At 45.3% G+C, this 70930-nt stretch overlaps 1 protein-coding gene across 1 annotated transcript; it reads right to left on the bottom strand.

Annotated features, from left to right (window-relative positions):
* Positions 1-15467: 15467 nt before the first annotated feature.
* LOC126545959 (uncharacterized) lies at positions 15468-44103 on the bottom strand. Its single transcript, XM_050193998.2, has 7 exons — positions 44044-44103; positions 39364-39457; positions 34652-34764; positions 29487-29555; positions 21028-21063; positions 17414-17479; positions 15468-15848 (listed from the first exon to the last, which is right to left on the bottom strand). Exons 1-7 carry the CDS (start codon positions 44044-44046, stop codon positions 15744-15746), a joined length of 486 nt encoding a protein of 161 aa, XP_050049955.1. The 5' UTR covers positions 44047-44103; the 3' UTR covers positions 15468-15743.
* Positions 44104-70930: the final 26827 nt, after the last annotated feature.

The raw sequence follows: 70930 nt of genomic DNA on the forward strand, positions 1-70930 counted from the left end.
AGGGACTTTTTTTTTGCCTAGCATAAACTTTTTTGCGCCCTGCTTAGTTATTTAGGAATATGGTGCATTGCATGGCGTTCCTAAAGTCCGCAAACAGTAAAACAATCTCACATAGGACAAGTTTGTCACAGCCATTTGGTTATAGTTCTGCACTGAAATGCCTAGCAACACTTATTTCTTGCGGCCTACAACTAAACACGGTGACCAAGTTTGTAGGAAGGGCAGAAGAAAAAATACATCTACGTGAAACACAAGCACATGATTCAAAAGAATAAGAACCGCCGATACAATGCAACATACCCGTGCTGCCTAACTTCCCCTTCTAGCGCGCAACGCACCACCTGTAGTTCCAGGCTTCCATTCACACCCATTTTATTGCACAGCGCAGAGCTATGATGCGACTCAGCACTCCGCCACTTTTCCGCATTCAAAAAGTAAACGCGCACCTTCATGATCAGAGATAACTTGACCTGCTGCAGAGAAAAAAGCATCAGTGATCTTAATGCTCATGGTGCTGCGTGAGCAGAATGCATTCTCTCTATGCAAAGGCTCCCGTTCAGTGCAATTTTCGAGCACCTTACATTGAGCTCCTGAAGCAGGATGCGCCTGAACAAACAGAGTTATTGCCTTATACACTGTGGAGCCAGTAGATTTCTGAGGAATTAAGACTGCATATATTGTTCTCCACACCATTCCTCTATAAATGAAGTGCTGAGATCGCAGCGCACACTGCGAATACCATTATACGAACATCATTTAAGGTTTCTCAGAACAAATGATACAATTTTTCTTTATGATGTTCCCTGACAAGCTTCAAGGGCCCCTGAGAAGTAAGTAAATGCGATGATTTCCTACTTTAATGTTTATAGCTCAGCTTTCTTTGCGAGCCCTGCCGAAATTTTCGGACCACGGATGATTGCTGCTCACTTGCCCAATAGGTCACATGCAGGACAGCCTATTTTTGCATGCAGCAGTGCCACGCCTATTTTTCCAGGGTTAGGGGATTGGCGCATCTGCTTGGTCAGACTTTTGTTGCGTAAAGTGCAGTTTACTCTGGCACTGTCTCCAAGGACAGCCCGTTCTTAAGAGCACGCCGGCCCTAGATACAATGCCGTAGCAAAGAAAGCCGATCCCAAAGACAGTACATCGCATAGTCACGATGTTCAGGTGGAAGGAGGTTAGCCCGCATTTTGTCGTCTTCATCGGCAGGGAAGGTACCAGCTGTGGTTTGAAACGCTGCCCTGAATATTATCAGCGGCACGGCAATAATATAACCGCTTCATGAAAGGTTCGCTTCTCACATTACGCAGTGGTGGTTTACCCGATCTGCGTATTTTTTTTTCTGCTGAAATACACAAGCAAGTGCAAAACAGCAATTGAATCCTTGACATTGAGACGTGAGAGCAGAAAAAAATGTAACGACATTTAAAACACTGTGAGAAGCTCGACCGCTTGGGCAAGAAAGAAAGTGACCTAACGACAGAGGCTATCCATTTATGTTTCATAATTGTTGGTTGGTTTAGTGGTAGTCTTTCACGCTGGAAGCACGCGAAACGGGAGAAAATCTCCTTCATTGTGGCTGGGTGGAGCCTGACGCAGCATGTGAACCCTGGACGACCATGTGATTGCTTTGCAGGGCTAGTCGATAGCATCGGTTGCAGCGCCGCGTTGCCTATAGCTTTCCAAGCATGTGGCCATTCTCAGTGGCTTTGCCCTGACACCAAGAAACCACTTGTAGAAAAAGAAGGAATTCAACAGTCAGCAGCGTATTGCAAAGATGACCAGAAGCAAGTTTCCCTATACGATGGCCTTTGTGCCGCTTAGTACTGAGTGTATTGACGCTCTAAACAGACTGACCTTGTTGCTGTAACCTGGACCCGTGAACCTCCGTCAAGTGGAAGACATAAGAATAAACGCAGACAATATATATTATTTATGCAGACTTCTATATATACATAAGAAATAGTACCTTGAGAGTGATCTGGCAAGTGAATAACATTTTTGTTCCTTGATGTAAAAAGAATGATCGACAACTGGTGTCATTCCTTAAGTTCAACAGCAAATTACGGAGGGTGATTGCAGTAAACATCTCTACTCGTGAGTTCCATTTGTAAGATTCATCATTTTCGACAATACCGATGCATGAAACAAGCCGTTCTGTCAGTAAGCGTGCCTTTGCACCTGAAAAAACAGCTATGCGAGGCGCTCCATACATTTTTACGTGCCACCACTATTGCAATGCCACGTAAACATGAAACTTGGTCATGAAAGATGTATCTGTGAGAGTTACGTAATGTGCAAATGACGCAATCATTCCCGTGAACAAGAGAGCCGCGAGGCCGCCGTGGAGTGTTCAGATTACTCCGGAAAAAATGAGACAAAATAAAAGTTTTGCCCGAAAATTCGAAATAGAATTAGCATCCTTATAAAGATGATTCAAGGACTTTCACTGAAAGCAGAAGCTGCTACAGAAATCCGCCAGCGTAGGCGCCGTTCAGGTCAAAGAAAAGGAAGGGCTCGTAGCAAGTGCCTTCAAAAGTAGCCAGCCTTCCACACCAGTCTTCTCTCCGACCCATGTGTCAATTGTCAATGTCTGTGAGACAAAAAGACAAATCTAATTGCAGTCATCCTCATACAATGAGAGCACCAGATGGAATAGTTCACAACCGACCGTTTCGTACATGAAGTAGGCCTTCCTGCCGTGCAGACCCACTTAAACCACGCCACTCTGCATGACGGTTTAGCAAAAGGAGCAGGACAAGCAGTTAGCCTCCACTTCGAGCCAGAAAGCAAGTGAAAATAATGAAAACGAAGAGTTTCAGAGAGTGCTGAGGCATCCGGTTTGGTTTATTCGCTTCTTACGGTATGAATAATAAATATTGGACCCCTCGGTTAACCTCCCTTGTTCTCGTTCATTACATAACGAAGGTTACTGATCCGGCAGCATTCATGCATTCAGGTAGCATGTGTCGCTTCATTAACCAAGTTCCTTCACCTAAAGAGATCACGCCCTCGAGACGCCGCCGCCAAGATTTGTAAGTGATGGCGCTGGCTAACACTCCCAAGGTTAGTTGTAGCAGTAAAACAAAAATACCCAAGAAAGTAGATGGGAAAACAGGGACAGAGCTCCGCACGCATAATGTGAAGACGAGGGATCGTTCCCCACCTGCGGCAAGTTGGTATTTCATCAACATTCATTTCAATTAATTTATTACTTCTTCATTGAATTAGTAAATACAAGTAGCTTCCGCCGTGATGGCCTTGGTGTCTTTGTTGTTTTTTTGTGATTAAGAAAAATTGGGCCCCTTGTTTAGGCCTTTCTTCTCATTTACACACACACACACACACACATATATATATATATATATATATATATATGTGCAGAGAGTAAGAGTTGTGATGACAAGGCCAGCATTTCAACGGGTGTTATTTTTTAGTCGCGCGAACTTCCTCTCTGTCATTCACGGCCATCCTGCTGACTGACCGCGAAACGTCACAGATTTCCCATCTCTCCCCAGAGAAACAGTCAGTTGAATTGAACAGTAATACCAGTGCAACTTGCTGACGTGTGCAATCTCGGCGGTTCTACATAGCGGTGTGATGGATCAGTCAACCTCGTGATTCAATGCAGATACTTTCGGAATAGTTTGTAAGATCCTTCCAACATTCTTGTAGGAAGCGAAGGTGGGTGAGCTGTGGTACTTGTTCAGCGCGCTCGATGTAGGCGGCGACGTCAAGGTTGTCTTCATCGGGGAGATGCGGTTCACTTGAAGTATCTTAGCAGTTCTTTTGTGTTTCGTGAAGTTAAACCGTGCAATGTGTAGGTTGTAATTGAGCTGTTAAAGCATTTCACTGCTACTGTCGCTTCTAGCGCACTTTTAAGATTAAACATACTTGAGTACATGAATAAGCTTACTTTATAAACACATTCCTTACTTTCGTTGTTCATAGATCATGTGCGTAGCTTTGCAACAGTGATCGACATTGTAAAACTGCATTGCCCAAGCACTTAGCACAGATGCTCTACCAGTGAAGCCGAAACGTACGGTTCAGGCGTTAATCACTGGGTTAATCCCGACCCGCTGTGGTTGCTCAGTGGCTATCGTATAGGCCACTGAGCACAAGGTCGCGGAATTGAATACCGGCCCTGGCGGACGCATTTCAATAGGGGCGAAATGCGAAAACACCCATGGTACATAGATTTAGGTGCACATTAAAGAACCCCAGGTGGTCGAAATTTCCGGAGTCCTCCACTACGGCGTGGCTCATAATAAGAAAGTGGTTTTGGCACGTAAAACCCCTTAATTTATTTGTTCAGTTAATTCGACGGCTCCATTAAGGACGGTTTGGTAGGCTGCCGAATTCTCTGAACACAGTTGCTGCTTACGCTCGGCTGCGCAAGCTGGTTCTTGCGCCAGGGCTGCAGCATCGGGCAGGCGTAGACGAGCTTTCTCCCCGGTTTCCCCGGTTCTGCTCGAGGCGTGTCTGATCGAAAGCAGCCTGCTCTTCAGTAATACGTATGACGCATGGCATACTCATTTTGGTGCGGCAGAGAAACTGCTACGCGCGCGCTCGGCTGCGAGGGAGAGCACTGCCGTTAAAGGTACCAGACGGACGCATGGAAGGACGGACGAATCAGCTAGGCTTATACATCTTCGCTGTAAAACCAGAAGACGGGAGACGATACTACTGTGTCTGCCCTAATTGTTGTCAGTGGTGTTTGTAGAACATTATTCAACTCCCTACAGTCGGGCTAATCACAGATAAAACATTTTTTTTACGGTAGGAGCATTTGCTTCGAATTGTGGCAGTGACGTTAAGAATTGTCGTTTGTCCAGATACGAAACTGTAACAGGAACTAGGGAACCAAAGAGAAAAGTGAAAGTGATAGAAATGAATCACAGCACAATTAGACACATAGCCAAGTGTTCACCTATTTGAATCATAGTGTGCAGCCACTGTGCGCATGTGCACAAATGAACGTAGAGTTCAACTAGTGAAAGCGTAGTGGCAATATGACATCGCCTGGCATTCCATTCCCGAGCGAGATGACAACGTGTCTTACGCTTCGAAAGCTTGTCGGCGATTATATTGGGTAGAGATTTAATTGGAGGCCGTGATATTATTCTGGATTTAGCAAAAGGCGTTCATATGTTTCCTGATTGCTTGACATGGCTTCTGTTCATAAGAGACTCAACTCCACTAGCACTGCACATGCACTCAAAGGAAGTTCCACTACTATGCAGGAAACTGCCAATTGCGGTAGTACAAGCGATAATAGTTTTGAACGAATGCTGGTGGAGCGTGCCCTACTTACAAATCCTGCCATTTCAATAGAAAACGAAGAAAAACGAACGTCTTCGTATACCACATCGACACCTATTTAGCCAGACCTTGACGATGCAGCCCGCAACCCCCGAGTGACCATACAAAGCATTCGATGAAACAATCGAAGCCGTCGCACTCGAATTGTGGGAGTCTCTATACGCGCTCCCAGTTGTTATTTCCGCAAAATGATATGGATATGCACGCCTGTGCGTCGACTACCTGGTGTTGAATGCCATGACGCTAAGAGACTATTATCCGTTTCGATCCAGTCAATAAATTATTTACGCTCCCTGAGACGTTACGTTTTCAGTACATCCGACTGCAGTCGCCGTTTTTGCCAAAAAGTTAGAGCCCTTTTGTTGAAGAAAGATAGTTGAACGCGAAGCTTTCCCCCAATACAAACTGCATCAATGTCCAAACCCAACGACCACGCAACGAGCCCTCCATGCCGTTACCGATACACGGGGTAGGCTTTACAGGCACGATCGCGCTCGAGCTTACGTTCGCGTACAGCAGACTCTTCTTCTGCCGTGCGCTGCAGCCGCGGCCTACCCATAGTGACGGCCACGAATGCAGCGCGTGACGTGCGTAATGCAATACAGATATATACAGTTCGTCTGAGTAGCGTGGCGTTCAACCATCTTTTTTTAAGAAAAGGGTGCTGATTTGTTTTCCAGATCCTAGAAGAAGCTCGTGCTCACGCGAAATTGTTGCCTCCGATATGTAGGGAAGCTCAGTTAACCGGGAAGGGGCTGATGCCATGCCGAGCAGATGCAACTTGCGCTTCCAGTGAGCTTTGTTTACATGCGCCAGCCTTGCTCAGCTCCTTGCTTGGCGCCGTTATCAGGCACTGACTGGCCGACCAGTCGACGGTGGCGCGGTACTGCGAATGTAAACTGTAGTGTTCTACGCATATGTCTAAGTTGGCTTTCCTTCAGTTCGTTTTCGGCGCCCACGGAGAAATCAGTGAGACAGAGTTTTGTTTTAATACAAGTGCATCCAGACAACGCAACCCAGCTTGCATTCACGTACCACCATGGCTGTTTCAGTTTGTGCCCCTCTCAGCACATCCCAGATAATGATGGACCCAATTTTAGGTGAAGCTAAACAAAAGGTCGTACATTTTGCATTTGCACGATGTCAATGTCATTTAGGGTTTGTTTGACGAAAAAAAAATAAATATATGGACATGCACTACAGCGCAGCCGTGACATAGGGCTGATATGTACGCTGGGGAATATACAACTATCGACGTCGAAGGTTGACTTCCTTGGTTTCTTGGCGGACAATGGTATGCTTCGCACAAATCCAGATAATTTCGCGCTTTCTGAAAGTATGCAGTTCTCGGGGATGCAGCAAGTCTCCAGTACATCATTGCTATGCTGCCGTTTTACCGCCAGTTTATTCCAAAGTGGCTGGAAATATCGCAGCCATGGAATCAGCTTCCAATTAAAGAACCAAAATGCTGTTGGCAAAAGAGCAGCAAGACGAGTACCGGTCATTGCGTGCAGCGATAGCGCGAAATACATGTTTTCAGTGACCAGATTTCATCAAAAGGTCTACCGAGCAAACATATGCAAACCGCTTAGGTCAAGGCGTGGTGCTACTGCAGTAAAACGACGGCGCATTAATACCGGTTGCCTTCAGAAGCCATACGTTTAGTGCTGCTGACAAACACTGCAGTACTAAGTAGCTTGTATGCATTGCAATAATTTTTGTGCTAAACATGTTTGAGACGTTTTTAGATAGAACTCGATTTGTGATCCATACATTCCAAGGGGAAGAGAGGAAGAGAAAACAATTATTTCAAACATAGCGATCGTTCCTCTTGAGGTAGAGTGGGTGGTGTCCTCATTCTAGGACTCTGCTGGCCATGGCTGCTCGAAATACTTGCTGAACGAGCGCTTCTCGGACCACCAGGGTATCGCCGGTTGGCTGTGCCTCCCGTCGCTCAAGTGATGTGCTAGGCGTCTTGCAGTGTTATTGTTTGCCCCAGCCCCTTCACGAGATGTAAAAGCGTGTTGGGCGTGCGTTGCCTCATCAGGGGCAGACGCCGCGGTACGTTAGTGGGTACATTTTTCGGTATTTTTGTAGGTTTGGGAATGTCTTTTATTGACTAAGTATACTGCCACATCAGTGCCGAGCTTTTTATCAGGGGGAACCGTGTTCGCTTTAGCACTTTCAGAACCCGGTTGCGTGTCGCTCACGATAGTGCGTTACGCTGCACCGCTACAACTAGTCTGTTTGAGTATAAGAAGGGCTCCTTAAGATGAGTTGCTGATGCGCTTTCGCAAGCTCATTTTCCAACCAAGAACAGGTAAAACCTTCAGGAGTGCCACTGATGAGAGTGTTCCCGATTTACTTTGCAGATCGCTGGGGCAGCTCAGGAGAACAACAGGCCTTTTCGTGAGGTATTCAATCATTATACTGCAAGGCAATGACGCCACAAATGGCGCCCAGCAGTCTGACTGCTCCATGGTGACAGAAGAGGGTGAGCTGCCTCGGTACACTCACCAGGCCCACGCAAACGTAGACACCGCTGCCGGGCTGGTTTTACCGCGTATGTTGTTCAAATTCGTCGTACGGCACTACCGCGACTATTAATCAGTCGGGCGCCTATCAGCTCGTAAGGAATGTGTCCGGATGTAATGTATGCACACTCGTGTCAGCATTGTCAAAAACCCAAACCACGCGAAGGCTTGCCATTACGAATGACGAAAGCAGTTGCTACTTTATGCACAAAAGACGTGAACATAATGTGAACAATTGAGTGCACAGAACTGGAAAAACGCACAAGGCTTCACAACCCACCAGTTTAAGGTAATCCGTGTTGACAAACCCAGAAAATCGAATTCTTTCGCTGTTAGCGCAATGAATGAGATGCTTTCGTACATTTCACCCACCATTTCAATATATTTTACTTCGGTATTAACCCTTGTAAGCTGGGGGGCTATAACGTAAAACGATTCCAATATATTTCTATTCCGATCTCCTGACGTCAAATTTGCGTAACCGCCAACGCAAGCACCGGGCGGTCACCCGCAGGGATGTCTGAACAGACCAATCAAACGCTCTCCTCGTTCATAGGAGGTCACTTTTGTTTTCTTGAAAAACGAATAACATTGCCTACACTGAGTGGCTTGTCGTATCTAATTGGCTGACAAGAGGCGAGGAGAACGCTCAAGTGGAGAGGGATTCGATGGGGCCGAGCCACTGCACTGAAAGTCGATAACCGGACGAAGAGGGTGGTGCCGGCGTCTACGATTGGTCGGCGTTCCCTTACTTAGCTTGCGGTGGCTGGTCGAAAATCGCGGCGGCATGCAACGGAAGCTCAAGAATGACGCTAAAACGGACCCTCAGCAAAGAAGAGTTGGCAGAATGAGGGGGTAAACATGCCGAAAGTGCTCGAAAACGTTACACGGCCACGCAAGACGTTTTATTGTACGCAAATACACCCATGCTCTCCGGCAGGTGCGAGTAGCCAGTGGCTGAGCGATCGGCGACAGCCATCTTCTATTCCTTTCGGAATGGGGCAGCCTGCGGCTATTCCGAAGAAAATTCAGTTTTGTTCGGCATATTAATGCATCTGTATCGCGTACACGTCACTTTGACGCGGTGAGTTCTTGCGGTTTTGGGATGTCGCCTGACAGGCAGGTGAGGTGGGTGCAGCCCGAAAACTTTTTACCAATAGCCGAGGGCTAATGGCGAAAAGGGGTCGAATCAGAAATAACTGTTTTTCTTTTTTCTGTCAAATCATGCGTAATCAGTGTGTACACATCATATCAGATGGGGAGGTACCGCGGTTTTCGTGACGTCGCGTGACAGACAGGTGAAGTGGGAGTGGTCGAAAAAAGTTTTTCACCAATCGTGGAGGGCTGATCGCAGAATTGGAATAGAAAAGTTTGGAATAGTTTTACGTTATAGCGCCCCTGATCCTTGCTCCCACCAATAATTCTACAGCCGTTAAACAATGGAGAGCCACATTTTTTACAATGTGTCGCAGAAAACCACCAGAAAAGTGTTCATTAACGAAACCTTGCTTAGCCAGTGACCACTTTTCCGAGTCAGGTATGCGTTCTAGCCTCTAATCGTGAGCTAAAGCGAACTCCAGAGAAATTCCAACTTACCGTCATGTGGTTACCTTGATGTGTCGAATATGTACATATACCGACGTTTATTACCTAATAAATAAACAAGTACACCGGCATGAGGACCAGTTTCGAATAGAGGACCCATAGCATAGCAGCCTGATGCTGTAATCAGTAGTACGCAGTCCATTGCACGAACAGGCGGCATCGAACATCCTGCAGAATTTCCCGAGTGAAAGCCAGCGCGCCGAAGCGCTTGGATCTATTTCTTGCGATGTCGATTCTATGAACACTCTATGCGATCTATGCCGTCTTTCATATTTAGGCGCAAAAATTGATTTGTTTAGTTTTATTTCGTTTCTGAAGAACAATACTCACATGAATTGCACGTTTTTCTTTTGCATCAGTAATTCAACATGAGTTGGGAAAATCTGTGTAAGCGTGTTCGTGTTGCATTCTGGAGCGGAGCAGCAGCTATATTCTGAAACATCAGGTAAGATAGCTTTGTTTCTTGAAAACAATTGTAACCCCATTGTTCAGACCTTTCGAGCTTTTGCTGTCTTTTTCGCACACTTAGCAGCCATGTTAGCATTTGCCAGTGCCGGGCTTTCGTCGCAAAGCACCGCATTCCTCACATTGCTGAAATTGTGCTTCACTTGCTAATTAGCTCTATTGAAACGCTAATTGCACTGAAGCAAGGATGGCGCGCATTCGTGCTAGGGCGACTCTATGGTCTAGACGCTGGAATAACTTGTTCCTTCATGTTCGGTGCACACTGTAGCTCCAAACCAGCAGCTCCCATACGCGGTCCTGCAGTAACGGGAGGCCGATACTATGCTAGAGCTTTAAAGCTATGTAGATTTAGTCGAGCCTGATCGCGATCATGGAGTGCCTAATGTCCATGTGCGTTTGCGTGCGCGACGCCTCGCCTGTTTGCTTAGGAAGCTTATATTTACTACAATTCGCGCTGCCACTAATGCTACATGCTTTACTTTCATGTAATATTCTAAGGCACGCTAATAATGAGGCACGCCGTTATGGCCAAGAAAGCGCCCGTGGCGTAATGGCTGCGGTACCAGGCTTCTCTGCTAGATGTCCCGTCTTTGAGTGCAGCGTTTGGACAATTTGATTCTTCTATATATTTAAAAAATCACAATTTTGTGACGAGGGCAGAACAAACAATGTGATAGCAGCATAACAGAATATTATACAAAGTAAACCTCGTAGAACTAGTGGCGCTGTGAGTTACAGTAAACGTAAGATGTCTACTAAACACGCGTGGAGTGACGTGTGCAGGCACACATGGAGAGCAAGCACTCGATGAACGCGAGCAGCATCGACAACAACTAAATTATCAGCCTTGCAATAGACTCAGCAGACTAACCTATCAGCCTACTACACTACATTATCAGGCTCAATAACGCGCAGGGGTGGGCTGCTGACATTTTGGAGGTTCACTACAGCGCCTCTAAGTAAATCTGTCTCACCACGGAAAACCCCATAATTGACCACCATGGCCTGCACCTATGGGATTGCAGGAGGTGGCTCATTGGACTGTTGAAAAGGTATAGACTAAAAGGGAAACTCAGAATCAAAATAGCTGAAGTAGGTGAAAAGGCAAACAACTATACTAGCATACTGGAAGCCAAAAACTCTCTATGGTTTTGCGACTTTATGAGAAGCACATTACCGACAACCATACCATGGGCAATACTGCGAAGCGTGCTGGAGCCGGAGAACGCAAAAAACGTCACCAACAGGAACATAATTACACTTGCTGGGGTGTTCAAAGGCTCGAACGAAGCACTCATAAACTTGCTTCGGGGGAATTACATCGGCTTGGAAACCGTGGCTCCAGTCATGCGCAAGTACAACGACCCCGCAAATGGGATGCAAGACGCTCCTGTGTCAAAAGCCGAACTTATCGTAGCGGCGCAATCGGGACGATGGAACACCGCCCGCGGTCAAGACAAACTAACTTAGGCAATGCTACGAAACCTTAGTGACGAGCATCTAGAAAAGCTTACAGACTACTTCACCGAGCAGATTTGGGGCACGGGATTTCTACCGATGCAATGGAATGAAGCGTCCATAGTTGTTATACAAGAGGCCGGGAACGCCCGGAGCGTGCAAAGCCTGCGGCCCATATATATGACCTCATGTCTAGGGAAACTATTTGAAAAAGTCATACCAATAGATTAACTAACCTCCTAGAAGAAAACGACTACCTATCTCAGAACATTTCCTAATAATGCATGACAGGGTGATCAACAACATCCCAACAGGGGCAGAACACTTAGTGGTAGCACAATTGGTCGTCCAGCATGGCAAACGACCTAATTCTGCACGAACTAAGCAATACGGCTTCTTTTGTAAATACCTACAGCTACATTCGTTCCTTCCTAACGGGCCAAAAAGCCGCAATAGGCTATAAGAAGTCCTTTCCGAAACTCTCGGGATGTCCAATCGTGGAACTCCACAAGGATCAACCATGTCCCCTTTACTCTTCAATATGGGCATGAACAGGGTATCTAAACGACTGGAACAAATATCGGACCTAAAATTCGCCCTTTACGCAAACGGCATCACGATTTTCATAACAGAAGGAAACCAGGGCCACAAAGAAAGTGTGCTGCGAGAAGCGATACAAACGGTACACCGATTTGCCCTAAGGGCGGTATGGCTTGCGCGCCGGAGAAATCTAAATTCATCAGAATTCATGGCAAAGGTTACTGCAAACTGCAATTCTCGTTTCGGCTTGACGGAGAAGAGCTCAGAGAGGCACAAACGATGGGTCTACCTGGTATTCGGTTTCAAAGTAAAAGACGCGCAGAATAAACAATCAGAACTCTCCGAACGACAGTCGAACGAATCTCTAGACTTGTACGAAGAAGGACGAAGCATCGTAGTGGCTTTAGCGAGGCCTAAACTTTCCGAATTGTTCACGCCTTCGTCATCAGCTGCAATGGATACAACCTCCTTTATCAGGAGTTGTGTAAAACGGAACTGGAGCAGATAGACGTCCTTATACGAACGGCCTACAATGCCACCATCGGACTCCCTATGGACATCTTCACGGCGAAACTAAGTGCCTTGGGGGTATACCACACCTTCGAAGAACTAAAGGTTGCGGTATATATATGGCAATGACACTGCCTAATGTTATCCCCTACCGGTAGAAAGCTGCCAGAAATATTGGGCCAGCCCGTAAGGCCGCACTACGGCGAGGAAGAATTACTGGCTCTACCTCGAACGATGAGCGAAAACCTCAGATTGGTTTCCATTTACCAAAGTATGAGCCCTTTTTACCACCAAGGCCGCCGCAAGGATCGGGCACACCAACATAAAGATACTTGCAAATTCTGCTGACGCACTGTACACAGACGCGGCTCCGGGACCAGGTGGTCATATACGAGTGGCCGCAAGCCCGACAGTCCGATCGAAATTCCACATTGGTGCCACAATTAGGACCAAACTCATAGGCATCGCCGAGATAGCCGCCGTAGCAATGGCCAGCAATCTATGATCCTCACGGACTCACAGGTGGCTTGTTGCCTGTTAATGCAAGGCAGAGTAGCGGCGTCTGCCCTACGCATACAACTGCACACGGTCCGGGAAACGCACAGTGATCGGGCCACGCGGTGGTGGCGGGCAACGAAAGTGCAGATGGGCTCCCTCCAGAATTGGCTTGCCGAGTGACAGTGTGGCCCGATGCACTCAGATCAGATTCGTTGACGTCTCCACTCGAAATCCTTGAGCACCACCGTCTAAAACACAGAACATGCGCAGGGCCCCACCCGAGTCTGAGCGGAGCGGATGCCCGGGACTTTAGAATAATATTCAGATAAATGCCACCCGCACCTCGTACTGTGGTACGCCATCTGGCCTACGGCATATCCTGGCCACTGCCCGTGGTGCGGGGGGATGCCAACTCTAGCCCACGTAACGTGGGAATGCAAGAGCAGGCCCCAAAATTGAATTCCCTCCTGTTGGGATCGCAAATCACAAGTAGGGTGTAGTGGGAAACCATTCTCGCCGACGCTGACCTGAAGACCAAGAGGGGTCTCCTCGACCATGCCCGGTGAGTAGCTATAGGGAGTGGAATCTCGAAGTAGGCACCCACCCACCCACTCCCAACACCCCTTTCCTTTTCACTCAATAATATACTATTCTTTCTCTCTACTGCGTCTCCTCGTTATTGTTGCTTAGCCTCGGCCCCCTGTTTTCCGCAGCGCCACGCTGGGTCGCCCGCGGCGTCGAGCCGCCGCGCGCATGACACACGCTTGAGTGCGTTGTTCCCGCATATGGCTGAACAGAGCGCCCTTGCCGCCTTTGCGGGCTCTCCTTGTTTCATTGCAATTAGCGTTTCGCAGGAGTTCCTCTGCTGGCGCTCTCACAATGAACAAGCGCAGCAGTTGTGCGCGATGTGAGGGATGTGGAGCCTCTCCGAAAAAACCCCGCACCGACATGTGCTGCCATGGCTGCTACGTGCGGCAAAAAGCTGGCACAAGCTGGTAGGGTCTGCATATCTATGTTACAAGTCGTTCCAGGAAACAAATGTGTCTAATTGGCAGTCTTAGAATACAGGTGTTCCTGTGCACCACTATGGCGATTGGAGCACGAACGCGGCTGGACATATTTCGCCAATTGACGCTGAAACCCTAACCAAAACGTAAAGCGTGCAGCTTATGTGCGTGTTCATCGAATGTCGTGTTCAAATGTAAAAATCAGCTTTTATATTTGTATTTAGCGGTGACAGCGAAAGATCGCATGGAACGTCCCTAAAAATGAATACTCCAATAAAACACGCCATGCGCCTCAACGCACTAGCTTGCAATAGGAAATTTCTTCTGGATACTCATTCAACCTGCACGTACTTATTCCTGTAGTCTAAACATTAAAGCATTGGGCTATGGATCGTTTGTTGGAATCCTTTCTCACTTATATACAGGGTGTTTCAGCGAACACTTTCGAAAATCTTTACAAGTTGCCTGTGGCAAATATCACAATTATAGTTCATGAGCTGCTCTCCTCGAAGTGGCGAATAGCACTAGCAGAAGAAATTGAGATGCAGAATGAACTAATTAATAAATATGCACTAATTAAATTTCTAACTAATTACATTATGGCCCATACTGCAATTTACCAATTCTAACCGTGGAGCTCGCAAGCCTGATCCACTTGGAACGAATTTCCAAGATGACGCCAGTTTCGAGATATAAATTCCGGAACTTTTGCGGAGAAATGCATTGGCGTTCCAGTTAATTGGTTTTAAAAACGTCGTTTCATGCACTGAAGCACAGAAGTAACTGGAATGCCAATGCATTTCTGCGTAAAGTTCGGGAATTTATATCTCGAAACTGCTGTCGTCCTGAGAATTCGTTCCAAGTGAATTCACCTTGAGAAGTCCACTGCTGTAATTCGTAAATTGCAGTATGGGTCAGAACATAATTAGCTAAAAATTTATTTAGTTAATTCTTGGTAGTTAGTCGATTTTCAATTTCAATTTTTTCTGCAAGTTGTGTCAGCCGCTTCGAGTAGACCGCCTCATAAACTGGAATGGAACTATCTGCCACAGGCAACCTTTAAATATAAGTGTTGGCTGAAACACCCTGTACATCTGGGGTCAGCCCACAATGAGGGGCTAGTGACACCATGTGCGGTAAAGAAGTGGTAATTCGCTAAGGAGGTGTCTTCCACAATACACGCATAGAGGCGACGGCTTCTGTATCTCGTGTGTGCGCATTTCCTTTGTGGTCGTATATTTGGCGCAAGGTATCTGGTTTTTAGAGACGATGCACCAAATATATATAAGCTGCTTGTCTGTTTCATTCCCTAAAGTATCCCTATAACACGTACCTTCTAGTAAGGGACTCTTAAGCACTGCTGAAAGCGGACAACAGCCTAACGTACAATTTTTATACCTTCTGAAGAACCAGCACATATCCAAAGATAGCACGTATATACACAGGCCAATGACAGTGTGTAAACCTTGTGCAATACGATCATTTACTATCTTTAAATCGATATGCGTATCTACAATGAGCGCCTGCTACATTTTCGCAAAATTCTTTGTATTATACTCTTCATAGGTAGGCGAGGAATTATTGTGTAAGTGTCTTTATCACATATCAGGAAACACCATGTAAACTACCACAACAACATTATCATCTTTCGTTCAGTCTTCTTGTGTGACTTCCTTTTTTAAATCCTTTATATTCATCTTTGCCTCCGAATGCGACAAGTGTACACATTTCAATCTTGAACATAGTCGTGCATGATGCAAATTCGTCTGGTGAAAGTCACATGTTTCAGAGACATTTTCCTTCACGTCCATCCATATGTGAAGACTGCCATCCGGAAAAATGCGGTGGTGTCGTCTATAGCTTGTATTCCAGCACCGGTACTTTCGAGTACGTTAACGAAGCACACCTAGAAAAAATCACAGAAGAACGCTTATCTGAGACGCAACCATATATTCAGCTATTCTAACGCTGCACCATGCGCCAAACGGTACTCGCCGTTTCAGGATAATGACGGAGGTGCTTACGGATTGAACACCGACCGGTGGCACACAGTTTTCTCCACTTTTGTTTATATTTTCCTAATATTTGCCATTTTAATAATTAGTGCGGTTGCTTTCCCCTCGGTTCCCCTAGGAGTTCCTTGGCTTCATTACGCAGTCGCTTTTCTAATTCTGCCCAGTAGGTAGAAGCAGGAAGGGCTCGGAAGTGGGGGGGGGGGGGCAGGCCCTCCTTTCTATTTTGCTATTTTCACATACATACATACATACATACATACATACATACATACATACATACATACATACATACATACATACATACATACATACATACATACATACATACATACATACATACATACATACATACATACATACATACATATGCTTCTCGAAACGATTCGTGATTTGCAAAGTACAAAGGCTGATCGATGGCGTCGTGGTTACTGCTTGCCTTTCCCGGCCGAATATCGCATTTTAGCTTAGTTCAATCCACAGTGTAGTTGGTGGACGAAGTATTGACTTTCTCTCACAATAAGAGCCTCATCTTGTTTAGGTATGGCTGCCTCCAGACGACAGTGCATTCGAGACAACACAATAAATAGCCGCGTATGACACTGTTAAAATTTTCGCCTCCCATCGCTTGCGTTAAGGCTATCTTCTGGAACAGTTCTGCCTCATCATCGTGAAACTCGTAGCGTTACCCGAAATATCCTTTAAAATACTTTCTGGTGATCCCACTACAACCTTGCTAAAGATTTTAGCATAAGCGTAGCAAAACACAGTAGAACAGTTTTACTGCGCATGTATTTTGCATCACTACTATCAGCCGCTCACATAACAGACATATGTCACCAATAAAGCTGTTGCGTTCCTTACACAATGTATTGAAACTTCGTGCGACAATCCGGTCATTCAGTCTGATTACTGGTTAAGCAAACGCAACCTGTTGGACAGTGGGCTTCCGGCCGTAACACTGACCGTGCATTTTATTTCGTTTTCTACAGTTATTGCTGGTACAGCCTCTTGTTGCTGTACCTCTCCACGTTACAGGGAGAGAAATGTCTTTACTACAGTTTACAGTAATTCGGTTTTATAACCAGAGGCCGCTTTAATTAAACACACGCGACGCACCATACTAGCCAGAAACACCAGACAAAAGGCACTCGGAGAAAGTTACGCAGAAAATTATAGATGTAAGTTTTTGCACGTCGATTATGAACGGAGTGTAACGCATAATTATTTATACTTTGCCTCGAGCACATACCTCTTTTTGGGATTCGTGCACATTTCTTTAGCCGTGCTATAGTGTTACGGACAATATAGAAGCAGCCCCAACAGCCAACTTAGAAGAGTTACTGAATGGAGCATGTCGTATACTTTTCATTCTTTGATTTCATGCGTACATCTTTTTTACATTTGCTCCAGGAATATAGATGCATTACCTGATGCTGACCAATCTTGAAGCACTTACCAAAGCTTTCTCTCCGGTGTAGGTGTACTCAATAGGCAAGTGCAGCTTCGTATACAGTAAAGAACTCTGCGAAAAAATAAGGAAACTTGAAAGTGTAGAATTGAATGTAATCATAGGAACAATGCTATGAGTCCCTAAAGTTCTAGCTTGCGGCAAACATCACGCTGAAGTACATGCCAAGAGTGCCAAATCTAATCAGCGAGGTCTGCTTTGCGCAGCTGTCGCAAGAATGCAAGGTACATAGCGCCAGTTTTGCTCAACTGAGCAGTCCTCTCCCTATTTATCTACTACCGATTTCTCGTCGCTACAATTATTCGCAGACATTCACGGAAAAAATATGACTGCATTCTGGGCTATGAGTACGGGCTTTGCACATGTTTCTCACCTTATATCCGCAATGACGCGGCGTTAATTCTAATGCATCCCCTTCGAAGTGTGCAAGATGCATGCGGTATGTGTTATATACATCCACACGCATACTTGTTTATCGATTGACCATGTTCCTTCGTATAACAAAAACAAATGTTATTGCTCAGCGAAGGACGCGCCTGCATGTATCGGAAGTTTCTGGAATGTTGTCGATGGTTCCATCCGCTGTAACTTGTCACGAAACCCGGTGTAATCAGATTGCATGTATGCGCGCCGCGAATGGTCTAGAACATTCTGGAAGACACGCGGGCATCAGCGATTACTCTGAAACTTCGATGACTGATGTGTAAAAACCGACGTGCTTGACCCGCTGATCACATTGCGACGATTGCCGACCGTGTTCGCCGTTATTGCTGTGCTTTGAATGTAACTTGTTTTTGTGGGAACAAGTTCGCCCACTAAAAAAGTAAGTTTCGTCATTCGAAGTTTTACAGCTCTATTATTCACCGTCACTGCTAAGTGACAATAAAGTACGCAATATGCACGCGTTTTCACTCATAGGTTCATAGTGTCGCCGCGAAGCTGCAGGCAGAAGTACAGCCCGCATATGTTGTAGGTATATGCAAAAGTGGGCACGTCTGTCTGAGTGGTGCTCAGAAACAGGTGTCAGATCACTAAATATTCCCTAGAAACAACGACCAAAGTGATTTATCGAGTGCAGCCCGAGGTCAAGTCATCGTTTATACCGCAAAGTCACATAACGCCAATATCCCTGGAACTTCTTTAGGGATGACTATAAGATTGTTTTGTTCGGCTTAACCACCGTGCTTTCAAATCGGCTATGGCTTTGGGCTCCTAAGAATGAGGTCGCGGGATCGAATCCAGGCCACGGCGGCCGCAATGCGATGGGGCCAAATGCGAAAACCCCCGTGTACTTACATTTAGGTGCACGTTAAAGAACCGCAGGTGGTGCAAATTTTCAGATTCCCCCACTACGGCGTGCTAATAATCATATCGGGGTTTCGGGTTGAAAAAACCTACAATATTTTTTTGTTGGTATGGCTTCATATACTTCTGACATACCTAAGAAATCACGGAAATGAAATGGGCATGGGATGGAAATGTAATGAGGAGGGTAGATAACCGCTGGTCATTAAGAGTTGCGGACTGGATTCAAAGGGAAGAGAAGTATAGCAGGGGGCGGCAGAAGAATAGGTGGGCAGATGAGATTAAGATGTTTGCAGGGACAACATGACAACAATTAGTAGATGACCGGGCTAGTTGGAGAAGTATGGGAGAGACCTTTGCGCTGCAGTGGGCGCAACCAGGCTGATGATGATGATGATGATGATGATGATGATGATGACTTGAGAATACATCTCAGTAATCCCGTCGCCTCATACGCCGGCCTTACCGAGCTCATGCTCGCTTCTTATGACCCTTTGCTCGTTATAGTACAATTGTCTTCAATCCTTGGGAGAATTGTCGACTACTGATAGGGGAAATATTTATCTCAGATATGAAGATATCCGCAACAATATGAAGTGCCGCCACATAGACACACATCATATGCCCCACGCTTAAGCAAAATAGTACAGCGGTTACCTGTTAACAATGGTTAAGAAGCGTGGGAACTGGTTCCATTGTTTTTGGGCACGTGTATGCTCATTTAATCATAAAACGGTTTTATTCAGACACCATAGCATTGTAACACGCTTATGACATATCGCTAGTTGAAACCAATCGGCTACAAGAGCGATTGTCTCGGCTAACTAACTTCAAGTCTCCGAAATGAAATGACTCATCGCTCTTGCTTGCTACTTCAGCCGGTATCCTGCGTACTCTTTTTGTTTTTATTTCCACCGCCAGATTTGTTTGTAAAGTGAACACACTTTCTGTTTTAAGGTTCCATGTCATCTTTTTCAGTTTTTAATTTCTGTCCCATGGAGCTTACCATTCTTCTCAGCGGGATGAGGGGGCGGGATCAAAAAACAGCTTTTTTTTATGCCGACGCATGCTGTGTTTCTTTAGACGCGGCTCTCTACCACTCTAGGTAAAAATGACAACCATTCCACTCTGTGAAGATGGAATGGCAGCGAACGTTGACCACAGTCAAACCTCGCGAACGAAAAGCAAAGTTCTTTCGCTGCCATTCCATCTTCAGAGAGTGGAATGATGGCCCGGGCTTGCGATTTTCGTTTACGTTAAACATCATCGGAACGTTGTTCGTCTGTGGTCTATTCACGCCGGTGCCGTTTACGTTCTCGTTGCTGTTCCCTCCGGCGCTCCTCGTGTGGATGTTGTACGCATGGGTTTCCGCCCCATCGATAACGCAGCTGTTTCTACCGCCAATACCTCTCCTGCTTATATAGTGTGATAACCTTGACGTCACCCTATTTTTCGCAGTGAGCGTTCTTATCTGTTCTCCATTTTGGCTACGAAAAAACTACGGAAGGTTAGTCATATACAGCTTTCGCTGTCAGAACACAACACTATGGCGCTATAGATGACTATACATCAATGACGAGTGAGCGCATTTTGTATGTCGACACAAATTAGACATTATTTGCAACATTTCACGGTTTCAGAGCTGTAATAAATAATAGAGAAGGGATGACAAGGTAGTTCACACAACGTGTTATCATCAGATATGAGATATTAAGACAGAAAGCGTTAGAACGGAACGCATAAGTGCATAAACAGAAAATACACTGTTCATGTACTTGCCGTCAATCTCTCCAATCGACGTCCGAACAACCCAGATTACCAAGAATTTTGCTGCAGCAGTGAACTTTTCCTTCCAACCCAGTGGCCTAGACGTGAAAACAGCAAGGGTGCCAGCCGAGGTTCTCACAGCCCCTCTATATAGCCCTCTTTCTGTTTTTGATGACATTTGTAACGGCATGCAAAGGGTACGGTAATAATCAAAAGAAAGCTAGGATCGCTGCATTAGAAGAGTGCGCTCGTGAATTCGGCTAGGCTGCTAAAATAGGAGTGTGTTAATCGCACCAGCGCGATCATCATCATAGGTGGTAAGTTTGGTTTCACTGTCCTTTGACGGCTATAACCGAACAAGCACGAAAGTAACAATTATTTGCCGTTCGATTTTTTAAAATGTGCTTTATAGCGCACGATTCGAACGTATGGCTTCCGTGTTTAATAATTACTAATGCTGCCCGGACTTTAACCTAAAAGAGAGTAGAGCGTTTTTATTGACGTGAAGCAAAAGGGGCACCTATACATACCTTATTCATCAGCATAGTCAGGCCACAATCAAGTACCTGTAATCAACAAATTTGGTTTATTTTACTTTGCAGTATTGTTGGAATAAATATATTACGTCCGCTATCTCTCTTTATTAAGTTACAAATTATTTGTATTCTCTTACCATGATTCAAAAGCTCCTATTCGTAATAGAGAAATCTAATGAGCTGGTTTAAAACAATCGGCAATAAATGCTACCACAGAATACTCTAACCCCAATGCTATTTAATGTCGACATTATTTCCATTTCGCAGTCCAATATTCTAGCAATGTAACACACATTAGATATGGAGGGAATTCGCTAGATTATTTATTGCGCCCCAATATATAGTCTGAAGGCAGCAGCGGGTTACTTATAAATGAAAGTGAGAGGCCCGCATCAGTATTAGCAGAAACGCTACTCCTGCAGTGATATCGAAAGTTCAACTTTTTCATCGCTAGATACGATATATCTTGCCAAATAACAGCACTGTAAATGAAGCGCTACAGAAAGCTGTTTAGTGGATATCTTTGAACTGAGATTTGCTTGCAGAAGTAAGCCATTGTACAGAGTAACTCTGTGACTCAATAAAAAAAACAAGAAATAAAACGGTAACTGCGTTGCAAAAAGCCTGCACAAATCACACACTGCCAAGACTAATGAAGCCACCTTGGTTCTCATTTTTCAAAAGCGCAAAAATCGCATTCGATCCAAAGTGTATCGATAGTGAGCTATTATCTGTAAGACCATTTTTCTAATGTTGTTATAAAAGAAGTCCTTTAAACCGTTTCATAAGCCACAGTATATTTTGTGATGGCTTTTATTGCAATGTAATGGCGGACGTCAGGATGCGATTTCACAACATATGAGTTTAAAACGTGTTTAAGGCGTTTTTCCTGGTAAAAGAACTCGGGAATGAACACACACAATCCCGCTTATGGAGTCATTTTCAGTTGCGGCCGAAAGAAAAAAAAATACAGTCGAGGTAACGTAGGTACGTGCCTTGCTGAACATTCACTTGTAAAGTACAGCAGTGAACGTTAGGGTCCGGTTTGCATTTGCAATGCTCGTCCTATCTAACGTTTGAAACTAGCAAAAGCGTCACATATGTTACCTTTCAGTAGGGATTACTTACAAGCAAATAAAGGTAGAAGTTCAGGACCTGTAATGCTCGCTCTAATGTAAATGTTACCAAGTTCTATGAACACACAGCTATATATTTGCTACTAAAAATGTAACATTTTTTGTTTCTCATGTTGTTGATCACTTCACTGTTGATGGCGCAAAACAGCTGTCAACACCTGCGTAAGTGCACCTGTTCACAGCGGCGTTGCGCCATTACTAAGTCAAGCCACTGGCAAGTCTACTCCAGAGCCCGGCACTTATTCGGCCTAACGAATAGTCAACTGGGGAAGCTTTGCGGTCAAGATTTACTACACTCCGGCTGCGCGAACAAGAACTGGGAAGCGTGCCCGCTCTATATTCAAGGTAACAAATTTGAATTACCGAAAGAATATCGGTTTCACTCAGAAACTGTTATTAATCTCACCGGTCATCACCGTCATTCAACATCTCCGGTGCGACAAATATTTCACATGCCTCAAGACAGTGTTCATTGCATCCATTCCATCACTGCTGAAGCATACTGCCAATATCTGCGTCAATATCACATCTAGGAGCAACAATTACACGGCTTGGAGGTGCAGCTTTTCTAAAGAAAGCTGCATATTCGTGAGTATCTCATATCCATCAAAAGTCATACGTATGTTTTAGGTGCGCGAGTGCTGCCTTTGGCTTGGGTGGAAGCTAATAGCTGTATGCATTCCCTATGCCTATCTATCTAGATATTCACTATCTTATCACCTGAGCACAAGGCGAATTCGTTGTCTTCAACCATCCGCACTCGGAAGTAGCGACGACTTCGTTAGACCCTCCGAGGTGTCCTTATCTTGACAGAAGGTATCCGCGATCAGATTCAGTTTCTGATGGTTCATGTATGGGCTCATGGTCACTATAAAATTAGGTCGGCTTCAGAATGATAACAATCCGGGTAAGTCTTTCTGTGGTTCCAAACGGGCACTATTTCGGCACAGTGAAAGAGGATGAGACAACGTGAAGGAAACCAAAGGAGGTTTTCGTATCGATGCTGATATGTCAAGTTATGATTATCAGCTGCCCTTGGTTCACTGGATGTTGTATTATATTTAGCCGTTCTCACGTCGCTGCAGCTCATACTTTTGGTGATGACGGGCTACTCAAACAAACGCCAAGCTGCATGCGTGGTAGTGAGTCCTACAGCTCCTTTATTGCCTCAATTTAGGTTATGGTATTTTACCTCTTCCTCATGATTCCAGTCTTCGGACCATTCTTCAGCAATATTCCCATTACTTGCCGATTATCACGGGCCCGTCAGTCTTTGTTCTATGTCAACAACAGAAATTGCCTGGTATGGAAGTTTCAATCACAAAAATTCAAAAATGCGCACTAACCTTTCGATACGCACAAATGTTGGCATAGCTGATGAACTCCTCTACAACACGATAAAATTTCCCTTCTGTAGAATCTTCGGGATTTCTGCTTGCTTCAGTGAAAGGGCCTCTCCCACGTAACTTAGAGAGCTCGTTCCACTGCCAGCAAACGACGTCGCTAGCGCTTGGAATGCCGTTAAAAGATTATAGTCCAATTGTATAAACGAAATTTCCCGCGTTATTCCTGCCCTTCGCACACCATAGATGCGACCTGAGATGCGCCATCGATGCGACCTGAGCCGAGATGCGTCTGCATTTCGCATGCTTTACCGGCCGGTGCTCTTTGTTCAACCTGTCAACGGTGGTCACGTCAGTGAAGACAAGCAGTATAAACGACTCGTACGTGATAACCTTTAAAAATGTAGACGATCTTGTCGGCCTCTGACACCTTCTTGTGGGCTTGCAGACACAGCGCTTCCCCGTTTGGTATGTACGACAAGTAAGGCTTACCAGAGGTCTGGGCAAGTGCCGCTAGTTGTTTCTTGGCGGGAAGCGGCTGACCAAATGGGTTGCCGTAATGTTCACGGAACTGCTTCTTGAACGTGGCCCAGCTGATGAGATCGATCTCGTGGGTCCGAAACCAGATGCGAGGGAATCCACCGAGGAAAAATATGACATTTGCCGGCACTATGGTTGTATCGCAGGCATTCTTTTTGTTGACACACTCATACGAGCAGAGCCACTCATACAAGTTCCACTAGATACGTGGGTCGATATCATCTTGGAGAAGCACGTAGCCACAATATATATGCCCACACGGGCAGCCACATACAGACTCAAACACCAACGCACACACACACACACACACACACACACACACACACACACACACACACATATATATATATATATATATATATATATATATAAAGGTGTGCCTGTGTGTTTGTGTGTGCGTGCGTGCGTGTCTGTGTGTGTGTACGGGGGGGCGAGCCGGACCGAACGCCCGTGTCCGACTGGCACAGGTCGTCTGCTTCCCGAGTGGCGCCCCTTGGAGTCCCTGTCGCCACCACGAGCAAAGCTGCTTACGTAAAAATCCTTTCAACGTGTGTCCGCAGTGCGGCACCTATCGCTCACATCACGAACGAACACCAGTACGAGGCTTGTCCGGCCCTCCCTAATTGCGCGATTTCTGTAGAGGTAAATGCCAATGGAAATGTTCTCCTTGTCCCTCTACGCGAGAAAATACAGCCTCACCCAGCTTTCTAGTGTAGTGTAGCAGAGCAAGGAGATGAGACACCGTGCAGTCAAGTGTAGGTTGATGGATAGACTCTGAACTTTGCCCGTCGAAGACACCAAAATCGGAAGTAGTGGCGTCTTCCTGAGCATGGAAAATCAAATTTGAGCTACGCGCAATGATCACGTTCAGTAGTCGAAAACTTGTGGCCTGCCCCGTTCTGATATAGCCTTCTAAGTGCAAAAAAATGAAGGAGCGGGAAAACTGCAAAGGGGATGAAAAGGGCACTTTGATTACCATACCTGCAATTCTCCTGAAGGCACTCAAGTACTTCTCGCTCCATAGTAATGCTTAACTAGTCTGTTTCAATTGGTGCATTTCTCGACTTAAATAAGAATGGTGTCAGGGTAGTTTTATTAAAATTTCCTAGCTCAACTACGTATTTATGAGGACAACTCCAAACGGATATTTTTTGAGATACCTCGAATAAGTAAATGAAACATGAACGCAACTTCTTTAATCACGTACACAAGTTCCCAAAGTACTCCTTACCAATAGGCTGCCAGCATGCGCGTTCAAATGACAACAAAAATGTGAGCCGAAAGATTGCGCTCTGTCGAAATAAACTCAATATCTACAACAGCACATAACTTAGGTTGGTGGGATATTTTATGGTTGCTGAAAGGTTGTGTTTGAAGGTTTGACACGTTTTTCCGAAAAGCAAATATTTTATGATTAGTCGTTTTGTTGATATTGCTTCACACGTGTGGTATTTGATTGTTTGAACGAGGCGCGTGGGCGCCATCACTCGAGAAAAGAAGAGAAAGAACGCTGTCTGGCTTACGAGCTGTCGTCGTAACTGGCCAGCGCTGCATTATCACTTGTAAATATATTGAGTAAATATCTCCAGCTTGGATCCTTCGCTCGCGTAACATTTAGGTGAAGGGTGCCGTTCCCCGTCCTCACCACGGAGCTCCGCAGCGGCCACACGGTCCTGCTTTACGTCATGGCTTCCGGTGACGACCACCTCGTCTCCTTCTCACTCCTGTGACCCCGACAACTACGCACGTTATACTTTCCAATCCCCGCGATCCTGGCACATTCTCCGGCCAAGATAATGTTGACGTCGAAGACTCGCTCAGCCTGTAGGAGCGTGCTAGCCGAAACAACAGCTGACACCCTACCATTATCCTAGCGAATCTCCTATACTACTTGGGCGCAACTCCTCGTGTCTGGTTCCGGACACACGAAAACTAGATCTCAAGCTGGGATGCTTGCAAGGAGAAGCTCAGCAACCCCTTTGGAAATCCCACCGGTCGGCAGCTGGCTGCTAAAAGAGAGCTTGCTACCCGAGTTCGGTCTTCTACTGAATCGTATGTCTCGTACATACATGACGTGCTTGCTCTTTGCCGGAAAGTTGACAATAATATGGCCGAGGTTGACAAAGTCGGCCACGTACTCAAAGGCATCGCTGACGACGCGTTCAATTTGTTGGTCTTCAACAATGCGTCCACCATAGACGCCATTGGCAAGGAATGCCGCCGCTTTGAGCTCGCGAAAAGCACCGCGTAAATCCACAATTCTCCCGGCTCCGTAACACGGCTGCAACGTCGTCTTGCTCGGACCTTACCGCTTCGCCACCTTTAAATGAGCACGTCACACGTATTGTTCACCGTGAGCTCGAGGCCACGAGTCCTGCGTGGTTACATCAACGCCACCTTGACCCTACCATTGACCAACCAGCCCCCGCGAGCTCTCTCATTCAGGCAGTTGTGCGGCAATAATTTGCAAACCTAGGTTTTCCTGCTGCGTGCTCCGTCTCCCGACCTGACGCGCAGCCGGTGCGGACTGCTACGCTTCACGACAATCTTTATTCCCCACCCAGATACCGTAACCCTGCCGAGTGGAGAACGGATGATCGACTCTCTGCTTCAAGGTTTCAAATGGTCAACTTGGCTTTGTTACCTCGACGATGTCCGTGTGCTCCCTCCAACATTTGAGACGCACCTTGAGCGCGTCGCAGCTATCATTGACGTCTTCCGGAAGGCTGGGCTCCAATCAAACTCAGCGAAGTGCCACTTCGGGCGCCTACATATTACAGTGCTAGGCCATCTCGTCGATGCTTCCGGAGTACAACCCAAGGCGGAGATCAACCCGGAGAACTTTCGAGCAGTAACGGCTTTTCCCGTACCTCTGTCTGTCAAAGACGTCCGGAGTTTTGTGAGGTTCTGTTCTTATTTCCGATGGTTCGCGAAAGATTTCGCAGCATTCGCTCGACCCCTTACTGAAATTCTAAAGAAAGACGTGCTTTTTACGTGGGGTTCCCTCAGGCTGCCGCATTTTCACGCCTTTTTACAATTCTCACCAACCCACCGGTCTTGGCCCACTTTGACCTTTCCGCACCTACAGAGATACGAACCGATGCCACTGGTTATGGGATCTCCGCCGTCTTATCACAACGCCAACACGGACGCCACTGCCTTTTAGGCTAAGCTAGCCGGCTCCTGACAACTGCAGAGTGCAATTATTCGATTACGGAGCGCGAATGTCTTGCTCTCCTCTGGGCTGTTTCAAAATACCGCCCATATTTATATGGCAAGCCCTTCTCAGTAATCACAGGCCATCATGCGCTCTGTTGGCTTTGGTCGCTCTAGGATCCTACTGGCCGGCTCGGTTGTTGGGCCCCCCAACTACAAGAATACCCCTACACAGGGGCTTACAAGTCGGGACGCCAACACAAGGACACAGATTGTCTCTCTCTCTACCCAGCCGAAGATGCGACCTCTACGTCTGATACTGACACGGGCGTCTTTGTTCTCTCAGTTTTTCACTGCTCCATATCGCCGACGAGCGGTGCCGTGACCCGTCCTTGCGTATCATTATTGACCGCCCGGAATCGTCACTTGCCGACAGTTCCCTTCACTAATTCACACTTCAAGATGGCGTACTCTACCGCCACAACATTCCCCCTACGGCCCTGCATTACTCCTTATGATCCCTACACACCTTCGCTTGGCTGTTCTCCACGAACCTCGCGAGCTCCCCATTGCCGGTCTCTTGGTTGTGTCACGTAGCTACGACCGGATCCGCAGGCGCCATGGCTCGCTCGCTCCGTTCGAAGATACGTAGCTGTGCGTGAGAAATGCCAACCATACAAGACACCATCAACGATCCTTGCTAGGTACCTTCAACCACACGACATCCGCGCGGAACCATTCTTTTGGGTTCGTTCGCATTTATTTGGCCCTTTTCCTCTTTCTACCTCTGGGAACAGGTGGATCGCTGCGGCCACGAATTACGCCACGTTCTACGCCATCACCCGAGCGCTTTCTACCGGCTGCGTCACAGATGTCGCTGATTTTCTTCTACGCGACGTGATTTTATTACATGGAGCTCCTTGACAACTTCTCACAGACCATGGCCGGACATTCCTATCAAAAGTTATCGCGGAGATCCTGCAGTCCGGTGCTGCGCGGCACAAGCTATCCACGTCATATAATCCGCAAACAAATGGCCTCACGGAGCGTCTCAATCGCACTCTCACAGACATGCTCGCGAAATATGTATCTTCAGACCATACTGACTGGAACCTCGCGCTACCGTTCGTTACATTTACTTATAATTCATCCCGCCACGACACAGCCGGTTATTCCCGATTTTTCCTTCTCTTCTGCCGAGAACCAGCACTGCCCCTCGACACAACTCTCCCTGTTCACGCGGCACCGACCAATGAATATGCACTTTACGCCATCGCCCGCTGTGCCCACGCAAGGGAAATTTCCTGTGACCGCCTTCTGAAATCCCAAAAGAGTGAAAGGCGTTTGTACGACCATTGACACCGAGACATGCACTTGCCGCCTGGTTGTTTGGCGTTTCTATGGTCTCCTTCGCATCAGGTCGGCCGGTCAGAAAAACTGCTGTCCCGTTACAGAGGCCCCCGCCGAATGCTTCGTGCCGTGACTACCGTCAGCTGCGAGATCGCCCCTGACGCCCCATCTGCTTCCGCGCCCATGCTACACGCACGTTACACGACTGAAGCAGTATCGCCCTCCAAGTGATGACATTTAGACGCTCTGAGATGTGGCTTCTGCTGTCGGGGGATTATTCTACACGCGTGTGGCATTTGATTGTTTGAGCGAGGCGCGTGGGCCCCATCACTCGAGAAAAGTGGAGGAAGAACGCGCTCTGGCTCTCGAGCTGTCGGCTGAACTGGCCAGCCCTGCATTATCCCATGTAAATATGTTTTGTAAATAGTCTCTAGTTTTGATCTTTCGTTCGCGTAACAATATAATAAAGAATAAGGTTGACATCAGATTTAGCGATGATTATAGGTCCTCAGGCGTACATATCAAAGCTTTGCTGTGTTAAACTGCGTCTACATATTTGAAAAATTGACTAAATAAGGTTCAACCTAATTCTAACCTTAAGGAAGGGCCTTTAATTTCAACACATTATAACACCTCAATGCTTAAAATTTATTTTCCTGCGCGGATGCAGCTAAAACTTAGAAATATTGAGCCATTTCGGAGATAGAACGTGCCCTCTCCATGACAAACTGACGCGCTTTTGAAGTGGTCAATTCTAACGTAAGATGCACAACTATTTGGCTGAGGTTCTGCGCTTTTACTCTGGACTGCTTCTGCTGCACCAGCGAATACCACACGCGAAGAATGATCTAGGCCATTCACGCTAATGCAGTAGTGACAGTAGCCTATTGTTTCAAAAATGTTTTACAATAGGGCTGACAGGGCTTACCGGTTTTAGGTTCTTCTCTTCAGCCAGCGGAATGCACGTATTGTACATAGAGCATAGAATGGGTACCAGCTGAAAACAAAAACTTTGACAGGGTTTCAAAAATGCGAGCAGTCAAAATTATTACAATACGCGTCCAATCGAAGTAAATATGTCCAGCAGGAGCCTTCGGAGCAACGTCGGGAAATAAAGAAAACACGTTAAGCTTAAGATATTCATGATAGTCACTTGTGTTATTCCTATACACTTCAAAAATCAGCATGTTTCATATTTCTCACAAGATATTTATGCTCATAGAATATCAGATGAAGTATCTCAAGGCAATACTGCTTCATAGCGCTTGCTCTCGCGCGTGGATTACGGTTGCCGATGCTAGGTGTTAACTAATCAACTGGCTAACATTTCTAATGAGGAGCAGGAAGCTTAAAACGGCGCTTGACATCGCTGCCGACGACAACTCCCTTTGAACAAAAACATCTATAACGCACCAATGCTCTCCTAAGAAAGCCGCTGAACTAATCTGAACGAAATTTTATGCTAAGCGAAAAGACGAAGCAACAATTTGATTGTTCTTATCGCAGGATACAAAATGTTGATTAAGGCCGAAACTGATATAAAGAAATGGAAAAAATGCATAAGGTCTCAAATAATGAACAAAGAAATTTAATAACTGAACGGACAGATTTACGATTGGAGTAGCCCAAGAATTCTAACGCATTTAAACCTCGTACTGCTCTTTCTTACTTTTCTTGTATGCTCCTCTGATGCGGCGTTCTAGTTTACTCCGGCGCAGACAGAGCCCATGAAGCGAGTCGGAGTGCGCGTTGATCGAAGGCTTTCAATGGCACGACGTACAAAACTTGCCTCTTGCCTTAACGGCCATTTGCAGCTGTCCCTTTAGCGATGGTATTGTTGAAGTCACTTAAGCATTTGAGAAGGATGAACCAAATCGAGTACATGGAAAGAAGCTAACAGTAAAATCTGGCAGCCAGTAAACTGGCAGCCGTCCTTGTCCACAAGATGTCAGAGCACAAGGGCTTGACGCTAACCAAAATGGCACTTGGGGCGCAAAGTGAGGCCAGTTGGTCGGATACAGTCCCATATTACCCCAAACTGCGCGTTGTGCTCGTGGAAATTTCTGCTAAAAATAATAACATTGTATAGATAGCACATAGAAGTCTCATTTCTGACGTAGGATGTTGTCCATAAAGCGCTGGAATACTTATTTGGCATCACACAAGCCAAAGGACATGAACTCCGAGTCTGTCAGGCGTAACGTAAGCTGTCTTGTCTTTGACAGACGGACGCACTGATATCTGCCGTTACCCGGGACCGAAGGTCTACGACAGAAAGTATTTCGCGGAGGGATTGCAGTCAAAAGCATCGTCAATGCTTGGTAAGGGATACACGTCTTTCTTGGCGACGGCTTCAAGTAGTGACAGTCGACGCTAAATCTCGGTTAGTTGTCTTTATTTTTTTTGCTAGTAAAACCGGAGCTGCCCAAGAAATGCAACATTTTTTAATTGTGTGCCTAGAGCGCCCGTTCGGTGATAATTTTTTTTCTTGAGATATACCAAGATTTCTGATGTATCGGAGGCACTTTAGTTGTGTTGATGTGATGTTGGATGGATGATTCCGGCAACATTTTTAGGACACTAGCATAGAGCGGTATCAGAGGGCGACACTTCGCAGGCAAGCATTTCTTGGAGCACATCCTGCTCGGAAGACAAAAAACTGCTTGTTCATTCTACGTGGAAATAGAGCCGAATAGTTGGGAATTGGTGGACTGGTGCCCCAGGAGCTTGTCGCCATTCGTACATCAATTCTGGCTTGTTTCTCAAATGTTCCCAAATTAAGTCCACCAGGCAGAGCAACAGGCTCAATACAAGGGTTACAACGTTAGAAGGGTTACTCCATACAAGAAAGCACGACCGTCGATAGCTTAAACAAAAGATCAAGTTTATTTTACTGGTTCACGCAACTCTCGATGTTATATAAGCATACATCTACATGAATGCGGTAGTAGGCTTGACTGCAGGTTTCCTCTTATCCCATTCGTCTTGAAGACGTGTAAGTTGGCTCAACAAGGCCACTGCAGGGTCCCGCCTGGAGCGTGAAGAACACACGAAAAAACAAGACTCTCCGTCCAGGCAGAAACAGGTACTGAGACAGCCAAATAAGGTCACGTTGATAGGTCTGCAAGTACAAGTATATAGATTGGCAACGGGTTCAGTAGTAAAATTGCTCCAGTCCTACAGTCAAGCGTACCGCCTCATTCACGTAGGGGATGTTTGCCTATCGAGAGTTGCGTGGACCAACTCAGTAAACTAGGCTCTAAAACTCGGTCCTGCAATCGCGACTGAAACCAAACAAAAATCAGCAGGACGCAGCATTTCATCTCCAAGTCTACGAAAGGCTTTTTTTGCAATCCCACGCGAATGTAACCTTGTGTTCTAGCGATATTTCAATCGAATGCTCATAATCGAAATAGCGGCAGCAGTATGGACAAACGGAGTACTATTTACGCCGTTTCTAAGCACACACACCTTGACTTTTAGTATAACAACAGGCGGAGAAATTGGGTAAGCTGGCCATTCGGCGACAGCTCCTTCCTCAATCGCAAACAATAGTTTACTGCTGCGCGGCAGGCAACGGACTTCGACGTGGTGACGGCGAACGTGGTGGTCGGATCAGCGGGGGTGTAGGGCGGCGCTCCGAGACGGGGGACCCACCGCGTGGTTTATACAAGCACTGTTGCCGCAGAGGATGCACCCGAATGGTGAGTGTGTGTCCTCGCGCTTACGAAGTGGCTGGGGCCTGTAGCGTGCAAAATGTTCTCAGAGACTACGCGCGACGCACATACTTAAGGCACTGTTAAAGCTAATTCGAGGAAGTACAAGTTAGAATATAGGTAGAATCGCGCTGAGGGGTGACGTGGCGTCAGCTACAATTCCAGAGGAACCAGTCGTGACATCGAGAGCTATCCCACAGGGTCACATCATGGCGTTGGTCAGTACTCCGCAGTGTTACGTCGGACTGGTGAGGACTGGCATGGACTAACACTCGTCGGATTGGATCGAACACTCGTCCAGTTGACGTGTGCCTCATCAGATGGCGGCCGATACTCCATGTGACGTTCTCGCATCCAGGGTCGCTATTCTGTCCACGTTCACAAAGCCGACATTCGGTATCGCCATATCGGCGCACCAGGAGAATCGCGCGAGGCGATACTGAACGTTTGTCTTTATAAAACGAACACGATAGTGGGCCAGACTGGTGGTGGTTCGTGAATGCACTCGTAAAACACGCACTGGTAGCTTTCGTGTGGCCTCAGAAGTCATGCTAGACTGCCTTGAACCACTTGCGCACACACGAGTCGATGCCATTGCATACGGCGACGTTTACACTTGCAAGTGTTGTGATGTTGTCCAAGTGCCCGCCATTTGATAAGATCTTCCCGTTGTAAGCCGCATTAATTTTTTAAGCCTGGGCTGCATTTTCCGCGGCTAATGAGCACGCGATGGTCGAAAGCTTACTGGCGTAGACTGCCAACACTTGGCCCAGCTTAGATGACAGTCGCACACATACCCATTAGGCTATGCTTTGTGTTTCTGTTAGAATGGATAATACCAGCGACAGAGAAGGCGCGCGTTGTGATTGTGACTTCGCTGTAAGTATAGCAGCGATATGGGGCATGAAACGGTGGCCGACTTGAACCAACCACCGCACACCATTGATTAGCTATCGATCTCGACAAAACGTGACACCAGATCGACCCCCAGGTAAGCACCGAATTGCGTGGAAATGGCCACATGGCGGCTGTAGCGACCACAAGGCTGCAGCAAATCGAATGCATAGCCGCCGTTGTGGCTGCACGTCTTCCTCGTTCGACCGATCAGTCCGGCGGAGGGGGTCGCTACTTCTGGCTCGCACGGCGGCGACAAAAAATTGCGACAACGTGTGTCTGACGCAAAGCACCTAACAGAGTAGAGGTAACTCGAATGTGCCGCATTCCCGATTCCGGGCCCATTAATAAATCACTGAAGCGAGAATTCGCGGGCCGACAGAACACGCGGTCTGTCTCAGCGAGGCCCCTTGTTTGATTTTCTGGTTTCCATCGCAAGCGAAGGCGTTAGTCTACCTGTCTGTCTTTTGTTTCGCGTGACATACTAGCACAAACATTAAACGTGTGGGTAAAAAATGAGTGCTCGATAAGGAGGTGGGGTACAGCGCCCAGCGACTGTGGCCTACTAGCACTTTTAGCGGCTGTCAGCGGAGGCGTCAGTGAGAGCTGCGTGGTGTATTTGTCGCTGGCGCTGGCGTGCTTTCATCGACAATGTTCGTGTTAAACTAAGCCCGTGCAAACGTGTTAATCTTGCAGTTCTTGACAAGTATACCAATCTTCGGCTTCTATATAAGCAGGGCCCCTGATGGCAACTACAATGCATAACGGATTTAAAAAAAAATCACATAGTCCAAGAGATAATGTTATGGATATTTCAACGGCGCGGTTCTTCATCTTTGACGAAGTAAAAAAAATTGTTTCAAGTGCATGGGCTTTGATCACTCTCCTACTTCCACTTGTAAGTGACAAGAGGCTGAAAAGTAAATAAAATATATTCCTTTCCATATTTCGTAATAACGGAACTTTCATTTTGATTTCTCGCGCACTTAATAACCACCTATTCGGGAAGCACATCTCTACTAATTTTGCCATCTAACAGTTTTATTCCTAAACTATACCCACAGTGCTTGATCAGTGGCAATAAAGAAAAAAATTGCTTGATCAGTGGCTACGGTGTTTAGCTGCTAAGCACGAGGTCGCGGAATCGAATCCAGGCCCCGGCGGCCGCATATCGATGTGAGCGAGATGCGAAAACACCCATGTACTCAGATTTAGTATCAGGTATAAGAGCCCCAGGTGGTCGAGATTTCCGGAGTCCTCCACTACGGTGTGTCTCATAATCAGCAAGTGGTTTTGGCACGTAAAACCCCATAAATTAATTAATTTAATGCCTAGCTATATTCAAACACATGGCGTCAGCTTATCAAACGCGTAGTCATTCAATGTAGCAAATGCCTAATAGAGAGGATCTGTCCAGAGCATGACGCTCGATTTTATGCAATCTTAGTGATACAATTTTTGTACCTTGGCGCAATACACGTACCTGGTGTAGCTTTTGTGGTGGAATAGTTTTTGAATACGCATGCATTTCTTTCGTACACCTTCGCATGACTTCACCAAACGTAGCTTTAGCAGTCAACAGGCGTGGTCCTATAGCTGTAACGAAATATTTTAAATACTAGATATTAATTGTTTAATTCACCTTAGAGAGTGAAGTAAACGCTCTCTTTGTGAATAAAGTAAGAAAGCAGCGTTTTAAGATGAGCAAGACTTGTAAGAGATGACGGTCACGCTTAGGTTAAAAAGCATGGATGTAAAGGTGCTCAAGCCAATTCTAGCTCAGAATTATTTAGTTGTGTGAAAAAGAAATTGCGGGTGCCTTCATTTTGAAGTTAAGGTAAAATGGGCAAAGAAATATGATAATGATCTGCGGCACTTTAGAATACGGGTCCTTTAGAAGGAATATTTTGCGATATGACAAAGCATGATCACTTTGATGCTTGAAGGATGCATAACCAACGAGCATGCGCGAGCCTGTGTGAATCGAAGCATTAGTCAAGCTAGCAATCACCGCATGTAGGAGAAAATGCGACACGCACATTTCTGCCAGTTTCGATGTTATAAAATGAGTAACCTAGCGTCACCACCTTCATTTGAGAAATAATTTATGAAGTCGCGATGAAATATCCAGTTTTAGCGGAAAACTAATAAATGATCTTTCGTATATTTTCTTGACGCTAATTGCCTTTTTACGTTTATTTATCTTCATTGGTCATCATGTCATAATATTTCCTTAAAGGTAATTAGGAAAAGTATGCGGGAGAATATTGAAAGAGCAAATTGCTCGCGTATTACTAAAGCAATATAAGGCACACGAAACTTAGCCAAAGCTGCCATAGAGATTTCGCCGAAAAACTCAATTACTGTTTTCGCACCATAAAATTAGGACATTATTGAAGGTAACTTAGAGGTAGCTTTAGCTCGGGCCCAACTCCGACGCGGCCTATTCAAATACATGTAAAATGCAGAAATGGGCTTATTTTGAAGGAATTTGTTACATTTGACAGAGGAAGGTCAGTAATACTGACTGCCAGAAGCGGAATTTCAACTAAGGGTAGGAAGTGTCCTAAAAGAATTTTCAAAAATTTCGGAAGTTTGAAAACAATTTAAGCACCAAGTTTACAAATCCGTAGCTCTGCATCGAGATCAGATACCGCGGTACTGTAAACGACTTTATATAATTCAATGGCAAGAAATTTGATATGCCAATTGATATTTTACGTGAACTCGTTACGTTGTGTACAAAGGTTCTGCCTAAGCTGTATTTTATTATTACTAAATTTTCCAGATTTATGTGTAACATATCAATGTTATGCCCCCTACCTTTATTATTAGATGTAATTCACAGAACTGTTATTTTGTTTTTCATGGCTGACTTGCAGTTGTAAATTTTGCAGTATTGCTCTCTGAAAATTAACGATTTTGCCAATTTTGATTGAAACATTCACAACCTTAATCGAAGTTTCAAAACAAGTAGTCACTAGATATGTTTTGTCTTGAAATGCATCTAACCTCACAAAACTTGGTGGAGTGGCTGCCTAGAAAAACGAATTCTCATTTAACATGTGTTTAGATAGGAGGACCCAAGCTAAAGCTTCTTCTAAAAAGAGGAGTACACCTACTTATTACATCTATTATTCAGTGAACTCTTATATGGAACTCTTATTTTTTCTAGATATTGTAACGTTCTCTTGCTTGTATTCTCTCTGCGCAGTTTTTCGTAAACAAATACACCATTGAAGGAAACTAGAAGTAATACAAGGCTTCGGAAACCTTAGCCACGACTCCAGTTCTTTCTCTGATATCGTGCAACGTCTTTTTGAGTAGATGTACCGTTTATATTCGCAAGTGCTGCAATGTATATCTGTAGCCTTCGGATTTTCTTTTTTTGCTGTTTTGGAAATGTCATAGATTTGGTACCAGTCGGGAAAACGAAGTAGTCCGCTGCGAATCATCAAGACGGCGTTTGAAACTTACGTGCGTGATGTCGTTACAATGGTGAGTCCAAGAGAGCGATCCCCGCCTAGACATTTGTGTTCGCAAAGTCAGTAAATCGATGGCGAGCTGCGCAGCCTCGACACATTCATTCCGGTACCTGAGTAACGGTGTAGGAACACCTCGAACCGAAGTCTACAGGTGGCCCATCGCATTGGTGGTTGCTTCTTCCCTAAGCCAGATGCAAAATCGATTCCTCCAAAGGATTCCGGCACTCGGTCACGTAAACTCGCGCAATTATCTATAATGACTTGAACGTCGACGGTAGACATTGTCGAAGCTCATTTGGTGACTTAAAAGTGAAAGTAATGCATCGTTAGCAAACATTTACTTCGCGTGGAACGCGTAATCTGTTCGCAAAGTGCACCAAGTCGAGTGCGTGGTAGAGATCGGCCTCCAGTTAATCATAGTTGGGCTGATACACATGGTTACTTTCTCAAAACGGACAAAGAACACCAAGGCACCACAAGCGTCAGAAGCCTGCTTTGTGTCCATTTGTCCGCGCGTCTGTACAATGAATCTTTACTAACTAAGGATGCTCTCTATACTCTCTCGAAGGAAAAGGCGAAAGAAGGGCATGCAGAGCTTGCTTCTTTCATCACAGTATACTTAATACAAGGAATTCTGCACAATAGCTTCCTATCATGTATATTGCCTGCTCGAATGGGTTAGAAAAACTTGCATTAAACAGAAATTCCCACCACCACCGGCTTGAAGAAAATGCATGATCTCTGGTACTTTCAGAATCGCTAGTGGGTCTTCTCTTTCATACAGGCTCCTGCAGAGTAGACTGTACGACGCTTCGATAAATCACCAAATCACATGGGCGTTTCGCGCCCTAAGAAGTGCAAATTTCAAGAAGGAATATCTTTAGTGCGTGTGAAAGCATACAACACCATCCACGACACAAACGTCTCATCATAATTAAGTTTTGCGAGGCATTATTCTAGCTTTGCATGTTAACTGAAACGTCATCAAATCTTATGTCTTCCAGACGGCTAGTACGAAGTTCCAGGGTTTTCACGATTTTGAGTGGTTTGGTGGTTTCCAGAGCTACGCAACCGTTTATTTTCAGGAGGGCCGAGAATGTAACAATTTCACTTTGCAGTGCCCAGAAAGAGCGCCGCACTACATTTCATAGCTTTGCTGCTGAAATATTTAGACTTTTGTCACGAATGGGCAACACACTGAATGCCCGATGTCGGCCACTGAAAGATACATGAAGTGCGGAGACAGCACTTTCAGAATGGTCAACCTATTTCTTGCAGTGCACGCGTAGACAAGCTCCTCTTTTAACCTCTGAATATTGCTTTAGTCAGGGCTTTGCGAGATGAGCAGCAGTGGGGAATGCTGTGTGCATGTACTTAAATAAAGAGACGGTGTCCCCTATGTGAACTGAAAGGCGTGTTTAAAAATAGAATTTGCATCTTTTCTTCCGGGAATTTTGCTAGGGCTTAAAATGTCTGCTTCGCTGTGTTGAGATTATTTTTACGTGTCATAATATTGTCTCCCGCATTTGGCACGAAATACTATTTTGTTGTGCATTGTTCTACAGGACGGAACAGCATTTAAATGAGAGTAAAGACTCCCAAAATATTCGCTAGAATTGGTCGAAATTTCGCGACATAGTTTATCTGTAGATTTTCCTGCACTGATAAAGCGTCAAATGGCCAATCTTTAATGGCAAAATAGTCGTATGCATAATCTGCGGACAATAAACATTGAAGGATTCCTCGCTCCACGTGTGCATTTTGTGCTCCTTGGCTTTCGAAGAAAAAACTAATTTTCATATTCTCTTAGATTCGTTCGTTTTTCAAACATGATCCGGCTTTTCGGGGAGAATGCCGAAATTGCATCGAGGGTAATAGCAAGCCTGACTGGTTTCACTAACCAGTTGGGCGCTCATCTTAAATCTTCCCGTATAGACATCTGTACATGTGTGATTTATTTATTGCCGAAACGGATACTCGGCAACAGCTATAGGAAACGCTAAATGACGAGCACAGTCATTAAAAAATTGCTATTGTTCTGAAGAATGTAAAATTTACGTAATGTTAATATATGTTCCTAAAGTTAGCGGCATTATCTTAAGGTTACCAACATTACTGTAGGCTCATGCAAGGAGTCTGCCTTTCTGTACCGGGCATCTCGTAATTGCAAAGTCATGCAATGTCTTTGACTAGGCTGCTCACAAACTTTGCCGAAATTGAAACACTTCTTCATGCACTCACACTTTTGGACTTCGACAAGCAAAGTCAACAGCAAAAGGCGATGTTTCATGCTTGTCGAGTGGAGAATAGTGAACACCGCGGCTTGTAATGAAGCCTGTGACACATCTTAAATACATTCTTTACCACTGTACCTGAAGCGTGAAGGGGCGAGAGAGAGAGAGAGAGAGAGAGAGAGAGAGAGAGAAAGGACCCTTTTATAAAAGGCAGTGATTTTCGCCGGTGTACAGACATCGCGGACATTACACTACAGACATCGCGTACAGACATCGCGGACATCGCGGAAGGTAATTCGGAAGCGAAAGAAAGGAGAGGGGCGTAAAAAAAGGAATAAACTAAAAAAATAGGCACTGAGGTTTCTGACTCATGGCCACATACCCATCAAATCGATTGGTAAGAATGGGAGAGGAATTGGTATGAACATATATATTCCACAAAATAGCAATCATGAAATCTGATAACCATTTCTCACGTGGCAGTCGTGTTCTACAGGTTGATCCGGGATGAACGATGTATTGCATAGCAGCAAAGATGATTATCAGAGATGAGAACCCCATCGATGAAACCTGCAGTCCGATCGATAGGATATAGAGAACTTGATGCACAAACTTGGTAAAACTGCGTGAGAATGAGTACACTCGTTAGTTGAACAAAACATTCTAGACTCAACTGAATCAGGTGCTATAGATGTAGGAGCAGTTCTAGCCCACAATATAAGAACAAAATTTCATCATGGCAGGCACTGCTTAAAAATTTGTTTGTTCATCAAACGCCAAAGCATTTTCCTTTAAGAATACGCAGCGGACGAGACAAAGTATGAAGGAGTATCATAATAAAATATGTGAGCGTTGATGGAAATAACCTAAACGCTTTTCTTATTGATGAATAGGGGTCACGTCTTCAATTGCATTGTTCTTCTACACCAGGTCTGTTGTGTAAATCGGAAATTTTTGCTGCACAATATTAAGGAGAATAAAACGAATTGATGTATGTTTATTTTCAGATGCGCTGGGGAAGCCTATTACTGTACAGTATTGAGATACCTCCAAGTCATCGCTATCACCTATCAAATTACATATACATGTAACTCTTGTTACTATAGTTAGAGTTAGGTATATCTAATACATACGAACACGACTGCAGTAATACCTGTCAAGATTGTCAAAGAATTGTAGAATTTTCTGCGTATAACTAGCGATGCAATTATAGTTGCCGCTATGCTATCTTTTATGATTCTGCATCTCCACTTTTCTCTTGGTGTTGAGTATTGCAAGAGTTGTCAACTTCTCAGGTGATACTTTGATGGGACAAATTTTCCTAGGCTTCATCTGCTGGCTAGGAGAACTTCACTAAACGTAATGTTCGCCTCGCACTCCCAGCGTTGAATTTGCTCGATGTCAATAAAGCTATCAGGTACAAATCACTATGTCCTATATTATATCCGGCAGCATCTGGCACCGGATATAATATATGACGCACACCCGGAAGTTGAGCGACGTTGAGACCTTAAATCCTCCTTGTCGCAAACGTTTAAATTCCTTTACTGTCCGGCATTTCAACAGCTTCGCGAATTATTAATTTTGTCTCCATTCTTGCAGTTCCGCCTAAGATTACGCGAGAGCATGTAACATTGCCTCGGCTTACTTGCTTTTACTAGTTTCTGCATTTTCCTAAGACGGCGAGGGAGAAGGATGGTGATGAATGACAGAGCCAGGGATGTTTCAAAAGCCAGTTCACTATTACTTGCCGAAAATAATTTGCATTAAAAGTGTATCTAATTACTGTGTTTCGATCGAGGAAAGTTACCACGACTCATATACGCTAAAGTAGAGCAATGTATGAAACCAGCTCACAATATTCGTGAAGCATCATTCCTGTGTTCAAAACTCTTATTGTCTATTTATATAAACTGTTATCGCGCAAGATTGTTATCGTGCAACTATAATCGGCAGTACGGTGGCGCCACTTTTTATTTCAGTTTTGGTGACTCATATGAATCTACCTCCATACGTGGTGCGACCTAAATGGTTCTTATTATAGTTAATGAACTGCTAAGGGCAGAGACGTATCTGGGGTAAAATATGCCGCTCATCCAAGTACAGTGCCAACTGACACGAAGTATACCGCTCCTACAGGTATATTTCATTCCTGTTATAAGCGCATTTCGTAATTTTTCATTGTGCAATGATGTTCTAGGCCCTATAAGACTAGCATGGTTGGTTTCTACCATTAGCGGAGACCACCAGACAGTCAGAAGAACGAAAATAATTAGATGTTGCGATTCCCTATCGTCCATCTTTGATGTCAAATTTCTGCTCGGGTTGAGAATTAGTGGTGGGCAGATAACCTGATATGAGATGCGGCTACAGTAAAAAAAAGCGGTGTGTTCTGCCTTCTTAGCAGTGTGTGCTATGGCCACGCTAACTCGAGTTCATTTATAGGTTCTTGGGCTTTCTTTCGCCACCGCTCCCGTTTGGCCACATTCACGAAAACGCGAGAAATACATCAGGATTGTTTCTACACGACATAAAGACAGAAAGAAGCAATATGAACTACACCGACTCGCTAATTATTATGCCCAACTCTGGCTGTCTAGCGGTCATAGATTGACATTTTCTTGTAATGAATATTGAGTAGCCGTCCCGATTATGGGGTGACTACATATCTTTATTTCGTTATCCGTCTAGTGTGGGCAACTACGCTAGACTATTCTACACTAGTAACTACACTAGACTACACTTGCCCTCTACTCCCTCATGTACATTATATGGTAATTACATATCTTTACTACATCAGTCTAATGTGGGTAACTTAGAGTCGTCAGTTTGCAAAAAAGGCAACCATGGAAAACGTGCCTCTGTATGAAAAGCCATCGTGGTTCCTTGAAGGACGCCTGACACGCTCTGTGCAGTGGGAGTTTCCTCCTGGACTAAGCCATTTAGACCGAGACATTTGGACTAGGGTAGATTTATAACCAATTATGATGATGGAATAAGTAAACTGTGCATGGTATTTGCGTGCGTAGGTCCCGCATCATGGATTTCTTCTGTTACAGACTGTTACATACGCATGAATAGTGATTGCCTTCCGTAAAAGAAGCACCCGGACATACCGACGCGACACACCAAGGAACCAACGCGAAACAGAGATCGCTTCGTTGATTGGAGGCGCCGAAGCAATGGTACGCTATAGCGATCATCTTTGGTGCAGAGTACAGAAGGAATTGTGCATGTCGACGACTGGTCATGCCATGTGTTGACAGGCGCCGAAAAAAGTGCGGACGCACTTGACAACAGCGCTGCTGAACGCATGCCTAAAAGGGCTGATTTCACTCACGTAGGTACACAGAATTGGCAGCTTCATAGTGTGCGAACATGGCCAGGAGATATAGCAGAAGGTTGGCCTGAAGCACGTGTGTGCAACCTCTGTACGTTGTGTTGGTCGGTGATATGTGTTTCTTATAAGAAGAACGGTAGAATGGTAGAATATGGAATTCTTACCACGTCAAAGGGCAGAGAACACGCAGCTATCCTGCACGCAAATGTTAATTTAGCTTAATTAAATGAGTTCTTGGGTTGGTTGGTTTATCATTAATTGATCGAATGAAAGGCCAAAGCTCAAACGGAACAGAAAGACAAACAAAAACATGGGACAGGTGCCAACTTGCAATCGACTTTCATTAGGAACAGCTTAATATGGGTGGTTATTATGCTTGTCTTCTTCATCTGTATATTATCATCATCATCCTACGTTGATCAATCCTCATGTTCGGTTCAGCGTGACCCTCATCATCGGGTGTGTGCTTTTTCTGGTTCGGTGCCGAGTACTCCGGCCAAATATAGGTCGCTCCCGCGGAGACGTCATATCTGATGGAGGTGACTTTTCGATCCTCATTCCCCTACCTGCTCAGTCTCCCCCTTCGAGCTTCGTTCTGGCCGCCGCTTCAGGCAGCCCACTGTCTACTAGCAAGTGTCAGGCCAACCTGCCCTCCGTTTTTTTCCACTGCCGTTTTGACACCGCAAGGCACATCCGATATCCTAAACAGCTACCAGCGTAACCCCCATCTCTTCGCTTGCCTTCGTGGTGAAGATGCGGAGGGCTGGCTGGACGACTACGAGCGAGGTAATTCTGCTAATCGTTGGGACACCCCCTCAAGCTGCCCCATATCTTCTTTTACTTGATGGGTTTGGCGAAGACATGTTTCTTCAAGCACGAGTTACACTTTGCTGACTGTGCTGCGTTTAAACAGCAGCTCCCCCAAGTGTTTGGTACACCGGCGGTTCGTTCTACAATGGCAAATAAAACCCTCGAAACCCGCCAACAACAGCAAGGAGGGTCTTAGACATCGTACATCGAGGACGTTGTTGAGGTCTGCCGCCGTGTTTAGTTATCTATACCAAAGTCAGAAAAAGTACGCCACATTATAAAAGGCATTAGAACAGTCGCCTTCAATGCCCTTGCCGTAAAGAAACCGAATACACTGGGTGACATCGTGAAAACGTGTCAGCTTCTGGACGAACTTGAGTCTATTCGCCTTCAGCGGAGTTTTGGCGAATATTCTTCTACCACGGACCCACAATTGCGTCTCATGATAAGAACAAAGATATCCGAAGGATTACAATCAGTGGGCTTGTCATCGCCGTCGGTGTGCTCCAGATGCGCCTTCCGGCACTGACTTGTGTGATGAAATCAGGGATGAACTGGCGGCCTTGACCTACTCCGCAAGCGCGCATGCCCCCCCCCCCTTCTCTCACTCGCACTCAACGTACGCGCAATTCGCTTCCTCGCCTCCAGGCAACGTCAATCAACGGTGCCGCTAACAACGTGCGTGTCCGTTGCTACCGCGCCTCCACAGAAAATCCCGTCAATAACGGTTGAGCCCTTAGCTGCCCATCTTATTGCACTGGCTCCCGGAGAACCCAGTACTCTTTACTAGCCGCATTGGCGTCCGTCACGTCTCATGTGCTATTATTGCTGCAATCGTGGACATATTTCACGTCTCTGTCGCAAGCGCTAGCAAGAGGGGCGTCGGGGGTATTAAATGCTTGAACGCAACTTTTCCAGTGGAGTTTCTTCCCAAACCCAGCGTTTCTCTTCGCCTCCATTGCACTCTACCTCACCAGCCGCATCGACTGAAGACCGAAGCACTTACCATTCAGCCAGACACCGCTCACGTCACCGCTACGGCCTGTCTCACTCAACTCCACCAATCGTCCGAAAAGTTAAACGATGCAATTTTTGGAGGAAGAACCGCATACGTCAACAGCACTGAAATTCCTCCAGCGCGCCCGTCCAATATTTTTTCGATGTTTTTACCGGCGGTGCGCGTCGATGCTTCCGTGGACACAGGTGCCACACTTTCCGTTATTCTTGCTGATTTATGTTACCGCGTCAGGCAAGTCTAAGCGTGGAAGCTTGATCTCGTTGATTCATTGGAAAAAGAAAACTGCGCAAAAGAGAGAAGGACATGAGTGAGCGACATACACACAGTGCTGACTTACAACATGAAGCCATGAAGAAATAAATGTATAGGGTCCTTCCATGCGCAATATGTGATTGATTGTCAAAAAAATTGGAACATCATTTGCAGTGCTTATAATGATAGGCACGTACCTGCAGAGCACACGGAAAGCTTGTTATTCAAACCATGTCAAGATACTCCATTTCCAGAGATGAAAGTGCAATCGAAGGAGAACCGAGGCACGAGCTATCACACTTCATTCTGAAATCTGGCTGAGTGATTGCACGTGTCAGCTTTGAACTATGTTTAGCCAGCGCTTCGCTTTTTTTCAAAGCAGGACACACATCCGTGGTCGCAGCAATGATACCCAGATGCCCCAGTAACGCGTTGTACAAATTTTTGTGGTGCTCCCTGAGACAATCACTTGAGCACGTTCCTGTCAGTCCCACGTAATTTTTTCCACAAGAGAGAACAATCACATACACCACGCCAGTGATACAAGGCCCCAAACCCTTCCTGTGTTTCACAGTACAATAGCCACGCCTGGCTTGTGAAGCAAACTTAAAAATCTTTCCTAATTTTTCTGGAGCGAAAAAAAAAAAACCACCGCAACGCCAGCGCGTCGCCCTACCCTCTTCAGTTTGTGGGACACACCATGTATATACCGAAGCAATGCAATTTTTTTTTTCTTTTCAACTGGTGGACCTGGTTCTCCATCAGCGTTTGTACGTATATTTACAGTTTTGAAAAATCACCTCAGAAGTGCGGTACCACTCTTCATAACTATCCCATTGCATTCCCGAATGAAGTATTTTGTTTGTATGTGGTTGGGCGAAATGTGTTCTTGCCAGCGTAAGGGATACATTTGATTTATCTTCCATATAAATAAACGTGGTGCTTTCGTGCTCACTAACAGCATTGTGATCAGTTTTAGGTGAGCTTTTCTCGTTCAGCAATCATAGGGAATTTAGAATAGAATAGAATTTATTGACAGGAAGGACAGTGAGGTCGACCTGAGCTAGTGCGCTCTAGTCAGCTGCTCTACACTGGAGAAGACAGAAGAGGAGTGAAAGCACTGCGACGGGTGATGATGATAAGAGAAGTGGTGAGTGCTTATGTATATGAGACAGTTGTCCTGCTAGAGGGAATAGGGAATTTAACTCGCAATACATCGTACCAGCTCCGGCCGTGCAATATCTCACACAAGTTTTCCAAGTAGAAAATACAAGCCGTCAATCACTGCAACTATCCCTTAGTCCACCCACCTACTCCAGTGTTGCACATAGGGACAGTAATGAGCAGCATTGAGAATTGACCTGAATATAACCCAGCGATATAACACCACTGATTAGTGTTCGCGCAACCCCGATATGTATATATATATATATATATATATATATATATATGAGTACCTATCGTGAGCCTCATGCAGCAGAACACTCATTGCCGCACAATTCTCTACAGCGATGCATTCCGCTCGATCCTATGTTCCTTATATCTTCGACTGCTCATGGCCGAATTGTCCCGTTGATAACGTGGGTGGAGGGTCACTCCCACACGAACGCGTGAAATAGATATCACCAGAATATGCACGGCTAAAACATTGCTTCGCAGATACTCCACCTGCCCATTTCTGTGTGCGACCCCCATTTTTAGTTAAGACTAAATGGTTGGCATCTTACTGTCGCCCTCAACTTGTGTCTTCTTCTATAGAAAACCCGCCAGGCATCCACAAGTAGAATCACCTCTCGCAGACCTTTCTATGGCTACAAGCCTAGACAACAGATCCAGCGGTGTAGGTTATGCACTAGACTACACAACTACTGGAATACGTAGTGGTTACCCACCATTATCTGCTACCGCCTCCTCCCAATAGCAGATGCATCGCCCGAGCGACGCGAATTGTTGACTCTAAATGGCTACGGCTATCCATACTAGGCTTATATGCAGGGGTATTTTATTTTAAGGTGAACAGTTTTTTAAATCGCCTATTGCTAATAGCATAATTGTACCAGCTAGAGTGCTCAAAAAGGCCGACAATAGTTATACTGGAAATAAACAAACATAATTTAATAATTACAGCATTTCAGGAATGAACTGTTTAACTGAATACGTCATCGCACATATAGCAATGCAGGAAAAGAAGCAAGTGATTTCACAAGGCACATCCTCTTAAACAAGAACTGCGAAACTTGTAGAACAAATTTTGAGACAGGCGTACTCAATGTGATGGTAAAAATGGACTGTTGTTCTATTGTCTTTTTTTCACCAAACGCCATTTTGCGCCCTGAAGCACATAATTACTTAGACACCGACGTCTTTGGTCGCAAATTTTGCCAACGCAAATCGTCAATTTGGTGCCCTGCTCAACATTTGCTCAAAATGGATATGACTTTTGAAGTCACTGTCTCGAATTCGTAGATTCCACTAAGTCTCATTAAGTAGTATGTTTAAGTGTTAATTTGCAAAGACATGTCAATCGGTCAGATATTGTTTTAGATTTTATTGCGAAAATATTGTCTGCATTTCAAGTATTCTAGCATAAGTAGTGGAATAGGGCTAAATGCCAGGGGTGATGTGTTTATTGCATCTTATTGACACATAAAATAAAGCTCCTTGTACACTAAAGTAAAAGGTCGGAGCACGGGACAAACTCACGAATGCGTGTTTTTATCGCCCTGCCCATACATTCATATCCTACAACTACAAGCAACACGTTAACTGTAGCTTTTACCATACCACTCGCTTACCAGTTTTGGTTATTTGAATAATGTTACTGTTACTATTACTATTACTAACGTTGATGCCCTCACTAATTGGAATATTATACATCGAATAAAAAAATGGGGTCCAGGGCGGCGATTTAAGGCAGGACAGCGTGATTCTCTAGTGAATGAGTAGTCGCCTGCTTCGTCTTCCCTACTGCAAACCCAGAGGCGGTTACATTATTTTTAGTGCATAACAATGTCTTGCAGCATCGACCACGGCTTCATGGCAAGGTTCGCCTTCGCAAGTTTTGCATAAAGAAAGGCGGCCTTAAACTTATCTCTGGAATCTGGGTATACCTTGGGCAACCAAAGAAGGGCATCGTTTGGACCATGTCGAGCAGCTGCCGATGGCCTATTGTAGTTGCCACCTAATCCCTGCCGGCAAAATATGTACAACTGTGCTCCCCAACATGGGGTTCCTCTGCTGCATAGAACTCGGCGCTTGGGACTCAACGCTCACCTCATAGGGAATTACATCACTGGACCGCCAGGCATCTCATCGTAAATTGTGTTAAAAGTTTATTTTAGTTCTTCCCCATGAAGAATAGCGGTTTGTGCAATTCATACACATCACAGGAAATCCAGGCGTTCCAGTAGGCTGGAGCCTACTGAAACTTTTCTTTTGTTTGAGGATGTGCGGCGGTGGGCATGAAGCCAGAACCATCAAACCAGGAGCACCTTTCTGAATATGAATAAAAAAAGCTTTTTCTTCAACGACCACTTTAGTAAGGATCACTGTGAGGGCATTGTGCAGGTGTGCAATAAACTAAAGCCGTTGCTTAAGGCCACACTATCGTTAGCAGCAGTTATGGAGGTAATTTTTCAAAGCCACCGCATACATAAATCTGAACTTGCAGATGAATTTGGCATGTTTCTTAAAGATATAGGCACCTATCTGCAAAATCGCAGTTTCACCAAATATGCTATAGATTAAAAGCCCTTCAGCAGGTACTTTGAACCAACATATAAGTCGGAAATACGTGCTATATTTAAACTATTCAGAAATATAAAAGCACGGGATATCTATGACATTCAAATTCCTCGGGTTAAACATGTGATTAAATTTAGCTTCAACTGTGGCATACATGTGTGACATATCACCATCGATTAGCTGTTAGCCACTGTTCTATATTCGAAAGGTAGAGCAGTGCTTGATAATGACCCATATACTGAAACATTCCCACATGTTTCTGTTGCTATTGCAGGGTGCACAAAAACGCATGTTTTATTTTGGAGTGCCAATTACCGTAATCGGCAACACAACTATATTCTTCAGCGAACTTTTTTGAAAACCTTATAATTGTTGCAAAGAAGCAAGTGTGCGTCATTCGCATCGAGGTTTGGTCCTGTTTACAATCAACCAACCTTCTGGGGCTAGGCGTTTCATCGTGCTGAAGTAAATTATTCTGTCTTAAATAACAGGAAGGGCGTAATAATTTCACTGCCGCAATGCTGTCGTATGGCTGGCATGCCTATTGTTCTTCATCCTCCCCTCTAACGTCGGCGTGTTCGGTAGCGCTGACAGTGTATCGAGACAAGGAGACGAAAGCCAAGACTAGCGTAGAAGGATCCTCCATGTGGGCGCGTTATGTGTCATTGTGCTTAGTTTTCTTCGTCTGTAGACACCACCTAGCGATGGCTTATTCACATTGGTTCTACGGGGTAAAATATTTACGGTACATTAGCACAATGAAGCGCATATTCATTTGCTCCGCCTAGTTCAGCACCACTCTCATAACTGCATTCGAGATGAGGTTTTGAGAACGACAAGGACTTGGTAGCATTAAATAAAGGAACTGGCTTTTTTTCATATACAGAGTATATTTTTCTCTGTAGCAAACTTTTAGACCACACGGAACAGTACGGATAGTGCTATCAATGTAGTCCATCTTGCTCTCACAATGGAATTATTGTAACTATCATTATCTCTTGCCTCTAGAATCATGTAATTTCCAAGCTTAATAGGATACTGAAACCTGTTTGATAACGCTTTACTAGTTTGCATATGTTCACTCACTTAATATTGTTGAGTCTCACTGAATTCCAACCATATGATAGTATTCCTTGTCTTGCGACAGTGAATAAATCATCCATTGTTTGGATCGTAATTGTTTGTGAACTGAATCCTGTCTTCCATGCACAGTTCTAAAAGACAGGTGAGAACAAAGAAAACGAAAGCAACAATATACAGCTCAATTCCAAAGTTCAGGTTTGGCCGGCATACTGTTTGAAAACAAATACAAAGCTGAGCTTTAATGAAATACTAAATTAGCATGATGTACCTTATGGCGCTTAATCTTCACATGATAATATTGCCACATCCTATATGGTCGCCGCGGGTATGTGCCAGGCGATGAGAACGACGCTGAAATAGCGCGCGAGTGGAAAAACAGAGACGACGACGACGTCGCGTTGACTGCTCTGATAAAGTGCTTTCATACGTCCTCTACGCCAGCTTTCCCGTCTCCTACTAGGCGGCGACACTGGTGGAGGTGCTGGGTAGGATTGCCTCATGCTCGGCACCCCTTCGCGGAGCCATAGCTCGAAAGCGGAATCACCTTCGTTCATCGAAACTCCTGTTCACCGGTACAGTCGCCGCCTGCTAGGCCTGACGCCCGAGTTCAACCCTTTGCAGGACCCTGCTGGAACGCGTCTACCTACTTCCGCCATGGCCACTGCAACTCCATCGCAGGTGACGCTGCAGAATCCTAAGATACCAGAAAGTTTCCATGGCAACGCTATTGAAGATGTCCAAGATTGGCTCGACCAATTTGAGCGTGTAGCCAGTTATAATGACTGGGGCTCCCAGCAAAAGCTGTCTAATGTCTATTTCGCGCTTAAAGACAGTGCGCGGACGTGGTTTGTGAACCGGGAGAGAAGTTTGACCACATTGGATGCCTTCCGCACCCAGCTGCTAGACACGTTCACTAGTACCGACAAAAGAGACAATGCACAGCGCCTACTCGAATCCCGTATTCAAAAACCAAACGAGAGCGTTGCCATGTTTGCTGAAGACATGGCCCGCATTTTCCGCAGAGAAGACGCTGAGATGGCCGAAAAAAAGAAGTTGCGTTGTCTTGCGCGGAGTGAAGCAGGAACTGTTTGCCGGGCTCGTGAGGAACCCACCGACGACAGTGTCTGAATTTACCAAGGAGGCTACCGCTATAGAACGGGCACTACAGCAACGGTACCGCCGATATGACCGCAAGAGCTCGTCGATGAATGCTTCAATTCTACCTGAGAGCTGCAGCACGTCTCTGCGTGAAGTAATCCGAGAGATTGTGCGAGAGGAGATCCGGCAGCTCGGGAGCTCTCCCATGGCACCAGCGGTGGCTTCTGCCGCTGACATCGTTCGGGAGGAAGTTCGAGAGGCCTTTTCGTCGCCCGACTGGCAGGCGGTGCCGCGACGATTAACCTACGCGGAAGCTGTCTGTCGTCCACCTCCCGCCACTTCGATGCTGCTGACACCGTTGACGCAACAATCACCACCACCGCCGACGCCCTATTTGCCGTATCGCTGCCCGTCGATCGCTGCGCCTCGTTTCTACGGCGAATCCCCTGCCGGCTACTCGCTTCGAAAGAACGATTTGTGGCGCACCACTGACCGCCGGCCGCTATGCTTTCATTCCGGCGAAGCAGGACATGTTTACCGCGCGTGCCACTACCGCGCGGCTTGGTATTCAAGATTTCCCGACTGCAATTACCCTGTGTCTGATGCTGCACGTAGCTGCGACGGAAATTATACAAACTTTCGGCCAGAACGTTCAACGACGCCTCGATCGTGTTCCCCTTCTCCGGATCGTTACACCCCACCGACCTGTCGCAGTTTTTCTGACGCCTCAGGGGCAGGTCCCCTAGCCCGCGCCGGGGAAACTAGACGCAGCGACCTCCGGAGGTGAGGTTGCAAACCGGCTAGATATCCGAGAGCCCCCATCTCCGACAATCGACGACTCTACAACTCCGACGACTCCAACCACACCCCCTGTAACCGACGCCGTCAGCGCCGATCTTGTTTGCATTGAAGGCCACCAAATGGCCGCTCTCATCGACACTGGTTCGCATTTTTCGATAATAAGTAAAAAAGGTGGCCGATAGGCTGAGAAAAGTGAAGACGTCGTGGACCGGGCCCAACATCAGAACTGTCGGCTGCCAGTTGATGACGCCGATTGGAAAATGCACAGCCAGGATAGTAATCACCGGTGCAACCTTTGTCGCCACCGTCGTCATAATCTTTGAGTGTTGTAAGGAACTTATATTGGGGATGGATTTCTATAGAGAGTAGGGTGCAGAGATTAATGTCCGTGACCTCGTCGTCACATTTTCTACGAGCTCAGACGACGTCGACCCCGCGGAACACATGCGACCCCGCTTACGCATCACCGACGACGACGTCATGCTTCCGCCGCGAAGCTGTTCCCTCGTACCCGTAATCTGCGACAACTTGAACACCGGTACTGGCGTCGCTGAACACATCGACGCACTGGTACTGAGTCAAGGGGTTTCCATCGCCAGGGCCGTAATTAACGTACACGACGGACGTGCTGAACTCCTGCTGACGAATTTTACCAGGGAACGTCGGCACATTGTTAAAGGCACGGCTGTTGCTTACTTCGACGAATTTACTTCAATACAGGACTGCCTCTCAGTGGAGCACGCGACGTCCACCGTGGCTATGCCTGCCCCTGTGGTTGACATCAGTCCCATCTTATCGCCCGTGGAACACAACAGCCTTCTTGAGCTCATCGATGAGTTTAAGAGCTGCTTCTCATCCACGTCACGAGTTAGCCAGACGCCGCTCACTAAGCACCGTATTGTCACCGAAGCCGATGCCAGACCAATTCAGCGGAATCCTTATCGTGTAGCACCTAAAGAGCGCGAGGCAATACAAACACAAGTGAAGACCATGCTTGAGGACGGAGTTATTCGGCCCTCTTTGGGCATCGCCTTTCGTATTGGTGAAAAAGAAGGACGGCAGCCTGCGCTTCTGCGCCGACTATCGAAAAACTCAACCGGATCACAAAGAAAGAAGTTTAACCGCTACCGCGTATCGACGATTCACTGGACAGGCTACGAAACGCACATTACTTTTCGTCGATGGACTTGAAAAGCGGCTACTGGCAAATAGAAGTTGGTGAGAGAGACAGTGAGAAGACTGCTTTTGTGACACCCGACGGACTTTATGAATTTCAGGTGCTCCCCTTCGGTTCGTGTTCTGCCCCGGCAAGGTTTCAACGACGGGCGAAAGCCTTATACATTTATTCCAAAGTCGACGAAAGTTGTATGCATAATTTTTGTCTAAGTGCATTTATGTGCAACAACTGAGCACTGCATTGATCCAACTCGATTGTATTGATTTAAATATACCAATCGATCTACCTGGTCTTTTACGACGACAGAGTGACTCAAGTTTAGTTGCTGCGGCCAATACGCATGCGCCCTGAATCCCGATGTAGTTCTTAGCTGTTCAGACGGTTCAACGGGTTCAATCTGATGGGGAGGCGCGTTCGACGACACAGGTTCTACTTTGCTAGTAGTTTTCAAGGGAAACCACGTGCAGCGGAAGTGAGCGAGAGCCACACAAGCGCTCCAGGACGCAAGGTGGGCGCAGAAGTGGTGCTACCGCAAGAGCTCTTCTGGCGCTCTTCGTGATTACACGAGGCGCAAGCGAGATCGCGGCACTCTTCAGCAGTAATGAGATGGTGTGCGACGGGCGCTGAGTGCACAGTAAGAAAAAGGGTGAGAACACGTTGGTGCTTTGCGTGGTGGTGTTGTACGTGTATGTCGCGAATGGCGCAATGACATCCCAGCTTCTGTGGTGTGAGGCCACGAACATTGCAAGTATGTCGCCGAGCGTGCGGTTGAAGTGTTTCGTGAGGCCATTGGTTTCAGGACGGTATGCCATGGTTGTATAATCAACAAGGTGGCACTCTTAAATATGGCTTCAACTACTTCGGACAGGAAGACATGTTTGCGATCACTGAGCAGTTCCTGAGGTGATACATGACGCAAGATGAATCAACGAAACAGGAAGGAGGCAACATCGCGCGCTGTAGCAGCCAGGAGGGTGGTAGTTTTGGTGTATCGCGTATGGTGGTCAACTGCCACAAAGGCCCTGCGGCTTCCAGACGATGTCAGGTGACGGGGCCCATAGGATGGGTGGATGGATGGTTGTTATGAGCGTCCCCTTTGGAACAGGGCGGTGGGTTGCACCACCAAGCTCTTGCTATTATACTGCCTAATGTCTTACCTAGGTTAAACAATGAAAAAAAGAAAAACACTATGAACTACCACGCCGAAATTTTTTGTTCCCCTATTGCGAACTGTGCTTTTGTACGTCTCCGTCTTTTGTAGTTACCCTACTTTTCTTCCACCAATTCTGCAATCGCCTCTTACTCATGCCTATTGCGGACATGTTTGCTTTCCCACTGTTCCCGCTGAACTCAAGGGCTTCAAGGAGGCCAATGGTGCCTAAAGCGGCCGCTGGGTAGACGTCTTCACATTCTAATAAAACATGCTCCGTCGTTTCCCTAGCTTTACCGCAGCAAGCACATGCTTCTTCTTCCTTCTTATATCATGCTTTATAGGTGCGTGTTGTAAGGGATCCCGATCTCGCTTCGAAAAGTAATGAGAGTCCCTACAAATCGAAGCCAGCGCGCCCAAGCGGCCGTGCAGGGCAAGAGAAAGATTGCAAACTGGCTAGCGAGAGGCGGAGTCAAAATTTCCGGCACTTACAATCGGGGCAAGAGCGAACGAAATTCTTAACGTAGCTGCACATCCCAAGCCAGTAGTACCACTGTAGAAGGCGCTGGTACCTGTTTAGAATTCCTGAGTGTGCACACTGTAGATCGGCGTAGAAAGTTGCGCATATTTTAGAGCGCAGACTTCAAGGTTATACTAAGAAGCTCTGTTGCCCGTCAAAATTGCGTGTCTAAAACAGGTGGTCGCGAATGGCGAAGTGGGAAGCTTGACGACACCACGTGCGAGTGTTTGGTTGTGCCGATGAACCAGAAAGTAAGTCTATAAGGGACGCAATCCACTGGTGCTTGCGCTGCTCAGTAGCAATGGTGGTAACGTTGAGCGAAAAAACGGTAAAGTGGGATAGTGAGCGGCAGGCATTGTCGTCAGGTAAGGGAGAGCGTGAGGGGATGTAGGCGTCAGTATGCTTGTGTCAGCTGCAGTACGCCACGAGGATATCCTAGTCTTGCAGGCGAAGTGCTCATGGGCAAGATGGTCTGAGCGATCTTTCAAAGACTAGGAATACAGCCAACATAGTGCACGGTGGTCTGTGACTAAACAAAATGGACGGCCATACGAATAAGCTCGGAACTTAGTAAGAGCTTAGATGATGACAAGGCATTCTTCTTCCGTTGCCTTGTAATTAGTCCCACTATGCCGTTCCAATCCTCCTCTACAGGGGTAAAAAGATAGTGGCACATGTGTGTGCTTTCGTCAATTACTTTAAGGCGGATTTGCCATACAAACAACGGCGACTGTCTTTTAGTTGTCGTTAGATGTAGTACCTTTCTTCACACTCTTCACCGCAAGAAAATGAACAAAGCTGTGGCAGCCAGCATATTGCGAGGAATCATTTACAGCATGCGTGCCCCGTGATGTTCTACGAACTTGCTGTCGCTGCACAAATAGGGGGCAGAAAAAAAAAGTGACTTTTGTAGAACGTCATTACTTACTGCTAGTTCTTCTGCGATAACGCGGATGGCATCAATAACGTTGACGTGTTTGTAAAAGAGTGAACTATGAAATGAAATAATGCAAGCAACCCTATAATTCATATTTAACACTGAGAGAACAGCGCCGTTAGATTGTTACAACAGCACAAAAGGAATGACACCTGCAAACAGAAAGCATCTTGAAATCTGACAATATAAGTTCCGAACACCCTTCTTAATTTCTTAAAAAAACAAGGAACCTTGAGTTGTTAAGAAAACAAGTCGGCAAATCAAGGCCATGCAAAGGATGTCGATAGTCTTGCATCTGTGAAGGTGGCAGAAATTGCTTGTAAACGTAAGGAAGAATGGCAAATTTTCACAGGCGCGCATGCTCTTTCCCGTGCAGGAGGCAAATGCGATGGTTCTTTGGTGAAGTGCTCTGGGTAGTAAGCTATCGAAAGAACTTCTGACTTCTTAATTTTTTTTTTCTGATTGGCCTCATTTGTGCTCGCCCGACGCCTGTGTCGCTGTAGCAGTGAGTTTAAACACTGCCACTTGTGCTATAACAAGAGCCAAATACAACTCGGCTCACGTGGTCATAAAACCGTCAAAAAAATGCCCTAAGTATAATACTTACGACGAAGGCGCCAAATAAAATGACGGACGAAAGAAGACTGCACGGGACAGCCATAGTCTTCCTTCGTTCGCAGTTGTATTTGGCGCCTCCGTCGTAATCATGTATGACCAACTCGACCCCCAGCAAGTGCCTACTAATTGTAATGATAATTCTTAAAACACTTATGAAACTGCATGTGACACTTTTCATCAGGCACTTTTATTTCTACTGCGGCTTGAAACTTATGATGCAGACTCATGGGCAGTCAGTTTTCTCTCATTATAGGAGCGTATTTCTTCTCATAAGCTTCGTTTTCGGCTCACGCATATTTGCACATTCACAGAAGTAATGATGCGATATTGTACCCTCGGATGGTTACACTGAAGGCACGTTCTACTATTTACAATATTGCTCTGATTATTTTACGTATTGATCAATATGTAATATTCCTTTGATCTCAGCTTAAGTAAATTTCTTTTCGTATGAGAAGTTGAAATTTTACCAGACTCGTTCAGCCCGGTAAGCTTTTTCAGCGTTGCCTCCTGTGTGCGGGTGTGAATGGCCGATTGGCAGATATTTGTTTTTTCATAATTGGAAATATAAATTTTACCTTGTTACCAAATGCGGTGATCGTGCATTCGAATACCTGGTATGAAACGATCGTTTGAGCTGTGAAGTTCGAAACCAACGATATTTGGACATATTAAGAAATCTTAGTAACGCTGTACCACAAGCCAGAAATTTCGTGCCATCTTACAATAATACCAAGAGCACTGCTTGCTGTTGCGGCCTCATATATTACTAAAAATTCAATTTTTATACGATGGCACTTTTCTGTATTGCGAAGTTTTAAAGGCTTCTTAAAGGTGGACTTAAAATTTTCAACGAATAACTCCAACAAAACCATCATAAACAGGGCTTCGTATTTCTATTATCAATTAATTGGAAAAGCCACCTGTTAATCGCTGATTTTATATCGCTTGAAAGCACGATTGTTTGTGAGGTATCGTAACGAATTTTGCTAACCTGGTGGAAGCAAGCACTCCTTACAGCGAAAAGGTGTCGGCTGCTATGCTGTGCGACAATCCCGTTTCAATTGCTTTGTACTGTACGATAACCGCGTCTGCTCTAGCGTCGCCTTGGGATGACATGCCTCTTTGACCTACTTTTTACTGAAGATCGCTATGACTCAGCTATTTTGGTGATGATGTTTTCTGGCGGTAGTTGGCGCACTTGGTGAATATCTGACCTAACTAATTTTACAGCATTCACTTTACTGCTGTCCCGCGCATCTTCCCGATTTATCGAGTCTACAAAATGATTTAGTTTATGTTGATGTGAACTGTTGAAATATTTGCGTGCATCTTTCTGTTTTCCACGTGACTGTCTACTACGGGCTAACAAATGATACAAAATATTCGCTCAGTGGAAGAACAGCCTTCGTGTGTGGAAACTTTCGTCAATATGGTAGCTGATTTTAACTGTTTTCTGAAGCTTGTGTGTCACGTAAAGTGACGTATGAAGAACACAGTAGCAATACTGTGAAAGACGAAACTAAATTTTATTGGGCGAACCTGTGCCCACAAGAACAGGCCACACTTAAAGAACGGCGACAACGGCGAACACAGTCGGCGATCGTGACGATCTGATCAACGAGTCAAGCGCGTCGGCTTTTTTAGATCAGTCGTCGAATGTTCCAGAGTGCCCGCTGGGACCCGCGTGCCTTGCACAAAGTTCTACACCATCCGCGTCGCGCACACATGCAATCAGAGATACGCAAGGTTCGACGACAAGAGACAACGGATAGAAGCATCAATAACATTCTAGAAACTTCTGATACATGTAGACGCATCCTGCGCTGAGCGATAACATTTCTTAGAAGTTAAAAGCGCTCACCCGCAAAAGATAACCGAGTTCACGTGTCATGTGTAATCAGATTGCACGCTCGCCCTCAATAATTGATAATTTTAGAACGCACACAAGCACGAAAGATTATACCGGCATTTTAGACAAGTCGTATATAAATAATCTACGCCCTTGACGCGCCCATCTGATTTCGACGATAGACGGCTTTGCGTGAAGTTACTGTTGGCCGAAATTTTAGCTCACCTATTGATGGTTGCACGCGCACCCAATAAAGAGCTTGCTCACAGGTTGGCTACGGTCTAGTACATTGCGGTCACCGACAGCCGGACAATATTACGCCGTGCAGAATATTCTTGGTATTAGAATTCAACACGAGTTTTTGGGCAACTCGTCCAAGGACGATCCCGTTCAGTTATTGGTATTTTAGCATCAAATGGTCATGTGCAAAATTTAGCCCATTATCCGAGGCGTCGGAACTTTGCAAACGCGAGTGAACAATTTTTTCAAAATCAGGGACATACCGGCTGGACGTTACCATCCAGGGCTGTGTCCTTGCAATAGTTGTGGTGGTTGCAGGTCAGACCCATAAACTACAATTTGATCATGACGTGCACTAATTATTGAAGTCAAATACTCGAAGAGGCGGCCATTACCTGTACGAGAAAAAAAAGTAACATTTAGTTATTTATCCTATATACGGTAATTACTGTTTAATCAGTTGCCTTACGGCACACATTTCATTCTACGAATTTAAGGTAGCAGGTATGCAAGGCATATCGGCTTATAATGAATTCTCTGGAGGGCAGTGACTGCGAGATTTGTGCCGTCAAACGTCTGGTAAAGGTGCACTATTGTTTCTTTTACTTTTATTTAAAGCTATGTTGCATACATAAAAACAAAAAGAAAAACTGGAACACCAATGCCTTTGGTCGAACACATGAGAATAAATTTCTCGAAAGTGACGCAATATTGAGAATTTGTTTAAATAGATTAGAATTAGTGGCAGAAAGTAATTAGCTGCCGAAATAATTTACGTGGTGTGCTAAATATTTAATTAGGTATTTTGAATTCTTATCTAACTAATGGCCTTTGCATCAAGCGTTTTCTATCAAGGGCCAAGTTTGTGCTAACTGCCACAGAATATTTGAAAACTTGGTGCATATCAAGAGCACACTGTAAAAGCGAATATTGCGAGGCATGTCGGGCAGTGGAACAAGCCAATGCTTCCACATTTAATGTCCCGTAATCGAGCACATGTCCGGAAGCATTTTATGAGCATTGGTACTGCGGGCTTAATGCAAAGAGATGGTCATAAAGCAAGGAAGGACATCGTTTTTTAAGGTTAGCTGTACGATAGCAACATTGTTAAAATAGTCAGCTTTAGTGCAATCAAGAACACATCTCCTCTAACAACGTTTGCTAAATTCAGTTTCAATGTTTTACCATACATAGTAAACTGAGAAGTCAGACAGAAGGTCTACCTGCCGGGATACGTTCTTTCTGTATGGTAGGAATGAAGGAATCTTACGCACCTTCACAGGCGGTCATTATGATACATTTTACTATGAGCGACACAGGCGCCTACGAAAGCTTATCGAAAAGTGAGACTCGGATTCAACCCACGAAATTAGTGAATATTTCAAACATATGTACAATGTCCTGATATACACCATTTTTGTCAGATATCATTTAGCGAAAGAAAAGGTAGCCTACAAGCTTATGCAAACCACCTTTACGTGAACGTTTATAATGGTTAGCTACGGTAAAGGCTACTTGTGGTATCTCAAATTGTGGCCCTTGGTCTGCTTTAGCTATAGCGCAACCCGCTAGAATCACAATTGGTGAACAAATGAGCATTCTTGATGGATTATTAGAAATTTGGGAACCCATACATTACAAATCACTTTTGTGGTAATTTCAACAATTAAACGAAGTAGCATCAATCAAATTTATGAGCCACAGCCTGGGGATAGGTGATTTGACGAGCCTATTTATGAGAGTGATCACATAGTTGGTGCATACTCACCTTTCGAACCATCTCTGGTCATATATTCTTGACATAGGCTAATATCTCTTTTCCGCACGACCGCGCCATATCTCCGAAGACAGCTTTCGCTTGCAAAAGAGGCGGTCCAAAAGTTACACGCACCACGCAATCAGCAGCAAATCATAAGATTAGGTAATTGCAGCACACGCAATTCAGTTTAAAAGAAAATGACTCGGCAGAAGGAATGATCAAAAGTAGGAAAGATCAGTATCAGGAGCGCCCTGTCGAAACCTAATCTTCTCCAACAGTGCAAAGATAACTTAATAACATACGCGACATAATTCTGGCTTTTTTTCATTTAACAGAAAACGTGCTCAATGAGTTGTGCCCAAAGTGCATGCAATGAAGTTTTACCTCGCGCTCTTCGGAAATAATACGTGCTATTTATTCCAAAAAAAACAAGCCGGATAGGTTTCAGTAATAACAAAGGCCTTGAACAAACTTCGGACTGCTACAACGGGCACGGCAAAACACAATACATACAATTTTACCATATAAATTACCATACTAGTTGTAAGCAGGAATTTGCTGTATAATAACAATTTAATAAGCAAACCAAACAATACAAATTACTGTAGAAAAGTCCTAATAAGTCCTAATAAGCAAAATTAAAAAAAGAACTACGCAGATCTACCTAACGACTAGTCAGTAATCTAAAATTTTGTACAGGGTTCGCAGCTGTATAAAAAATGTTTCCCTGCATTTAGAGTCTCTTTCTTTCTGAACCATTTATTTAAATCACTAGGCCTAATTCAAGAGACTTTTATGTATATATTCACAAGGAAGGCTCTTGTAAAAATATTCTGTTTTTCTATCTCGATGCTAACGAAGCGGTCTCTCAATAACACCAAAGTCATGTGGTACTTGTGCAATGAGCAGAATGAAAAGAGGAATCGTCGTAAATTGTAGGATAGGCATAATTACGTTTATCATGATGCTATGCTCCGTGACCTAACATCCTAAAATCTTCCGCAGCTATGGTAAAGTGAAAGACACAATTTTATGACGGTCGTTGCAGGGGCCTGACATACCGAGTGTTACCAGATGATGGGTTTTTAGACGTCCTTGTTTCACAAAACTCCATAAGATTTCTTTTTTTCTGGCGGCAAACATAAGCATGTTGATAGGTCGTAATGGGAAGTTGTACATGTTGATTTAAGCGCAAGGGACACCGGAGTCTGTTGCTTGTAAGTTTATCAACAATGCATTGCAATTAACTAAGAATAGTCGTGAAGAAAATAAACGAAAAAGAAGATGCGTGAGTAGCCCCTCCTAATTAAGTAAATTATTTCTCAATATATGTGTTCTCCGATATATATATTTGGAGAACGAAACTATTACCCAAGAAAGCGTCCCGAATTCCCAAAACTTGTCTTTCAGAAGCGCTCCTTGCCATTGGGCGATCACATTGGCTACATTAAGTCGAGATTCAGGTTTGGTTTTATTTCTTCCCTGCGAATAATTCTAGGATAGTACCTTTTTGTCATACGGGCCGAGATAAAGGGAGTGTGCATTCTGTGTGTGCTCACGTTGTGGACATGTCCAATTCATCTGCCGCTGAAGTGGTGATTGGCTGGGAGTGCCTCTTCGTTTTTCACCCGCACGTCAATACAACTCTACAGGACTTCAGTAGCCGACGAACGGGACACACTCACTAGCTAGCCACTTACAGAATGGCTTCGAGAAGAAATGAACTACGTTCTCGAGGCTGGATGCACGAATAAATTCAGCGTATGATATCGAATGTTTAGTTCAGCAGCCGATGCGCCGAGGCGGTGAAGGCCGCATGCATCAGTATGTACTAATGTTCTCGTGGTCCCTTTTTACACCGAAGTTGCACCAAGCCCCATTCCTTTGGAATCTGATGAAGATGATTGCTTCAATCGTTCACTTTGAAAGATTTACGCGGCAGGAATGACAATGTTTTACGAAATTAAACTCATTCTTCGGAAACAATTATCTCGGTTATATTTGCTTCCGACTGAGGCGCTTATGAAAAAGCCGCCACAGAGAGGCTGGAATATTACTCACCGTGGTGGCGTAGTGGTTTCGCCGTCGCGTTTCAAAGTCCGAGGGCACGAGACTGAAACCCGGCTACGGCGGCCGCATTTTGATGGGAGTGAAATGTAAAAATGCCCGTGTACTGCGCAATGGGGGCACGCTATGAAACCCCAGACAGACAAACTTATCCTCGGAGAAGCCACTGTGGCGTGCCCTAAAGGAATATTACGGTTCCTGATATATTTTTACTAATTTAGAATATCCGGTAGTCGCAGCCTCCGGAAATGAAGAAGCTTACGGTGCCATCCTCAGACAAGTAGTGGATCTTCAATGCATACTTTGAGGTAAGTTACCAGAACTGTTTTAATTGCAGAAACCCGAATGTATATGGTCGGCAGCAAACACGACCGGTAAAGAAGCCACGTTACTGCTTGAGAGATGCATATTTCTTTAGTAAGATCACGATGACGGCTAGTTCGTTCATAATTAGAACTGAACTTTAACAGCGCGAATGAAACAAGGGCACGAAGAAACAAATACCGGAAACAAGTGTTTGTCTGTGGCATTTGTTCATTCGTGTCCTTGTTTTATTTGCGCTATTCAACCTCAGTTCTAAATACATTTCTGTTCTTTGAGCTCTCAGAAGCTGCAGCTCTCTACTGTCTTTAATTTCACTTCAGAAAATTATAATGTCCAAAGCTAGAAGAACAGACGCGCCGTTCAACGTTTCTAATATCTCGAAATTTCACTTGTACGATGTCGAGAGTACCAGCGATATTACAGCGTCTGGCTGAAAGAAATACATACGAGGGAGTTGCTTATTGCATGCATTCTCCGGGTCAATGAGCGACAGCAGTAAAACGACGCTGAGTGCGGTTTTCACGTGGACACCACAATACCAATAATGCATAGTCCTTAGGAAACTCCCTAGAAAAAGTTTGGAGATGAAATTGTGTTGGGTATAAATAGTCGCGTAATCAGAAATACATAGACCGGTCATATCCCTTCATGGATTTAGAAATTTTCTTAATCGCGTACTTTAACTTCAAAACAAACATCTACGGAAATCTACAACATGCACAAATAAAAGGTTCTTTGTCAATTATTACCGTGTTTATAGGGAAATTTCAAACCAGTATTGTCTTAAACGCTGGATTCACTAGTTTTGATGGCTGCAATTATATGTACAATCCCCGCAGATTTAACTAAATAAACAGTTGACACAGTGGAACACTGTATTTTCAGTATCTGAAGAGCTTAAACAAACGTAGAGCCTTCTGACTGAGGTGCCGAACACTTCTTGAATTGCTCTTCTAAACATCACTATATTTTCGAAGCAAACATTGCACTTCATGCCAACACCTCTACGGGCAATGCGTGATCTCTATTTACTTCAGTTGTGTAGGATTGCGCAATGGGACTAAGCAACAAGCACGAAACTTACTTCATCGCCAATTACCACAATTGTCACTGATGAGAATAAACAAATAAAGAATCAGCGGCTGAAACATAAACATGTTTTCAGGGTCCAGGCAGTGAAGTGTTTTCATAAAACGTCATATAAAATTCTACATTACCTTTTATTTTTACACTTCAAGTAAACATAACAATACACTGCCTCTATGCTTTCTGTTGCTTTACTGTGTAATAATTTATATTGTCTTAGCGAAAATTGAGGCTCTTGGAACCCCATATTTCTCTAGCTCTGTGCGAAATGTTAGCTCTAAGCAATTCGACAGCAGTTGAATTTCTCTGGTGAAAAATAGACTGCCATTGCTTTCACTATGCCAGAAGTAACGGTATTCCTTGCTTTTTTCTTAGTGCATTTATGTCTCATTAAAGTATGTATTGATAAGTTTTCTATAGCAAGTACTGAAAGACCATCATGTGGTCTTTATTATCTAAACGGTGCAAAGTGACCACGTTTCTACGCACTAACAGCGATTATTAGCTTGAGAGGCAGCCTCTGAACGCAATCAGTGGGCTGCAAAATACCTATGCTCGCGCTTACTCGCTGAAAAAGGATTACAATTCGTGCCGTCTTTTTTCCTACATCATTTTTCAACTTACAATGAAAGGAACGGGACGAAAAAAGCTAACAGCAGGTGGAACTTCGAGCAATCCTAACTTTATATGTGTGCTTACGCAGCAAGGTTACTCAGATCTGCAAAATTCGTAGTTGTTCGAAACCTCTGGGCACTGTCCTCGAGAGTAAAAAATGAATTATGACGTGAAGAACGAACCTTTGCTTTGCGCAGGTGCAATTCTAGGTAGTACAAATATTTTTGAGCATTAGCAGCGTACGTCAATGAGTGATGGGAACACAGATAGCTCGACTGCTTTTAAATTGCAACAGTGTATAAAACTCTCTCTCCAAATAAAAGTGTTCCATAAAAAGACCCCAGTTCAACGGGATCGCTACTTGCTACGTATCGACAAGCGTGGTTCGAATCGATCTATCGCGAATGACTGCTGCTTAAAAACAAATTCAGTGTTCTCTCTTTTTGCTTACAATTGAGCATACGTACACCGCAGACGGTTGAGACAAGCGCTGTTATTGCTTTCAAAAATTTTCAGTAGAAAAATTAGATGCACCTTTCACTTAGATAGAAAATGATATGCACACTACAGGTACATTCTCGCTCTCAGCGTCACCGTCACCATGATGCTTCGTATAAAGGATAACGGCGATAACACCGTCACCATGCGCCGCGGCCTGTACGTACGAGTAAAAACGCCGGATGGGAGCCGATGATCGTGGCTAAATCCGGCACAGGCAGGGAAGGAAATCGGAGAGGAAACTCGTCTTCCGTCATGTAAAATGTCGTGGGGGAAGGGGAGGGAGGCGTTGCGGTTTTCACTCCTGCAACGACTGGGTATCAGACGATCGGGCAACAGACGATCGCGGCTCAATCTCGCTCGCACGAAGGAGGAAAACGGGGAGGTTGAGCGGGACGTAGATAAGCAGCGTTCTACAGCGGCAGTAACTGTTCACGGTGAACCACAAAACTTGAGGGCCCATGGGACTTTCTAAAGGTATTGAGTAACACGGAAGAGGCTGTAAACGCGACTACTAGGCTAAGCTGCAAAGCTGCGTGGATGTTCAGCTTTTTCTCTCAGATTTCGTTATCCGTAAAATTTTGTGGTTTACTGCGTTTTGCGTAGCCCCTATCTTGAAAGTGATCTGCAGGTGGCTCATACCTTTGTACGCGCTGTGGTCTTGCCTTCAAGTTTGTGTTGAGTCGATAGACGGCATCAAGTTCACTTGGATCACTACTGCTGCCGCCGCGCTTCCTCACGCCAGGCGTGTCAAACCCACAGTCCACGGTCATCGAGAGTGATATGATCATTGCTGCCATTGTGTGCTGACAACATTCCTCTTAATTTACTTAGTAAGCGACTATTTCTCAGTTTATAAGCCCTACAAAACAACTATCGTTATTCGTATAAATATCTACTAATTTGCTATCGCAATCAATTCTTCGCGTTTCGGGCAAAACTGCTACCCTTTTGGTAAATAACATGACGAATTTCGTGTTTTGTAGTGCAAGGCCTGAATAAGGCCAAAGGGCGCCCAGCTGCAGGTAGTGAGTCGACCGTTAAGTAATGAATTACAAACGTTGGTTGTGACATGGCTGAGAAGGGGTCTCTAAAGGTTGCTTAATATGCGTAAAATGCATATGTAATAAAATTGTGGTTATTTGTCAATGAAGCGCAATACGTACACAAACCTACATTCCAAAGAGATGGTAAAATTTACTGCAATATATCGCCGATGGGTGGCGTTTATTTATAGGGTGAGGTATGATAACTCAAAGAAGGCGACCTACGAAACCACTCACAATACAGTTGCTACTTAGTGCTCCTGTTCAACCTTCCATTAGCAAGTTTTACTTTCCCGTTCGCACACAATGCTCACTGGGCGAGTCAGTCACATGATCGGCAGTGGTAATCGGTGGTAAAGTGATGATCGGCGGTTACTGAGGCACCCGACCTCAGTAAGCCGTCTTGCTCGAGGGGCAACCAGATCGGCGACCCTGTATGTTTTATGTCCAGGATGCCTGCCAACTAGCACATGCTAATTAAATGAATAAGTAATGCGCAATAGCTAATGCAAATCCATATAAGCAATATTTTAAGTTTTTGTAATGAGCGTAAAGCTTTCACAACACTCAACGAAACGCTGATTATCGCGCCTTGAGCCTGAATTCTTTAAAGTGTTTTACCGCATACAGTGCTGCATTGACCAATCCTGTAAAGAGACTTATCCTGAGGGGCAACAATGCCGCATTAAGGAAAACTTCTAAGTAAGGTACGCCAGGATTTGACTTTGACGCGTCCATGTAATATTCCTGGCAACAGTACCTGGACTGACATTTTGAAAAGTGCATTTAAATGTGCGCCTGTGGAGCATGTTTCCTGACCTCGAGAAATCGTATCACAGTGTACATCACTTAATGGAGGTAGCAGCTTTCCTCGCGGATTTAGTGGTTGTTCTAACCATGGGACACCAATTTAATCACTGAGGTTCCTCACATTCAGAGAGAAGGGCTAGTATGAGAATGTACGAGAAAGTACGAAACAGAGTGGGAGATGTGATATTGTTTATGGGCGCGTTACAGTTGTGCTCAGGGCTCGAATGCCCTTTCAGGAACTAAGGAAAACCAAAGAATGACGCATACAATTAGGTTACCCTTCATGCGATTGCACCTGAAGGCTTTGTACAGGACTTGTTTTCAAGATACCTGTGTCCTACCGGACGTCTAAATGGTGAACCGAGTCCAACATCTCCAACACGGTTGGTGCGACAGAGTGCGACACCACGGCATAGGCGCCAACTACGGGAGGGGGGGGGGGCTCCACGGCCCGAGCCCTCTCCAGAGCTCTCTGCCCCCCCTCCCGGCTATGCCGAAGTCCCTGCAGTTTCGCCCCTAAGGTGAGGCCGTGGTAATGATGGCTTAGTATACGACAAATACACGAAGGAAGATTACACCACTGAGAAACGATAGTCTCTTAATGATGCAAGACTATGAAACTGAACTGCGCTCACTATCAGGTCTCATAAGTACTCATATAAGACCGTCACTTTAGTGAACAATGCTTCAGTCTCACACGAAGTTGCTTTAGGTGCAACGCTTATGAAATAAAGGTATTTTGTTGTGGCTGATGAGGTGACGCTGCCTCCATGGGCACTAGCGTCTGTTCCTTCCATGGCGTCTGTTAATACGGAAAGTTCATTTGAGGCCATGGTTCAACTACTCACCGATATCTATGCTAAGAAGGACATATTGGTGTCTAGTAGCATTGTGTCCGTGACCAATATAACCACGTCGTTATGGGTACTAAACCCTTCTGCCATGCCCATACTACTTTCGAAAGGCACCCGCCGTGGTTGCTCAGTGGCTATGGTGTTAGGCTGCTGAGCACGAGGTCGCGGGATCGAATCCCGGCCACGGCGGCCGCATTTCGATGGGGGCGAAATGCGAAAACACCCGTGTACTTAGATTTAGGTGCACGTTAAAGAACTCCAGGTGGTCGAAATTTCCGGAGTCCCCCACTACGGCGTGCCTCATAATCAGAAAGTGGTTTTGGCACGTAAAACCCCATAATTTTTTTACTTTCGAAAGGCACGAAGATCGCTGTCTTCGACAACGACACGTACAGTCGTCAACGATGAGACAAATTAGACAAACATCAACATATCTCTCCTCTTGAACCAAAAATTCGGAGCTTGATGAGCATGTGTCTGTGTTAACGTGAATGTGACGCCTTGGTACAAGTGCTATCCTGACATGCTTCCGTGCTTGACTTCTTTAACGTAAAAACTGTACCACTCTTCCAGCCTCGTGAACTCGCAATTGGATTGACACCGATTCAGCTCATCCTATCCGACCGTAGCCTTATGGAGTGTCTTCATTGGAAAGGAAGATTACTGCTGAGCAAGTGAGTGGGATGTTAAAGGAAAACGTCATGCAAGAGTTATCTTGGGGAAGAAAAACATGGCTCTGGTAGGTTTTGCATTGATTACAGGTAGCTAAACGTGGTCACAAAAAAAGATGTGTACCTGCTCCGACGAATCGATGACGTAATATACTGCCTACATTCTGCCTCCTTGTTTTCGTCGCTCGAGTTAAGCTCAAGTTATTGGAAGATACCTATAGAACCCGCCGAGAGAAAGAAAATCGCATTCTTGACACAGGACAATTCGATCTAATTTAACGTTATGCCGTTCGAGCTTTGCAATGCACTCGCCACTTTTTAGAGATACACGAACACAATTTTTCGTGTATAAAAGTGGGAGATATGTCTATGTTACCTGGCTGATGTCGTCTTCGAATGTACGTTTGAGCTTTACACCTGCGTTATCCTGGCTTTGGATTGCGTAGAGAAAGCTAGCTTGATTCTCAACTCCAGAATTACCGGTTTGGTGAGCGCCAGACTTCGGTACTGGGTCACCTCGTGACCAAGGGTGCAGTCAAACCTGACGCACGCAATATAAAGGCAGTCAGTGCTTTCAAGCCATCGAACTCGACACGAGAGCTCTGTAGTCTCCTTGGATTATGCTCGTATTTCCGCCGCTTTCTTTGGAGATTCGTTGGCATGGTACATCCATCTACCCTTCGAGTGTGAGTCGTCATTTGGTCAACTCAAGTTCCTACTTACATCACACCTTATATTGCGTCACTTCGACTCCTCACCTATCGAAATCCATACTCACGCTAGCGGGATACTCATCGGAGCAATACTCATACAACGATACAATGACGCAGAACACGTTGTTGCTTATGCCAGTCGTTGTCTTCAGCAGTACTGAGCGAAACTACCCTGTCACGGATCAAGAAAGCCTCGCGGCGGCTGTTGCTGTTCGGGAATTTCGCTTTTGTTTTTACGGTCACCCATTCAAGATCATCACCGTCGTTCCTTATGCTAGCTGAATATACATATACGAGGGCGAATTAGCAATATACGTACTATTCTAGGTACCTTGCGCTATCTTGACACATAGTCCACACACCCGTCCAGTAATTTGTTCTATCGTAGGACTACATTAGATGTGACCCTGTGGTAGAATTCGTCTGGCTGACTGTGAAACCACTGGCCGACTGCTGTCTCGGCTTCATGGTTGCACGTCAGCCGCTATTCCACCAGGAACTCCTTCAGCGGACCAAAAACGTGGAAATCCCTAGGGGCCAGGGGCAGACTGCATAGGGGAGGGGGTCCAGACTCTTCCAGCGAAATGAACGGAGCTTGTCTGTGGTTCTCATTGCCACATGTGCCCTCGCATTGACGTGGCAGAAAACCACGTTGTCCACTTCGAGAATTCCTCAGCGTTTTCGCCAAATGGCCGCCGGCAGACGTGACAGCGTGGAACAGTAACTGTCGTTGTGTCGTCGTTGTCGAAGCGCTGTGTCTGTGTTTCTTTCTTCGTCCTCGTCCTGTCGCGCTTCTACACACTACCATGAATTCTAACCAACTAGCCCGTCAAGGTGTTTTAACCAAGTAACTGTCGGCATTGACGCTTGCAGCTTGTGGCATGAGACCAGCTAGAGCATTCCTTGACGATCCCAGAAGACTATTACCATCACTTTCACAACAGATGACCCTGAAAGGAATTTTTTTTGTCACACGTGAGCCCAGATATTTCCACACCATGCTCTGCTGAAAATAAAAAGAAACACGCCACAAACACGGGAAGCCAGTGCGCACGAAGCTCCAGCACAAAGCCCGCAAGCGCTTCCTTATGCTGTGGATGCATTGCATGCCGCCCTTGAACTGACCTTTTCGATAGCTGGCATGACAACTGTTTTCCTTTTTCTGCATGCCAATATGGCACTTTTTTTTTTCACAAACACCAAAGTGACGGTAACTTGCCATGTTGCCTTTCACTTAGGCGAAGTCTACAAACTAATTAATGAGCACCGCCTATGAGCACTCTCACCGTTCTCGCTATTGATGGGTCCCCTGAGAAAGAAGTACAAATCACAGGCGATGTCCATCACAGTAGCGCGCAACAGAAGACACACCGGCAAGAAATAAAAAAAAACAAATAAATACCCACAATAACATTTTACGGGTTTGGATATGTATACGGGTTTGGATATGTATTCACCTAAATGCGCGTCACAGTTAGCTTAACGGCGACTGCCATCATGCTTGACTACGCGATATATCTACACTGCTGTAGCCTCTCTTTAAAAAAATATCGCGACCTATATTCCAGTCTATACGGTCAACTCGCCATTACCTTCATAAATGAAGAAAAGTCGCAATGGCAAGGTAGCAGGGCAATAATGACTCGTCTACCTGTGCAAACTCGTGCGTCATGTCAGGCAGTCGGCGAAAGGTGTACAAACAGGATTAAGGTGAAAACAGTATCTCGGGCAAGCCGACACGACACGATGATTTGCAGAGGAACACAATAGAACAATCCGAAAATTGGGTACCTAAATGCCGATGATCAGCATGGTACCTTTGGGAAGCTTGCGAGACAGTGATGCAACCACGAGCAATTTGCCGTACCTGGGCTACCAGCGCATAGCATCACGGACGTACGAGCTTGGCTACTGCAATTTGGTAGAAAGTAACGTGCCTATGCAAATGTGCTTTCTCGGCCCAGCTAGACCGGCGAGAATCTGGCGGTTTCGTGAGGGGGCCAATTATAAGAAAAGGTTAATTAAAAAAATTAAATTATGGGGTTTTACGTGCCAAAACCACTTTCTGATTATGAGGCACGCCGTAGTGGAGGACTCCGGAAATTTCGACCACCTGGCGTTCTTTAACGTGCACCTAAATCTAAGTACACGGGTGTTTTCGCATTTCGCCTCCATCGAAATGCGGCCGCCATGGCCGGGATTCGATCCCGCGACCTCGTGCTCAGCAGCCCAACACCATAGCCACTGAGCAACCACGGCGGGTATAAGAAAAGGTGACGTGTACGATGATATCATGGTCAGGGTGGTAGTCGGAAGTATACAGTTACAGTATTTCAGTCAGTCTGCTGGTGACGCACTCAATGAGCCAGGTTGTTGGAGAATGGCACACGGTAAATACCGTCTGCTTGGGAAAAAAGGAATGAAGCAGATCTTCCACGAACTGCTATAGGAAGTAGCATACACCATCCATAAGTAACTGCTGAGCGATGCTGTGGTGTACGATGACGTCCTTGAAGTAGGAAGCCCGCGCGATCTGTAGCGCATGTACTGAGAATTTCTCGCGCTGTGGCATATTGTGACGCAAAGTGTCTTATTATCACAATACACTTGTTTGCGCTTGAGAAAAAAGGGAAAAAAGCCAAGTAGGCTAGGCTGACGTCTTTCACGGCTAACACAGTTCGCATGCAGCGTCGTAGTGGTGCACAGAGAGATAATTGCCAGGCCAGAAGCAGCGGTGCCTCGCGTAGTCGTATTGACAAGTTCTGCCCAAGAGTCCAGCGCTAGAAGTGCGATCAAGTTCCTGAAGGTGCTGTGAAAGCACTAGCTGTAGCTGGTCACCATCGGGATCACGATTGCGATACAAATGCCCACAAATGTTCAGTTATTTCAACCGTATGCCGTTTTATTATCGCTCTCACCGTCGCAGTGGCGCAAAGCAAACTCAAGCGGCAGGCGAATCT

The sequence above is a fragment of the Dermacentor andersoni genome, chromosome 10 (assembly GCF_023375885.2).
Source record: "Dermacentor andersoni chromosome 10, qqDerAnde1_hic_scaffold, whole genome shotgun sequence".
NCBI lineage: Eukaryota > Metazoa > Arthropoda > Arachnida > Ixodida > Ixodidae > Dermacentor > Dermacentor andersoni.

Coding starts and splice junctions, on each gene's coding strand:
- LOC126545959 (XM_050193998.2), bottom strand. Junction 29,556..34,651: donor CACCACAAAAGCTACACCAG/GTACGTGTATTG, acceptor TTTTGTTTTCAG/CTGGTACCCATTCTATGCTC. Junction 17,480..21,027: donor TGACTATGCTGATGAATAAG/GTATGTATAGGT, acceptor ATTTTTTCGCAG/AGTTCTTTACTGTATACGAA.